Raw genomic sequence first — 72,089 nt, forward strand, 5'->3', positions numbered from 1 at the left:
CAGATGGATAGAGGCAGTCAGGTAGCGTTCAGAGTCCTCAGTCTGGGGTCTTGACGATCCCCACTTGTGCCTTGTGGTTAATGATGTCACACAGGGCTCTGCCTTTGAATGGCCATGTGTTTCTTACCACTAATATCAAACAGATGATGAGAAACCTCCAAATGATGGTCTTTCGCTAAGACAAGCAGTCAAAACAAAGTTAAAGGAACACAGAAAAACACCAAGCAATCACATAAAAAAACAAAAAAAGAGAGAGAGAGAGACTATACGTTCTTGATTGTTGCAGGCTGTGTTGCGGGGCTGCGTTAAACTGTATTGTGTGCTCTTCTGCTTTGTTGAGAATTTGAACATTTTAAATGAGCATTATCATTAGTGCAACAGCGGCTTGCATTACTGTCCGCGGGGGCTGCTAAGAGATTCAGGAGTGCTTCCATGTTTTTCCATGTTGTAGCACCTTAACCAAAGCCTTCACATCCTGAAATAACAAACACGACTTAAAGGATTGCCCCAGAATAATCCATCATTCATTGGACTGTTAAACATCCCCTTCCTCAACTGAGGTGAAGTCTGTAATTGAAGTGCGGCGTCTGGATGACAACAATCCTTTTCTTCTCACTTGGTATCTGGCTAATCTCAAGCCTCAGCTCAGAAGACCTCTGACTCCTCCATTTTTTATTTAATCCCTTCATTTGGGCAATTTATTTTTATTTGCCACCCTTGCTTCTCTTCCCCCACGCTTGCAGATGTGTCTTATCTCTGAGAGGCCAAGCTTCAGATCTCAACGTTCCCGTCTCACTTTGCCAAAGTTACAAATTACAAGAGAAGGCAGAATGTTGGAGCTAATTCAAAGGATTTGGGAGGGCTTCTGTCACTTCACAAAACAGGGAAGGAAATCAGGGAAAAAAAAGCATGAAAAAAAAGCATGAAGCAATGTTGCTCTTAACATTAAAACAATCAGAACAAAAAGTTATTTTATACGCCTTTGGCTTAGACCCAGTCAATAACCTCGACAAGCATAATAAATTCTCTTTACAGCAGATAGTAAAATGTGTTGTCAGCCAAATGAAGAAATCACTCTGGAGGATCGACCTGTTTTGAGCTACTTTACTGGCTCAAATCATTTTAGTTCAGTTGAGTTTTTCCTGTTCTCTTGAAACAGTGTAAAAGAAAACCTCTTCGGGGTCAATCGAAGTTACCCTGGTTTCCGAAAGCGCTACAGACCCTGATGTTTCTTGCCAGTGAACTCTGAATAGTAGGATCATAGTATCAATTTGCATATATAAATGCATGTCCTTGGCAGACGTAAGCTACATCCTTTTGCAGCAATGACAGTTGTTATGTTACCTCGCGACTGTCTTTCCTCCAAATTGGGCCCTGACTCGGAAAGTGCGTCGCTCCCAGTGTGAATAAGACCAGAAGCATTATATATATATATATATATATATATATATATATATATATCCCAATGAACTAATGATCCTGACACCCTAACAACAGCCTTCTGTAGAAGAAGGACCGCACTGCAGACTCTGTTTTTCTATCTCATATTTTTAATGACAAAATGTTTGTCAGAAACAAATGGATTTATTTTTTTCCCAATCCAGGGCATAACATGGGGAGCTTACGCGGTTCCGGTGCCCAGGGCTTCAGACAACTAACAAAACACATCTTACTTCTGCTCGGCTGGCCGCCTACAATGCTTTTCACATACAGGAGGACGAGTGGGAGCGTCCAGCAAATGAATGAAATAGCATGGCTCTCTTTCACCGAGCCACTTCATAGAAAGAGCTGCATGGAACCACTGACAGCGATCATGTCCAAAATGGTAATTTATGAATGATGTAAATTATCCCCCACTGCCTCCAAAAATACAGGGTACATCATTTGAGGGCCACAAAGAGTGACTATGATGAATGAACTATCTTCCTAGGCTGAAAACGGTTTCACCATATCTCTTACCATGCTGTGCACATAGTCCCTCACTTGGTGCGACAGCTGCTCCTACTTATATAGTGCACCCACTCTTTCTCCAAACCACTCTCAATTAGCTCCTCTCCTAAATAACCACTCCTTTCACTTGCAGTTTCCGGCTACACATGCACCTCGTTGTTTCATTGAGCCATCCCATCCATCTCAAAAAACACCCTCACAAAAGAAGTACACTCTTGTTTGTGTGTCTAAAAACAAGAGGCACACTGAGCCACTTCCTATTCACATCAGGTCATTTGCATGAAGGTCCTCGTCCCATTTAGTGACTCCGAACGGCTCTGCCAACACAGAGAGCACAAGGAGAGGCTCGAGTGTCGAGCCAGCTGTCCCCGGTCGTCCAGAGTCCTAAATCCTCATTCAGTTTTAAGAGCATCGTGAATCAACCGCATCATGCTTTGAGAATACACTGCTAATATAAACTGCCGTTCCAACCACAACAGAAAATAAACACGTAAAGCGGAGGTAAAGAGTTACTGCGAGTGTCACAGGTGGGTGTGACCACCCAAGCAAGCCCCAATTACCCGTGAAGAAAACAGCATGGGTGCTTTTCTTTCACGAAAAAACAATTCCAACTTGATGAATAATCACATTTTGCCGGGTTACTCTGTATATATTTTGTGTGTGGGGGGGGGGGCATTGTTTTTAATGGAACGTTACAGTTTTCCATAATCTGTCTTGTTTTTTTTCCCCCTTTCTCTTTCTGTGTTTCTGATCACATATTCTGCTTGACACTGACATGGAGAGGACGCTCCTTTCCATGCGGGGAGAGATAATTGACTTCTGCTCCGTGCGTGCCACAATCAAGACAGAAGACCACAGCGCATTATGAAAATGCACTGTGTACAAAATAACGTCAGCAAGTCAACACACGGCTTGATTTATTTATTTTGATGTTTTAATGATTTATGCTCTTCTAATGCATTTGCCAGTTACTATATTAAGCGTGGTTGGAATGTTTGAATAACAGACTTCTGCTTAAAGTTTGGCTGCAGACCTGGACACACACAATGACCAGATTTAATGCGTGTGTTTTTCTTCACAGGGGGAGGATTTATGAAAATAATGGCTTTGGATATTTGTTGGAACAGTCGATACGGGCAACTGAACACTGAGCGGGAACATTCTTGTACCAACATGCGTAGAACAATAAAATGAAGAATGTGGATTCCTTACTCTACATACACTTTCTTGTGTGTTTCATAATACAACTCATTTAACTCATTATTAAATTAAAGACAGATCAGCTTTTTTATGGGAGGAAATACATTTGCATCCTTGTCAAAGGAAACAGGATTATTTGAAATGTCTCCATTTATTATGATTATTTGAATATATATGTCATAAGAAAATATAAATGTCAGAACAAGGCTATAAGCTACATATCTTATATCAATAACTTACTTTAATTGAGTAAATAAGCAAATCTTTGTACATGACAACTGTGTTTGATCCATCTGAGTAGCCCCTCTAGTGAAATAAAATAAGTTAAAGACTGACGCACACACAGAATACTAATCATGCAAAGGGCAATGCTAGGCAACATCAGTCTCTAAATCTCTTACATGTGTGATTGTTATCAATGTGCAAAAGTTATAATACATTCTAAAAATATCAATTACTATGTAAACCAAAAGATAAACTGGCCTCTATAGTTCGTAATTTGAAAAATATGCCATTATAAGTTAAAGCTGAATAGACGGCAGCAACATGAATATGTCAACAAAACAAATAACCTAAAGTGCCGCAAAGCACAAGTTTTAGCCTACTAAGCCTCTTTCACACTGCACTGTCATTTTCAAAAATTCCCTTATTCACTTTGTTGCGAACACTTAGGTGAGAATATCGATTCCCCTCTCATGTCTGTGTGTCAAGTTTGGAGCTGCAGTGCCTGAAGGCCATTAGGTTAGCTTGGCTTAATGAAAGATTCAAATAATTATAACGTATGCTTTTATGGGAAGTTGAATTCTGTAACCTTTCCCGGAGAAAAACATCGGGGCGTTTTGTGACTGTCTACAGTCTTGTTATCACCAGCAACCAGCAGAGACGCTGCACTGAAGTACTGTCGTTCATTAGGAAATAGTTACAGCACCCAACTCAGTTCTACAGTTTTGGTCCTCGTTCCTATATCAGATGTGATAACATCGTACTTACCAAGTTAATAGCAGTGATCTGGGGATTTTGAGATCGCTAAAAAAGGAGAATGGCTAAAGTTATTTGGAAGAGAAAACAAAAAGGGGAACAGTTGACCGACTGGTTCAACTTTGACCAACTGTACTAGCTGTAGCTGTGCACTCGTTATAACCTGCATTTTGGGTGTGCTCATTGTCTTTACCAGCAAAGTGGTTTAGATAATCTGGGTCGGTCCGACGTCACTGTTTTACCAGATCTCAGCAATTAGTTTGGTGAGTACAATTTACTTCTAACCAACTGAAATAATGTCCAAAACTCCTAAAACAATATCCCAGTTATTATAAAGTGGAATTGCCCTTTAAGGTTGAGTAGATGAAAACAACATTAGCCTTGATGAGAACAAGTGAGTGTAAATTCTCAGACCCAAGTTAACCTATAGAGTTAACTGAAAAACAATTATACTTGAACTTTAAACACCTGTCTGGCAGCTTAAATGATAATCATGATAATAATAATAATAATATATTGTTTTTTCTGCTGTTATGCATGGTTGAGCAGTTGTAACTAAGCATCACTCCACTGACACAGCTTTACAGATATTTTGAAAAAGAACTGATCCGAGTCTCTCTTTAAATTAAAGGCAGACTGCAGGTTCAACTCCAACTATATTTTAGCAATGAACTGCCAAACTGAGTCAAATGGGAGTTTATTTAGTTCTCATGAGTCGCATCTGAAAAGAAAATATCAGTGCAGCACTCGACAACACATCCAGCAACATATCAGCTTCATGTTTAATGAATTAAGGAAGGATCTCTGCAGTTCAATGAGTTTTCTTGCTACTGTCAATCTTTTGAAATTGCAAAAAGCATCCAAATAAATGTTACTGCTTGTGGGGAAAAGGACTACAAACAAAGTATTCTACAGAAAAATAGAACCACGGTGTTTGAACGTGAATGTGTCAACACACCGGTAGCAATGAAACCCTTTTTTTTTTTTTTTTTCTTTCTTCGCTCAAAGAAAAGATGAGGTGTTTTAGGGATTGGGGTCACTTTCTAATAGACACACATTTTCAGTCAGAGTTTCTAAAAAGTATTTTTCTTTACACTTAGTACAAAAAAGACATCTCTACCCGTTAGTGCTTTGTTTTAAGATACTATAACATAAATAAACAATTTATTTTCAGTGTTCAGAACAGACAGTTCCAGTGTGACTGGAAAACTAACATACTCCACCATATTCCAGTTGGCAGCAGAGGGTTTAACAGAGTTCTCCACTCAGATTTTGGCGCACCCCAACGCACCGTACTTACAAAATGTTCTTCATTTCTACAAACATAAGCCCCAGCCAATTTGGGGGGTCATTCATGTCAAGATTCACTTTTGCTCCCCCTTTAGTGAAAATACGATAAAAGTTTTCAATCAAAGACTTGACAAACCTCTCCCAGTCACCCCTCATCAGCTGCTGTCATTTTGATCAAACTCCCAGGTTACTGTGTTTCCTCTCCATGCACGAGTCTCTTTTGAATTTTAACAATTACAAATCCCAGAGTGCAAAGCACAGTTCCCAACGAGGGCGTCATTCATTACCCGCAGTCCCACCGTCGCTGCGGGTTCATCAGTACATGAGCACAATCTCTATGTGACAGTAAAGTTCTGGGGTATTACCTACTGATATTTAGCATTTACTTTCAGAAAAAGGAAATTAGATAAGATTCTGCTGTGCAAAACGATGCCGTGAAGAGCTGATAGCGTAAAGTTCCATTCCTTTTATTTCAAAATCTGTCACTGGTCCACGTCACACTTTTATCTTGGGTTGCTCGAGTCTTCTTCATTCAAATAGTCCTTGGAGCCTCACTTTTCTGGCACTGAGTTCCTTATTTGCAGGTAAACACCTCCGTCCTCTCGCTGCACGTGTTGCACTTGACGAAGCAGCACCATTGGAACTTACAATTGCACTGCCACACTTTGGTGTACTGGTGTGTATTGTAGCCCCGCCCGCAGCACATAAGGTCGCAGCCGTCTGTATGTGGCGAGGTGCGGTTGCACAGGCGTCCCTGGGTGCCCACGCTCCCCGTGGCTGCGTCCTCCTCGCAGTAGTTGGGCGACCTCTCGATGTAGACAAGGTCCGTCTCCATGGGCTTGCGGTAGCCCTGAGTCTGCTTCACCTTGAGGTGGGTGGGCTGGCGCAGTCGGCTCGCCCGGACTACCTCCACATGCACGGCTTCGTTGTACTTGTCCTTGAGTACGTAGCCAATCTCTCGGAACTTGGGAAGCGTCGTCCAACAGGTCTTGGTGGTGCAGGAGCCCGAGACGCCGTGGCACTTGCACTCCAGCTTCATCCTTTCTTCTAGTACCTGGAGAGTAAAAGAGAAAACAAAACCGTTGTAGAACTGCAGCAAATACAGTCGTGAAATTAGACTCCTAACATCAGATTAACAAAAGGATGTGCCTCTCTTTAATGGTCAGTTCCCCTAAATTATGACAAACAAAAAAAAACATACTTTTGCAATAATCACCAGTTGTATCAGCATAAAGAGAAAGTTTGTTGTATTTTTTCAGGTCTTGAAACATCACAATTCATTTAAGGCTTCATATCTAGATAGGGAGCGGGTCCTATTCACGGAGTCAACCATGTTGCACAACCATGTTTCTACAGAAGCCCAGAATGAACAAACCAAGCACTGGCTCTTTAGCGAGAGCTTTTTTATGTTACCTGAAGGACACTAGTCCTCTCGTGAAACTGCAGTAGCGTGAGCCGCAGAGTGCAACACCGTGGTACCGCTAGCTGCTGTCTGACTTTCCGTTGCTCCTAAATCAGTGTTCTTATGTTAAGGATGGTTTTTGAGCGAGGCAAACGGCGTCACCACTGTTTAGGACTCAGTAGCCGAGCAGAGATCTATTCAGTTGCTTGCAATCTGCTACCACACCACTAGATGCCACTAAATCCTACACACTCTCCCTTTAATGAATACAGTTTTACCAAGAGGCAGGCTAAATGCTAGCTTTGTGTTGTGCAACCATGTAAATGGAAACAAATGTCAGATCAACTAGATGTTGGGATAATAGATTTTTTTTTTGTCTGTGTAAAAACTGTGCTGACAAAGCAACATTTCTTACTTGTATTCATGCTTCTAATAAGCGGTGATTGTGCTGGTGGCTTATACTGCATTTATGCCCCAAGTACTTAAATGAAATTGGCAAAATAGCTTGAGTGCCGAGTGACAGATCTCTGTGAAGAAGCCAAATCCGAGCCTATCAGAATTTTCAGTCATGATGACATGCAGTTGCATGTCCTGAGGGAGGGTAAATTGCCCTTACTGGTAATATTCCATCCTGTAATTTCGTCTACCTTCCTCAAACCACATCAATGACAAAGAAAACTACACATGAAAACTAAATGAAACAAACTGAATTCATTGTTTACGGCTGGACAAGAGACTTGAGGTTTATTTGACTGCTTAAATAATGTGATAAATAGAAGAAAGCAAAATGTTGCCACATGCATTAAAGTGGATCACAGTTATAGATTCAGATGCTTTTAGTCAAAGAGTCATTTTAAATGCAATAATGTCTATTTTTTTTAGGTTATTCCCTTACTCAGTCTTGAACTTAATTTCTCTTTGAGGTTATGTCCAACATATGGTAGACAGGGCAGAATGTCTTCTCCTTGAGGCCTAAGCCTGGGGCATATGGGAAATATTGTGCGCTGTCGTCATAATTTAAGTGTCAATCCTTTGCTCCGTGGGACTGAGGAACTAAGAAACCTCAAAATAAAAACTGTGCCCTCTTCGTTTTCTGCTGAACCGTTTTAAAAGGGAAACGCACAGAGGAAAAGAGGGGGTTGAGTTCGAATTGGTCACATTAACACATCTGTAATAATCCTGACATGACTTCTTTAACCAAATTAGGATTCCCCGATTTGCTCGAACGAAGCGCGTCTTTGTTGTATAAGATTTAAGTTTGGTTGGCAGGGCATTTTTCCAGTGCAGCTTTTTTTCCTGGCACCTCGCCTTGCCAGAAGCACAAGTCATCATTTCTATCAGACACTTACGAAATGTACACAAGAGTTGTTCAATATCTCTGTCTGTCTTGTCCGTGGACTCGTGTGGTCACAGTTTCCCAGATTTGAGGACATTTGATTGAAAAAACATGAGCTCCGCCGACTTCATAAAAGCCGGGGTCAGCTGTCAATCTCGCCTCGCATGTTGATTCAGAATGAGGATTTCCAAAAATGTAAGGCACAAAAACCACAAGGAATGCCTGGTAGAAGGAGTCTGACAGATGCATGGAAACATTTACTTAAACTGTGTCCATCACAGCCTCTGATCTGTTATTAATTAGTCCAATATGACCAGATTCCCATCTAAAGATCACTTGTCAAACACATAGCCCAGATGGGAGATGAAAGAGATCTGGTGATTCACTGGGTGTTCTCTTTCAGTCACGGAATCTATTGTAACTATAGTTTTCTGTTTCAACAACGCTTCTTATTAGTGATTAGAAAACACACAATCTCAGCTGGATCCCATTGGAGGAACCACTTCCTCCATCATCGGAACCAGGATCATTTTAATCAGCTCATTTGATTTCGATAGATTGGTGTCGAAGGTCATTTCAAGCGTCTCGTATCCAAGCAAAATCCACATGGGATTTGATTGCATTGTTTTTTACACTGAGCTACAAGATATGTGTCTCTGTTGGTCAAATCTGTGCGTGTAGCTCGGTTTTCCAGAGCTACATGCAAATAACAGTCTGAACTCCGCTCCAAAGCCTGGTGGTAATCCACCAGAAGCTGTTTGGTAACTGCCAACAGCGTGAAAGAAACACTAACCTGTGATCAGCAGCAGTTCCGTGAAAGTGAGAAAAAAATGGAGAGCTACCTAAGAACTATCCATGAAATAAAACAAATACACAGATGAATCACATGTATGGATTATGAGCAACACTAACGTTTCAGAGGCTCAGGCCTTAATAACTACCAATCTAAGAGAGATTTTGGCTTCTTACTGTCTCAGCAAAGAGGAAATCTGACTTTTGCACACCCTCCTAGAATGCGAGTTTCCGAGCCCCAGAGTCAGAACAGCAACAGTGCCAACTCCAACCCTGGCAGTCCAACACGCCAGCACCCTATCAGTCTGCTGTGTTAACACCGCCATTGTCGGCCTGCTTTCACACCCTGAATAGACGCAGTCAAATGGCAGTGACATGTTTTGGTATTGTGCGGAGAACTGCAATAATATCCTGTTCCCGAATTTAAACTGCATAATTCCAATGAAAGGAGCTGGAAAGAGATGATGGCAGTCCTCTATCTGGCAACCCCTGGACAGGCCCCATTGTCCCAGTGGACACGATAAAGCCCAAGTTATTAATTAGATCCATTTGTCAACATAACATCATCTTTTCTCTTTTATTTACCTCTCACAGTCTTTTTCTCTCTGTGTTTCTTTCCTCCAAGACTGTTCTGAGATGACTAATAGCAAACAAACATGTCCATGGTGGAGTTTGCCAACGGACTCTCTCAGAAATAAAAGACGCCCTCTTGGAATGGAAAGATATGTCAATAATTGGCTCAAGCAACACAAGCTGCTGAAAGGCTGACTAGGTGATCAATCAATCAGCAACTGAACAGTCAATCACAGTCCTTTGTGTGACTTGTGGCTCTTTATCTGGGACTGTTTGCTTTTCTGCAAAGGAACACATTAACAAACGGATGTACGCATCCAGTTTGTCAAGTATCGAGTCATGCAATGTTTCGTTTAAAGGAAGATAATGTCATGTCACTTAAAGGATAATTCCGCTTCATTACACCCAAAATGTTGGTAATAATCTTTCATTGTCCAGGAAATTCTACGATACGTCAAAATGATGTCTATGATGGATGGTTTTAATGGACACTTTGGGTTTCATGTGTTTCTTGCCCCATCTGACTTCATTTTATTTCAGGAATGTCACCACATTCCTCGATCTCAGTAACTTAGTGAGTACAATGTCATTATTACTGGTAGGTATGATGGCCAATACTTAACCATTAAACCATTAAATCAAATAATTCTAAATAATTTAAAAGGGCTTTGCTGTTGTTCTCTCTTGATCACCGTGGAAAAAAAACACTTGTGGCAAAGCATTATGAAAATCCTCTTTACCTTTCTCCCTGCCTCATTGTTATGCAAGTTCATCAAGCGGCGTGGGGTCTTTTTAATCTCCCGGGCATCCACGAAGCGGCGAGAGAACTCGATCCCGTACTTGATGTCAGCCGAGCAGCCTCCCCACTTCCAGCCTTCCTCCTGATTGTAATACCCCTGCTTCTCCCGGTCGCAGCCACACTGGCTCAGGTTGCCCTGGCTGCACGCTGCTGTGATGGCGTGGGCCACCCCTGCTGCTGTGATGGCGTAGGTGAAGGCTGCTTCCCGACTGCCTGAAAGAGGGAAAATAGGTCTTTTTTTTTTAGGAAATTGTGGGACGTGATGACATATGAGCCATTTTGTAGGTTGTTTCAGATAACTGCCACAATGAAGCTGCTGTTCTTCATTCATCTTTACTGTAGCACAATACAAAACCAAGTGAATACATGTTTAGCACCCACAACCATTGAAGACTCATATAAATGTGTCATATCAGACAGCCAGTTACCCATCCTACCTTTGTTTTGTTAACCCAATTATCTTTCATGTATCAGCTCAAAACGGCTTGCAAAATTGTTTTAGTGAAAATGTGAGCATGCTAATAATACCGTGTAAATGTATGTGCTTATGCTAATGCTAGCCATGCTAATGTTGACCGCGGTCACCTTTGGCCCAGCAAACGTTCAACACTCCACTCCTGACACATAATGAGTTGCAGCAGAGATTTTAACCTCGATAAACAGCAGAGAAAGTTCAAGTGTGCTCCATCGCCTTTGATAGGCTACAGATATTTCCTTCCCCCTCCTGAACAGCTTCCCTTCTGCACCTTGAAAGAAATGCGGTCACATATTTCCGACCGCAAAGTCCTTGGGGAACGGCCTGCGAGAGTGCAGTGTTGGGATTCCAGTGTGGGGAGAGCTGGTCTAGGTGCTGTCCAAAGTGCTGAATTCCTCTACAGGAGCACCTTGTTCTGCTGCCCACACTGCAAACGGCTGGGGTCTGCAGGTCTGGCTGTCTCACTCACACTGCTCACTGAGCCTGACGGTGCAGAGACTGCACAAGATAAGATGAGCAGCTAAATGTTCACAGCATGTGTGTTATACTAAAATACTGCTGTGTGAACATCATATAAATGTAAAATGATATTTTCTGTGCTTTCATCTAATAATTTGATGACGATCAAAGTGCAAAATGTGATGTTATCAAGCAAAAAAAAAACACACCGTTTTTATTATTACTATTAAATGTTAGACTACAAAGGTGCGCTTAGTAGAGGGTAGATCTCTGCCAGGTGTGTCTGCAACAACCGCTGCTCCATTGTGTGATTGATGAATACAACCCACAATTGGCAAACCAACCATCTAGACACTAATGGGCTGGAAGGCATCGTAAATCGCACTTCACTGAAACTCAAAAACAAGTGGCGATGTATGCAGGCAATTGGCTCAAAGTCCTTGCTTAAGGCACGTCATACAATCTGTGCCGAAAACAAAAGCAAACTTATCAAGCTGTCGGTCAGCTTCGCAGTGGCTGTGATGCACTCAGCAGTGTGTGTACTGGTTAGCGTTCCTCTCACAGCACTATAGTTTAAATTTTTATAGAAAATGAAGACAAACCTGAATGGACATGTTTTTTTTCTTTCCCATTAGCTGTTCGTAATGAACACCGTCCAAAACACTTAAAAGCAAAGCAACTGTTTCAACTGTTTTCACATCCTGGTTTGTTGCAACAACCAATTCAATTTAGAATAATATAAACCTGCAAAATCCTCAAATATGAGAGGGTGAAAATGTTTGACATTTATTCTTGATAAATTACCTAAAAGATGATTAGTTATCAAAATTGTTGTTGATACATTTTCTGTTGTTCTGCTACTTGTTTGAGCGCTGCTATATTTATCATGCAATCACGTTATTAAATAATAGCTCTATTATGGTGAAAAGGAAAGACTACGGTACACATTAAAAAAAAAAGAAACTGTGCCCTACCATTCCTTTTTCTTTCTAAATATCTCAGAGTCCTCCACTACTCATCTAATGGCTACAGAGGGCTGGCTTAAAAGGCCTCCCATGGTCTGAAACAGACTGTGGGCTATTAAAACCCTGGTCTCCCTTCAACTGGCAGTAATCTGGAAGCGGCTGAGCAGCAGAAACAAGGCTAACCGCAGAGCAGAGAGGAATGTTTTATAAGACTTTTGATGTATGTTGTGTAATGTACTCAGTTGCAATTATTTGAATCTCTCTAGGTTAAATGTTGTATTTTCTGCACTTCAGAGAGCCAGAAAGCTACTTGATGATTTATCATTTCCTCAAAGGCTTTCAGAGAAATAGCAAAGGAGCTTGTCGGAACGTCACTGTATCATGTTCTACAGATCTCTAGGGTTCTGGACATTGCGACTTAATGTACTTCAGAATATCTGGGTAGGAAGAGCAAAGGATATATGAAACCTTCTGAATCAGAGATTCATTAGAAACTGATAGATTTTTAAGTAACGTCTAGTAAAAAGAGCTGTATTCATTCTTGACAAATCACTTTTTGGTGAATATGAACCTGTTAAATTGAAGTGCACTGTATTGAACAGTTTGGCTGTAACATGCTCAAACATGTCAAATGTGACAGATGTGCAATGTGTGTTTAAAGAAATATGCAAAAGAGTGCAAAAGAGAGCTGCAACAGTTTTAAAAGTGTTGAAACATTAAATGAAGAAATAAACCTTGTAAACATTCAGTGCCTACAATAAATAAACTGCAGACGGACCCACAGTCCACCAAAATCAGAAATAATACCCTAAAATGAGCAAATGTTGGAAATGTTTACATCTGCAGCAGCAAAGTACAACAATAAAGTGAAAACTATAAGGAAATGAAAGACAAAAATGCCTCAGTATGGCCTGTGTAATTTTCCCCGACCAAACAATCTTTTAACAATTTTAAAAGTTACTAGATGTAAAATCTTTGCTTGTTTTACTCAATTTAACGGGCCCAGGCAGTGTGGTCAGATAGAACCAAAGCTGCTAGCATTAGCTGGAGTCCAGCCTTGGCATGACAGCTTTACATAAAGCAGCATAGTAAAACATACTTGTTTGCCTATTGCCTGATTTTATGGAGCTTCTTTGTGTTACGCACTTTTAAATAAACTGCTTCTTTGCAGTCATTTGCAGCTGTTTTTCATTTCATTTCCTCTTTTTTTCTTCAGAGGGATTTTTTTTTTGCACCTCTTATTCTAGTCTCAGGGGCATTTACTGAACTCTCACAGACGTTTTACCCCCAAAAGCCACCGTTAATTTCCTATCTTGGCACTGGTGCTGCAGCGCTAGTACCACGGCCACAGGTTTGCCCGATGGGGACTGACTCACAACCACTTGCTCCTTTGGTTAGCAGCAGAGCTGTGCCCCACCAGCTTGTGGTAACTGCTGCCCCCACCTCACATACATGCACGGATGGTGGCGCGCAACCATAATGTACGCTGTATCCACACGCATGCACATGCACGCAGATACTGAGTGACCGGCCATATAATAAAAATACACAACACACTCACACTACCCTCCACCCTCACACACATACACTGTTAAAAACGCACTAACAGAGCGTCACTGTAATGTTTAAAACAGGATAAAGGCAGTTTCCAGAGAAAGGGTGGTTCCCTGAGCCATAGATGCATGCCCATTTCTGGGCCCATTGAGTTGTGCTGCTCATGGGGAAAATGATGATGATGGGGCTTGTGCTAGTTGACACCCCCTGGTGGGTCTGGCACTGCCAAGCCTCTGCCTGGCCATACTGAAAGCCAATTACACAAGCCAAGGGACTGTGGCTATCAAGACCCTCTTTTTTCTTTGTGCAATGAACCAAAGAAGACATCGGAAATCAGATTTTTTTGTCCGTTGGGTAAAAATAACCATTAGTATGGATCCTTCAATCTCCCTTTTACCTCTTCAATCATATTATGTGTGACGATTCTATAAATCAATAACATTACAAATTACAATCAAAGTTATTTGTTCCATATAAAATGCTTGAACTGTTGTCAAACTTATTTTCAGGTTAGAATATAAGTAGAAACACATAATGAATAGAGAATGCATTTTGGTGCCCCAAGGGGATAGAAATCAAAAAACCCAAAGATTCTGAATACACCGAACAAAACAAATATATCAAGATAAACCACTACCAGGAAACTCTGTATTTCAACAAACAATGCTCTTGTGTTGGATGCTGTGTGTGCAACACAATTTGACTCCTGTGCCCTCAGGAAAGGAAGGCCCTGGTTTGCTGAACAGCCATGTGGTTGATGAAAAGCGGCGGAGAAAAAGCACCCATAACAGCAGCTAAAAGCCCTACAGAGGCTGGCCCCAGAGTCCTGACAGGCCTCCAGGAGGAACCACCCTGGGATAGCCTCGCTAGCTGCCAGTGGAAAATTGGAGTGACCAGAAAAACCTCAATGAACTTGGAAACATCCAGGAGAGAAGAATGGGGGAATATTAAACCAGATGTCTAATGGAGTTTAGTGGCAAGTGTCTGCTACACTATCCAAGAAAGTATGGAGGAAGAAGATGTGTCTTGCTTCACTCAGAACAGGTATAAGCATTCATAAATAAGCACAAAGTAGCCTGCTATTTCTCTGTGCCTGAGACTAAAACCAGAGCTGTAGTGAAAGTTACTGACTCAGTGCCTTGGCCTTCACGTTAACTGACCACACCACTTTGGACAGCGGCCCCTGCTGCAGTGCCCGTCGTGTCTTTTGACCATCTGCCGAAAAACTGGGACACAAAAAGAAATCTCTGGATGTAGTGGCTCGCCGCTAAAACGGCAATCTGTGTTTAGAGCCGGAGGCAGGCACACCGCTAGACAAATTTCACATGACACAGCACAGGAGATTTACAACCGACGACACTATACAGGCAGCGCTGCTGGTGTAGTATAGGCTAGCTGATGTAGTAACACTGCAGCTGACCGCAACGGGCCTCGCTTTCTTCACCGCTCACAGGCCATGGTTAGGCTATGTTGCTGACAAGAGAGGAAAGGGAAAAGATATACTGAATGGACTTGGACACCGGGCTGTGTCCCAGAAAACAACCCAAAGACAGTTTTGTTTTGTGCGCATCAGTCTTGGGGTGGCACACCAAAACCAAGGGCCATGACTACATTTCAGGAATTCTATTATGCTGTTGTAGAATATTTGAAAACGATGTCAATATGAGAGTTAGGGAATCGCACAATATACTTCAATGTTTTACTTCCTATCTAAAGTGCATAGACTAATACCAGTACAGTCAACACTGTAAGTTCCACAACATTATGTTTTAATGTGTTGTGTTATGTATCTGTATACACGTGTGTGAGGCGATCCGTTGTTCTTCAAAGAGGCTAGTTGTCCTTTTCCTAAAAAACGGCAAATATAAAGCTTTATTTACTTTACTGGGAACAAGCCTACTCAACTTTAAAATCATCGAGATGGTGAGTTCACTGAACAAAACCACTGAGCAGAACCAAAGTGAGATGCAAATCAGGACGTTGAACCTGCAATGAATTTCTACCTGCGTTCACTAGAGGAGCAAGTGAAATGTCAACTATTGGACAGCAAGGCGATGTTCATCGAAACTCAATTTGAGGACAGGGTCCTCCTGGAAATCGATGTAGACTCTCTCCAGCATCTCCTCGATGCTATCCAGGAATGCAAAGAAGGAGATAAGCAGAAGCGGATATGTGGCCTGAAAGCCCAGCTGCGTGAAGCTCAGGCAAAACAAGTCCAAACTCTATCCATGGAGACTGAGCTTCTAAAATCCCAGCTGGAAGAGACCAGGACGAAGCTGCAAAAAGCTCAGAGCGAGCTTAAGCAGCAGGCATCCACTAACAAGGAACAGCACATCCATTTGGAGCAGATGAAGGAAGCTCTGAGAAATCAGGAGCACAAAGCAAAGGAGACTCTGAAGAGAGCCAAGGAGTTTCATCAAGCCCAGATGACCAAACAGAGAGCAGAGACGAAGGCTGAAATTGTTGATCAATCAGATGTCCACAGTAAGCTTAAGGCTGCACTTGCTAAGGCTGAAAAATGGACAGATACAATGTCAAGAGGAGAAGTCTTCCCTTACAGAGCAGATTGAAAAGAACAGAAAATGCCTGGAACCTCTTGTCCCGCAGAGGATCGTAGAGTCTCTTCAAACACATTATCAGCCGGCTAAGCAGGCCATTGAGAGAGCCCGGGCGAGATTCAAGACTAACAGGATCAAAAAAGCCCTGAAAAAGGCAGAAGATCTGTTAAATGCAGAGCGTCTCCGTTTTCAGTAACATTTGTCTATCACGGCACAGCTGCAAGAGCATGCCCAGCAGAACAACGCAGCTACTCTTCAATCACTGGAGAAGGACGCTAGAACGATGTTCCGCAGAAACCAGTGGTCCCAAGCCCAGCTGGTGGAGCAGAGAGCGACGACTGACTGGGTCAAAACAGCCCTCAAAAAAGGCAGAAGATCTGCTAAATACTGAGCGTCTCCTTTAGAAGCTGGAGAAGTCTTCCCTCCTTCAGGCCGTTAAAGAAATCCTTCAGACTCTGCAGGAAAAGGAAGAGGAGCTGCAGACGACCGAGTCCTCCTTGAAGTCCCAGCTCAAAGATCTTGAGAGCCAGATCACCAAAAAGCAGAAGAAGAAGAAGAAGAAGAAGAAGAAGAAGAAATGGTACAAATTCTTCTGATGCCTGGCTCCCCATTTCAATGTTTAAGACTTGTGAAGGGATTTCACAAGAATCAAGCGGTTCTGTCATGCGCTTAATGTGTTTTGCACTTCTGTCCATTGAGGGATCCCTCCTCTGTTGCTCTCTCTAAGGTTTCTTCCTCTTTTCTCCCCGTTTTTTGGGGGAGTTTTTCCTGTTTCGATGTGAAAATAAATTCCTAAAAATGATATATATATTCCTGATGATGCATCATCAATGTGTTAAGGCCACCCTTACCAAATTTGAGAATCATCAGGTCAATTGGCTCGAAGGACTAAATAAAAGTATAAAATATGACATTTTCTTTTGCCAGTAGGTGGCGCTATGAGTTATTGAAATTTTGCATGTGAAATGTGCTAAGGGTTGAAGTAGCATCATGAATAAGAAATGTTGTGCAGATTGGATAATGTACCTTGGAGTTATAACAACTTCCTTTTTCATGGTGAATGAGGCAAAATGGCCGCCCCGCCACGTCAAGGTTCTTCGATGAAAACTCTAGCTTTTGATAAATTTTCATCACAAAGGTCTTAAGAGCATCCTGACCAAATTTGAAGTCGATCACACAAATTCTGTAGGAGTTCGTTAAAATACAAAGGCTGAAAACGTGAAAAATCACACAAAAAAATGAAATTGAGTGAATTACTGTTGCGCCCCCTAGCGGTTGAATGGAATGAAAATTGAAGGGTATGTTCCACCATGCGATGTGCACATATACAGCAAATTTGGTGATTTTAGGACAAACGGTTTAGAAGTTATGTGTATTGAATTACAAGCCACACCCCAAGAAGTTCATTGGTCCGTATCTTCTAAACGCTATAAGATATCAACAAGCTTTTGATACATTTCTGTGATCTACATCCAATAATGATCCACAGGAAATTTGGTAGGAATCAGACCAAGCTTGTAGGAGGAGTTTCCAAAAACAAGTTTTTCACAAAATTCAAGATGGTGGAAAATGTTGGAAGGCGGAGCTTAGGGGTCTGAGAGGCTTTTTTGTAGATCTAGCGGATGTGGACATGTGTGTTGAATTTCAAGTAAATCGGGCATACTGGCCGAGGGGGGTCGCCGAGCCAAATTGTAGGGGGCGCTAGAGAGACATGTTTTTACACAGAAATATGCAGCCTATGTCAGATGGCTATTTTCACCAGACCTGACAAGTCTGCAAAATTTGGTGAGTTTTAATGCTTGGCAAGGACCCCAAAAATGCTCCCAATGTACAAAAATAAAATTCATGAAAAATAATAATAATCCTTACAATTTCAATAGGGCCTTCCTTGTTTGTCCACAAAACGTGTTTCTTAAGGTTGCACAATCGCATAAGAAGGTCTGTGGCCTATGTGAGCTGCAGTGAAGCATGCTGTAAGAGCGCCGCAGCACGGATAGGCTACAACATTTTTAATGCAAAGGTGAGGAGGACTGGATGTATTACAATAAGAGGACAGAATAAGAGATTTAGCAGTTGAAAAAGGGCTGGAGAGAAGTAGTTTAGGCTGGAATACTGGTGGGGGTCTTGTCAAGCAACAGGAAACCACACACACACACACACACACACACACACACAACACTCACAGACCGGCAGAGCCCAGCAGTGCAGTTGAATGGCCTCTCCACACAAGCCAAGCCTGTTGGTGGAGCAGTGAAGGGAAAAGCTTTTTAAAGGCTCCCTCATCCCGGACATGCACTCACACCCCGGGGACAGAGGAGGACTGGATTGCATAAGAAATGACATCTCAACAACACAATGATACACAAGATTTTTGGAACTTCATATCCATTAAGCACAAGGACATCCTGTCACGGACAAATGGCACTAAAGTGAACAAAGGGGAAAGTGTCACCTGCTGGTGGCCAGGGGTCTCTACACTTGTGGTGATGTTGACTGACAGTATATTACAAACAGGACTGGACTCTTTCATCCAGAGGAGCCGGCAGTTCTCCTCAATTGCCGACCAACTATATTACAAAAGCAAATTCTGGAGCTGCAATGTAGGTTCACAGACTTTACACTAAATCCAGTTAAAGGTTTTTCTACTTATTCCCCGTTGCTTTCTTTGCCTTGCTGCACTTCCACTCTCCAAGTAAAGTGATAATCCTAAAGCCAAGAAAGCCCCTACTCTTCTTTAAAAACAAAAAGCTAATTCAAAACTTCAGCAAAAGAGTGAATCGAATAGAAATCTGAGATACTTCTTGGCATTGTGTTAGCACTAATTGTACGTAATAGTTCATGCACACACTATTAAAAAAAGGAAATTTTTCCACATTTTTCGTGCATGATATAATAATGTTATGACACCCAAAACACTGAAAACAAGCTCTAACCAATGCCTTGCCGGCGCTGAAGCTGTGTCTCCAGGGCCCCATGGAAGGGGAAGAAAGTTGGAGGAAAACCCCTTGCTTTGTATACCAATCACTGAACTGACTAATGCGCTCTCTACTACTGTTTTCCGTTCCGCTTTATGTACCGTTGCTATGAACATATGCTCCCAGCAAATTATAGACAAAGTTGTGGTCCGTGAGGTTTGCAGCTTGAGGAATTAGCACAGCCGTGTTCCTGTACAATAAAATAATATTGTTTTACCAGAACTAGGCTCCACAGTCTCAGTGTACTCACATCATGGAGCTGGGGAAGTGACACGCTTTGGCACAGCCGATTACTGTAGGGTCCCGAGTTTGATTCATATAATAAGGAGGGCTTTGAGCGGTAAAGCTAAAACAATTATGAGGGTATTTAACGTTGCCGGTATTAAACGCTGAGAATCTAAGTAAGCTGCCTCCCAGGCATAGAAAATTGGGCTGGCAGAAAACCTCTGAAAAGCATCCTTTTTTCTTCCCTGATCTCCCTGAGGTGGAGATAAAGCTTTTTTTCACTGAATACCGAGACTTGCTAAAACAGGCACAAATCCTTCTTCCTACCCTTTCATCCTAATAATGAGACCGAAATCAGGACCTCACCTGCTCGGATCTGGAAATGTAGGCCTGTATGTGCTGCACACGGTAATCATCAAGTTCATTTGAGGACAGAGTTGAGGATTTTCCTCAATTTCAAACCCCCTTTTGGACTTTGTTTCATCTTCAATGGAAACATATTTACTGAGATATACATCAATCCCACATCATATTATCGAGGATATCATTATCATCATCACTATAATCAGCGAGTCAAATATGCCACTGATGACATGTTTTGTTTCTCATTACAAAAGAAACTTTCAGATCTAACGTTTCCATATTCGTTGATAGTCATCAAACCCTCAAATGAAGCTTCAGGGTCTCTTCACATCCTCTCACCCTCCCACCAGTGTCTCTCTGCCTCAAACCCACCAACTCTCTCTCGCTCTCTCTCTCTCTCTCTGTGAGCTCTCACCTAAGTGGGCCAGTAGCGGTGTGATTGTTGGCACATGTAAATGTCCAGTGGCGGCCCTGCGTGTAGAGAATACAGTGATCGGCCTGGGATTGTGTGGAACAAAGCGCACTGTGAGATTACAGTTGATCCTCTCGCATCCTGTTTCCTCCTGCGTCTAGCGGCACTGGCAGACACAGACAGACGCAGATCCCAACCGATAACGCAGCGATGCAGGGAGGGGCGACACACACACACACACACACACACACACACACACACACAAACAGGGGCCCGAGGGCCAGGGCCCGGGACAACCCCGGGCCACGTCAGCAGACGGACGGTGGGTGGGCAGGAGAGAGAGAGAGAGAGAGAGTGAGAGAGTGAGAGAGAGGGGTGAGGGAAAGGAGAGGGACCCCAGCTCCCGACACACCCACACAGTCTGAGACAGAGGCAGAGCTGATGAATGAACAAGGGGCCTGGCGATGATAGCGCTGTTTGGTCGCGTAGGACGAGAGGCCCCACCCTAGATACAGACACATGTTGTGGGCAGGGGATGTGAGGCGAAAAATTGGGAAAAAAAAGAGTAAGAGATGACCTTTACCAAGCCCTGAGGACCACAGCCCACACACTGCAGAACAGCAACACATCAGACTACCCCTATCTGATAAAAGTTAGGGGAATACATCCTACACATCGGGACACACACACACACACACACACACACACACACACACACATTTATACGACTGCTCTGTTTTCTCTGGACTCACACAGAGGAGGGCAGAGAGGATTACAGCTACCCACATGATGACGGGCTGAAAAATAGGCCTTTTATCCACCACCGTTCCACCATAACACAAGGCACGCATCATTTCCACGCTGTTATCCGCATAACATCAAGTACTTGGCTGCCTACGAGTGAATCCGCAGTTTTGCTGTTAACTTGGCACTACAAATGCATCAGAGATATTTGCAATATACCATCCTTTTTTACGATAGTGACAACATCTTTACTTGGAATAAGGTGAAAGATTACATAATCTGAGTCGATAACCACAACGCGCCTGAAGGGTGTACAACCAACAAGGGACTAATCCCACAAAGGGAAAAACCTCGGCGGCAGTGAGATGATTGATGGTACTTTAGGAGAGTTCACCAGTGTCAAAGTACCCAATTGTGTGCTCTTGAAAAACCCCTAGTTTTGAAGAATGAGTTTTCGACTGTCTTTATTACTATAGTCTTGGGTATAACACTTATAGCCAAATCACTAAGCTCATATGTCAAACAGGGTAACGTTGTCGTTTTGTCAAGGAAGAATTTAACTGTGAAGCCTCTCTCTCTCTTTCTCTCTCTCTCTCTAAAAGAGAGAGAGAGAGAGAAATAGAGGCTTCCTTGAAAAAGCGAAGCAAAGAATATATAATTCTCTCTCCTCTAAATGTTGAATCAGCATGGGGTTGACTGTGTAGGTGGCTACAGTTACACCGTACGACTGCTTTCAAAGAAACAATGTTTATCACGTAGTTGACATTTAACTCGAATGTCCGTTTATAAGACGGCATCGCATGATTCAAAAGGAGCTTGTTGAAAAAAGTTCAGCTGGTCGAAATTAATATTTCAACTTGCATTTCCTTTTACTTTGTCAAAATGAGGAAACAAAGCACGCGGGGAACCACACGGCCATTTGAATAGATTTCCTCGTTCGTTCATTATTAGCCTTAGGTTGGACTGTGATGTTGTACTTGCATACTGCTGGGATATGATTTCACCACAAATGACCATCAACTGATTCCGAGAAGGGGAAGGAGCTCCGCCAACGCGTTTATAATCTGCAAGTATTTTGTTGTCCTCAAACCAGGAGCTGGTAGTTCAGCATATGAGAGGAGAAATGTTGGGGGGGAAAGCAAACAAATGGCTAATTTAAGTCTTCAACGACAAACACAATGTGAGGATCGTGATACGACTGCCACTGTACTTTCCACCTGACTATATGTTTTAAATGATATGCACTCATTTTTTCCTATGAAAGCTGCTGTGAGACCATTGTCTCCTGTTATTACATTGGTCGAAGAGGTCTGAAATGCCAAAGAGCTGTCTTCACAACTGTGAAAATTGGGTTGACACAACGATTCTCACCGATCGTTTTTTGAATTCAAGAGTGTCGGGTGAAGTTCAGAATAGCTTAAGACACAAAACACCAAATCCAGTGCATCTGTTGTCTCACCGCGTCCGAGCGTGAAAACACAAAAAAACGTTTAATCAACTTCAGCTTTTTCAAAAAACGCTACGCAATACAAAACTCTTAACCCAAATCCCAAAACTTCTATCAACCACATCCTCTTTGCACTTATCCTCCTCTGCTGTTTAAATTGGGGATACAAAACAAATTTGACCTCAGCCGTGAGTTATGTCTGTCTGCAGTGACCTTTCCCCTCCTCTGAGAGGGAGCTCTGCTCCAAGGGAGTCCTACAACTCCAGCTCCCGATCAAGTACGTGCCTGTCCGGGAGTTCTTTCCACACAAGTGGTTTTCAATGAACCTGCTGACTTAAACTTCCTTTATCTGACTAGACGCTGGTTTGGCCCCTGCAGCCCTGAAGTCCTGGCAGGTGGATCGCCCACTGCCTTCACCACACTCCGGGCGTCCAAGGGGAGATCGATGGAGGGAGGGAGGGAGGGAGTGAGTGACTGGCTGGGAGATGATACCATGAAGGAGGATGGGGGGAATGCAGACATGAACACACCCTCTATTCTCCTCCCTTAAAACCTAAGCTTCCACATTTTATCATACTTGAATTTGTTTTGGTAACTACTCAGATCGACATTTCGTATCCAGTTTCCCTGTTCTCGTTCTGAGAGTTTCTAGTAATGATACATAGCTTGGGGCAACAAGTCAGTGAGGTAAATGATAGAGAGAGAGAGAGAGAGAGAGAGAGAGAGAGAGAGAGAGAGAGAGAGAGAGTAAACTGGAGGGAAAGAGAAAGGGAAGAGAGGCATGATGTAGGTCACAGAGCAAAACACACTTTTGCTTGCATCTTTTCTGAAAAGCCTTTTTGTTTCAAAGTAGCATTTATACAACAATGCCTTGCCTTCAAATCTACCTCAACACGTTGATTTGGTGTTCTTCAAATAACAGTTAAATTCATTTTTTTTTGGTGCTGCTGAAAAATAAAAATAAAAACACTTCAGTATTTCCCCTGCAACAAAAAAAGGCTCACCTGCTCAAGTGCTGCGTCTATTCTTGTGCAATGGGCCTGAGGTAGGATGATTGAACTTTTGTTATATTTCACTGCCGGGACAACAAGAAACCTCTTTCAGCATGGAAAGCGTGAATCAGGACGGTGACAAACTGGCTGGAAAGTCAAACAGAGAGTAACCAGAGCAGGCCCTTTCATGACAAGAGGGCCAGAGCTGGCCTTTGATGCTGAGTGTAGCCGTTGAAAGGTGTCCATTTTCAAGCACTAATCGCCAACATCAAGTGCATTGCAATTGGAACAGAGCTGTAAGATGTTCATAAGCAGGTTTTTTTTTTAAGTGAAGGGCATGTCTGTTACTGGTGGTTTACCGAAGGAATGTCTGATGGTAGATGCTTTTTTTTTATTTATTTTTTTAAGTCAAGTCAAAACATAACATTAAAGAAGGATAAAGTAAGAATATACAGTAATAGTGGATTTGATCACCACAACCTGAGTTGTGCAATAGAATAAATGTAACCAACAGCGTACTACTGTTCATGTGTAAAAGTTGAGGTATGGGGCAAAGATCACTGGCTGGTTCTAAGAGACGTCAACTTATTATGTGAGATGTGTAACAGAAACCACATGGGGCTTTCGATGCACTTCACGCGTGGGTGAACACACTTAAATACGCATAATAAAACGGCATCAACAAATCACAGCCCTGGGATCAGTCTCTGACAGAAATATTTAAAATAGAATGATTCATCCAGAAACCAGGCCAAGGATTATGATTGGAGGATTGACCACGTTTGCCATTCTTGTCCCGGAGCCCCCCTCCGCTCCTCCTGACTCGCTGACGGATTTGTCTCTAATTTCATTATTACTTCTTGATAGACTGCAACAAGCCACTCAATAACACCCATTTCTGTTAGCGCAGCATAATTCATTCCACATTTTTTACAGACTGAAAGTACCAGCTCATGCCAACACCATAGCAGGGCGCACGGAGAGGACCGCTAAATCCGCCTCTGCAGACGAGACAGAGACGCACTTAAATTGCCAGTTTCGAGTCTCGCTGCGAGTTTATGGTGTTGTTCTCCAATTTGTCAATTAGAGAATAATGAGGGAGCCAGCGTTCTCTGCAAAACAGAGGAACCGCCGAGGGATAGATCTGCAACAAGAATGGGGATGCTTTCATTTTTCCATCAATCCATCTACCCTCGAGTCTTGTGTTCAGGCAACGGAGAAGGTGCCAGCAGAAGCCATCTACTGAGCTGAATGCACTTTTTCTGTTTACAGTAGAAGAGAGAAACACATATCAAATGACCACTCTTTGAAACTGAATCACCTCTGCTGAATGAAGATATCCCAGGCTCTGTAATGCTCAATAACCCAACTATTAATGTGTGCTGTCTTGGAAAGCGAATGTAATACCATGGAGAAGCTCCAGAACAGAAAGACCGCCTCCAAGAGCCGGCAGCACAGAGAGAATGCATTAGACTTGCGGTCGGCTGATCTTCAGTTCTTGAAGAAATGCCGACATCTCCTCCCTCCAGTCCAAAACTAAGACTGGATCACAGAGCGGGGGGAAAGGTTTAGTGTTCATAATTTGGGGGATTTGAATGAAAAACTTAAATGGGAGCGGAACGGGAATATCTTTTCCCCTGCACTTGATTATGATGATGTGGGAATTTGCAGATTCGGAGAAGGGATTGGAACATTTTGCTGAAGGGGTGTATTCCATGATTTCATATGCCATGCTAGAGAATTCCATAATACAGACAGACGTGATCAGAAAACATGGTTACATCTTCAGCCGTGAGCAACAAAACACTGGAAACTATCACAATTGGGAATGTCGTGCGCCAGCTGATGTGGCAGTTTGACAGTGAGGTGTTGAGAGAAAACCCTAAATCGCCCACTTTTGGCAGTGGGAGTTCTGCAGTAGCTGTGGCTTGTGTGGTCTCCCTCGATGACCTAGTGGGACACTGCTAAACTGAACGAGCACTGTCAGATCCCGACCGACAGCCTTCCCACCTACATCAGTGGAGAGCTTTGTCCCAAGATGCAACAGCCAACCATGCGCCAGGATCCAGCCGTCTATCTCATCACTCGGTTAAAGTTTAGGGAGAACAGCCACGGAGTTCAACTTTTACAAATACGAATCTCCACGCTAACAAAATAACTCAGTTTGAATACGTTTGCTGAGAGGAAAAGGCTGAAACATCAACTAATGGTCATAATACTGTAAATGAATCATTTAAAGAACTTCAGACAAAAAGTCTTTAAATCACTGCAGTGTGATATATGTATATCAAAACTAGGGTCACAATATTTAACCATATTTCTACTTCTATCTAACACAGGATTTAGGCTCCAAGGGGCAAAACTCAATAACTTCACCCCTGCTGCGACACTAACACAAAAGACATGCAGTTAATATGAGCGCATTCAAGGACACTGCCATTCTCCAGATAACCAGACAATACTCTGTGCTATTTAGAACAAGCCTGATTTACTGTAGATCGTTGCAGAAAGTCAAGCAGAACAGCCGGCACACTTCACCTATCATGTATGTGTATGTGACATAGGAAAGGGACCCAAATTCAACAAGACGTTCAGATTTGTGTCCCCAAATATGAATTTGTTGAATTACATGTTTTCTGATCTCGGCAGCCCAGTCGAATTGACGAGGTTGTTTTTGTTTTAAAAGGGAGATTTTCATGACACGTCCCCCTTAGTGTTGAGCATTTCAGGTTTTTTTGTTCCCCTTCCAATGAAGTTGATTAGATTATAGATATGGTTACACTAATTTGTTTAATGACTTCTCATATTATAAATTATGAGCCCCCTCCCACATCAATCAAATATAAATCCATAGTAATAATGACCTTTGTGCCAATACAAAAAAATACTCACAGTAGCTTCGGTGATGAAGAATTGTGTGTGTGTGGTATCTGTGGTAGCCCAGATATGCTGGCTTGTCCTAAAGCGTATGGCAGTTGTAATCAATCATCAGATAATTTATTGTAGATCATCAACTAATTAAAATGCTCGATATCAAACGACAAACTAACTCAGGTAACATGAAAATACCTGAGCCGGCTGAAAATAAGCTCAGACGTGATTTGCCATATTTCATGTCTCCAGAATGACGCAACGGCCAGTGGTGAGAGGATTTCTCAATTCACTTCAAGTCGATTCAACGCAGCTTAGTTTTCTGTGTTCCAGTCAGTAAGTGAATTTATTGTTCATCTCTGAATTTTTGTCTCGCTTTTCACCACAGTTTATCAAAACCACATTTATTAAACAATACTTTTTGTGTGTGAATGGGCGTGCATTCATTGACAAGAAATATCATTCAAATGCAAAACATGCACTTGAACTCAATTTGGGTTTTTTTTTTACAGTTATTGATGCTTTTAGCACTTGAAGCTCTATTGTGTTACCTTCAAAAACCATGAACCCACATCACGATCACAGAACTATAGAGCACAAGCCTCTGTTTAGACGAGTTTACCGACCCGGCGGACAAAGAGCTGCTCTGTGCGCCTCAGTACAGCTATGGGTTTCACATAATAAGCCAACACTGTCAAAAGGCACCAACGATGCAACTTTTTCTCTCTTTTGCCCCGTTGCATAGAGGAGTAAATCTATTCACTTGAAGGAGAGAGGAAGAACCAGGCACATCTGAATCTATCAAAGACAAAGTTACAGTACTCTAAATATGAGACCACAGGGTGCCAATGACACACAGATGGAGCCATGATCTCTCTCGCTAGAATCTCGGCAGATTCGTCATGATTATCATACAGAAGGAAAGTTAGTCTTTTGGTTATTCAACGTAAAACCCTAATCAATAATGTCTCTGTAAATTTGTCATGGGAACCCATGAGCAAAATCAAAGTTCCACACTGGTCTAGAAGAAGACGTCATCGTTGGAATAGTTTATTTGAGAAGGCCACAAAGTCCCATCATTATTGGACAATCATGGAAGGCCCAGTAGTCATCACTCTCTGACCAGAACTGGACACCAACAGTCATGTGCTCTGCGCGGGCGCATGAGGCATTTATTTGTGTCGATCGACTATGGAAACCAAACAAGAAGAGCGAAGGCGGGCACGAAATTCAGATGACGCCATTATGGGATGTTGATGTCGCATCGCCGATGAAAACTTGGGTTGAATGGCCTCAAAATACACAAAGATGAGTGACAATGCTTACAATCCCCATCCGGCAACGAGAACTATGTGAATTAGAAGCCCTGACTGTAGATTTTTATCCTACGAAGTACTTTGCTTAACAGCATAATACGTAAAAACACGGACATCAATCCTACAAAAATACAGAAGAGGAGACACACAGATGCTTCTGATGAACCACTGCCTAATATCATTCCGAAGTCTCTACGCCCTTCAAAAGGGCATAAAAAAACAGACCAAAAGGAGGAGGAAAGGGGATGTTGAGTGTTGAAGAAAACAACATGAGCCCTATTACAAAAAGAAAGCGCCACATTCACAACAAAGAAAAAAATGCTTTTGGAGAGAAAGCTGGAGCTAATTCAGCTACTCCTTAAGAGGAGTGATTGTTAACAGAGCCACTGGATTAAATGCACAGCCCGACCGCAACGTAATGGCAACAAAGCATCTCCTAAATGAAAGGAAATATATAAAAGTCCCTGTAAAACAAAAGCGACGCAAAAGAGGTTTGCGGAGAGCCAAGTCTCTCAAACAAAAGCATCGTAAATGTAAATGTTTGTCTGCATGTATGTGCACAGCCAGGCATGGACACAACCAATTTAGCCCAATTAACAACAGATGTGTCCATCTATTTTTGGTTCAACAAGCGCTCTCTGCAATAACACCATTAGTTGTCTCCTTATTTGCAATATCATTTTTCAACCATACGTTTTCCCCATTAGGCCTCCAGTGCCTTTTTTCGGTAGCTTTTCCATAACTTTGGCATGGCCAGCGATGGTCGGCATGCTGCTAACCAACGGTCTCGCTGCAGAACCTACATCAACAGAAACCAGAGCGCACTGGAGAAATACAACATTGTCAATTGAAAGGAGGACAAGTAAGATGGGCTGGAATATATGAAGTTCTCTTGAGCAATGCCAACATGAATGGTTATACAATAGAGAGTCAAAGAGACTGTGTTTTACTGGTTTGAGTTCTGACTGTGTGATGTGTGCAGCTCGGTTTTGGCTTGCGAAGAGCCATATTTCATGGGGCTCAGAGGGTCGGGGGCTGGCACCACATTTTTTGATACTCCTCTTGTACTGTTTCATAAAACTGACAAAATAGGATGGCTTGAAACATGTAAAATGTAATTTCTGTTCCCTCCTCAGCAGGAAGGCCACTGGCATTATCATTGTCGGCTTCAGTATCGATTATTAGCAGCTCTAAGACGTCTCTGATCTATGCTTTGAATCCCGCAGACACACACACACACACACACACACACACACAACATCCAAGTTGCAATCCATGTCTGTCATGTGTTATGATCGGCTGTGAACACCGCACACTTGAGAATATGTGTCACTAATAATATCCCTTATTCTCAAGCGATGATGTTATCGCTTACACAACATTCCAAGCATTAACCTCATGAACCTTGATATTCCCCCAAAATTACCACTTATGCAGCTTCAAAAAACGTGATTCCATTCAACAATTTCTCATCACGTGTTTATATGCTGGTGTCAGTTTGTCCCAGTGTGTCCTTGGAGCTGTAGCCAATTTCACTCAAACTGAAGATGTATTCAAATCCAAGTCATGCAACACCAAAAGTACATTTTAGATGCATTTACCTTTATTATAGAATGTCAGTTTTCAAAAATATTTGGGATCCATTAACTCTGAGTTTTGTTGCGTGATGATTGTTTTATTTTTTTTGGTGTTTTGGTTGATTGCAAATTTGTCTGAAAATGTGCAACACTACAGTACAGTGTCCTGTATTAATGCCTATTTTTGTTTTTTATGATATTATTTATTTTAGCGTATTTTGTGCTATTCCTCTCTAATTCAATGAATTAACTAACCTTTGAATACACGTAAACCTAAATTAAATTCTAGTTCTAACTAACTGCTAAGTAAATAGGTGATTATTGGCAGAATCATCCTCAGTCTAACAGCTAAAACTTAAAAAGCTTCTCATAAGGGCAGCCATGCAGGAGCACATGTTCACAAAAGCGTACACTGTGCCTTTTCCCATTTGTGATAGAACCCAGACTGACCTACTCGCAGCTCCTGACCGAAGACTGTCCTTTCTCCCAGCGCCGAACAGTTCCAGCGTCCATATCGGAACTGGTACTGGCACTCATTGATGCCCATCTGGGCGCCTTCGCCCACAACGATGATGGCGTCCGGGCGGCTCTGGCAGATGGCCCGCTGGCGAGGTGCCAGCCCGGGAATCTTGTTGCAGATGATGTTGGCACCCAGAGCCACCACCGAGGACAGGGCCCTGCCGAAGTGAAAGAAACACACCACGCGCGCACGCATTCGTACACACACACACACACACACACACACACAAACATCCACGGACACACAGACTCAGTTAGGACTTCCAGAGGATGGTCAGGCTGACTCATTTGTGTGCGACGCTCCAGAACGGGATTCAACTCAACCGGTGATTGATGCACGTTCCGTAGTGAAGTGAATGCTGTACGACATGAAAGTATGGCTGTTTAGTGGATTAGAGGTCAAATCAAAATCCATAAAACAAAGGAAACTTGCTAAAAGAGCCCAGAGAGAGAAAGCAATATGCACAATTGACTACTGACAACGCCACTCCACATTGGTTTGGATGGTGGAAGTTTAAACAATAAATAAGGGGTTTTATGTTAATTGTTAGGTAACATAGCAGCGTGAACGGTTGCCAGACTTACACAAATATAGAATATACAGCATATACACTTTCTCTGTGTCTCGTTATGTAGATGCAGGTTTCAAATTGTAACCAAATGTCATGATTTGTGTGATCATGTGTTTGAAAGTTATTCAGGGTGTAAAAAGTGTTGCCCATAAATTTCTCGAGAGACTGCTTTTACTTTCGTCACATCCTATGATTGGTTTGCATGGAAAAATATGTAAGCTTTTCAACACTAGTCGTCCTAATTCGCAGGGTATCAATGCGCTGCATAGTGAACGACACCCGTCCCACTCATTTCTCTTCAGGGAGACGTCGTTATATCCGATCACGCTCCGTGATAATATCACAACATGTGTCAAAAGATGGCTTCGCAGCCACGGAGAAAGCCAAAACAGATTACAGCTAAACAAAGCGCTGACTATCTCCATGACTCTTTGTTTATAGCCCTCGAAAACCATGTAGATACATACTTTTCAAACATGTCAGGGACGGGGAGCCATAAACGAGCGTGGAGGCAAACGGCAGCTTTGAAGTATGACGTCGACCTCCAGAGGCTTTCACCACAAACGGGGCAAACCAACGCAGGCAAGTTGTGTGTCAGCGAAAAGCGACGGCAGCGTAAGAGGAGTGAGAACGGGAGAATGGGTGGAGAGAGACACTGAGAACAGACACAACGGTTTCTGTGGAGCGTAGTTCACAGTGATCTTGGTGGGAGACCCCTGACTAAGAGCAAAGATATGATCATTGATTAGATCGCCCTCTGGACAATCGTGTTCCCTTTCCGCTGGTTACTTGAGTTTCTCCACAAAGACAGAAAAACATGAATCTAAATTTCAAACACATGACGTTAAAATGAATCCTAACTGCAGCGAGGCGAGTATCTGGTACCAGACTGAGGACTGCACACATTCTCTCCGTCTTCTCGGTGCAGTCAGGGGAACGCACAACAGCATATAAAGGGGAAAGCACCATTGTGTTGATTTTGCAATCTCTGCTCTGAAAGTCACCACAAAACCTAACTGAACTAAAATTACTTCAGTTAAAAATAAACACACTAAGATGTATATTTCTAAAAAAATTGTTCATCATAAGCATGTTGCTTTGTAAAACTGGAGGCTGTCACTTCAAAAATACATAACAACTCATCCAAAAATCCATCAGCTGCGTTCAGTGTCTGCAGCAAACACTGCTTTCGCTCCCGCTGCTGTTAAACAAGCTTGAACCCCTCTGACCCTCTGTGACCCTCTGCTGTATATGTGGTTGTTCATGGCAACAATGACATGAAGTCTGTGCAAACCAAAAAGGTCATGCTCATTAAGACAAGTAATGTGCAACTGGAGAAATTCGCTGTCTCGCATAATAAATGCTACGGGTGAATGGAACTGGTTTGTTTATGTAAATCCAACGGCAATAAAGAACATTTGAGTCTTTTATATCTCTGATGTTCCAGCGCACCACTTTAAAAGCTCGTACAACTGCACATTGTTCTGGCAAACAGAACTCGTAGTGACTCCCCCTCTTGGCTTTTTCTCACGTCATTCACCTGCTAACACGCAGGATCGCAGTCTACCACGGTAGGGCCATCAGACAACACCAGACAGAGAATTCCAGAGCTAAGCTTTTAAATCCTTGAAATCATCAAAGTGCACAGATGCGATTCTGTTTGCTTAGCGTATACACTGTGTGTACGCCAGCGGCCTGGGGACAGCTCACCCACGGTCACAGATCTGACATCAGATAGACCGCCAACATAAGCTCCGAAGTATGATTATTATATATATTGGGTATTACAGCGAGGAACTAATATATAGATTGATGCAAACTGCAGTGTTTGAGTGATCGCTTGTGGCTTTACTGCAGCTGTGATAGAGAGATGAAGCAGTTTTGTTTTTTTGTTAATTACAAAGCAAAAGGTGGCAGAATTTTTTTTGCCTTGCACCGATACACAAGTACATAAAATGTGATCTGCTGAACATCCAATACACTGGTTGTGCACAAGGCCTTTGACACCTACGGATGACACAAATCTCTATGCTTAATTTTATTTCTCTTTATTTTTGACAAAACATGGGTCAGTGTCTTTTATGTTAAACACAAAACCTGTGACGCGATAGAAAACACATCACGTTAGACAGCCAACATTAAACGTCACAGAAACAGAGGCCTCTGCCAGTTTGACCTCACAATAAATGTCTTAATTTCTTTTGAAAAAACGTGATTTAAAAGAATAAAAAACAAAACAAATCAAAGCAGTCTCAGTGTGAGCGCTGAGGAGCTTACAGATCCCATCACAGGGTAGTTTGGCTTAAAGAGAAACTGTAGTCTACGTCATGGCATACAGCGTGCTCACAGCCACCTACTCCATCACATGGAGCACTTTGAACACAACTGACACACTATTAAGCTCCCGGGCATGCATCTTCCACTGAGGAATGCACTCTCAAAACTGACACAACTTAACTAAACCAAGTGAATAAATGCTCTTCTTTTTTTCCAAGGGCAGAAAATTAACTGTTATGTTCGTGCCGAATATGATTTTCCTCTTTTGCTGCTCATTAACAAATACGATGCTCAGTGCACTGAAGGGGTTTCATTCATAACAAAATCACATTTGCGTCTGTCTAAAACTATATCTGGCTAGGCCGGCATAATATTAAGAAAACGGTCAAATCATTGCCATGGGAACATTAAGTGTAAAATCCTTGGATATTGGAGCGTGGGTGTGCAATAGCCCAAATGCTCTACATGGTCAGATCCTTTTTGCTGACAGCTCATTTGTCACCCACAGCTCAACAAATTTTGCAACCAAAACATAAGCTTCGAGGAAGGGGCATTGCATTATTTTGAACCCGTAGAAATAGAAGTGTTCTCCTCAAAACATGTATTTTGTGGTTAATGCTCAACAGAAAACACACTTGAATAATCCAAACAAACAATGGTATGTAGTTTTAATGCCATTGCTATACTTAGAAGTGTAGCCCACTTTTAACAGAAAAACCAAAAACCACATCTATTTCAGCATCAGGTTTGGGGTCTCCAGGCAGCAGAGAAAGGAGCAAAGGGAGCATGGGTGAGTAATTATTCTGGACGCTTAAAGAAAGCCAGTGTTCTCCTGCGAGAGTAATCCCCGTTTAATTCAAAGCCGCAGCGCATTATGGTGTTAATCAAGTGCGTGTTGCAGGCAAATATTCTAAAGATGTAGGCGCAAATGTTAACATTAAAAAAAAAAAAAATGCTGGAGAATTAACCCGAGATGAGGTCATGCACAGAGATAATCTTTCACGCGCTCAGACAGGTTGACGGTGCTCGCATCATGCGTTAAATGTGTTAAATTCTCCTCGCGGGAGAGAAAAGACAGACTCTCAGCATCCAATTGTCTTGAACATCTCTGCCACTCTGTGGCCAAAACGAATCCGTGTAGCAGTCACCCAAACGTTTTTTGATCATGTAAAATATGTGCAATATTTACAGCTAGCCACAGACCACCACTGCTACTACTCACAAGAGACGCTCACGCGCCTGCGGACGGCACATTAGCGCGTTCAGGTTTTCACTTAATTAGTTTATTCCCACGTGGGTCATTTTCCACTGATGGGTATTCTCTACTGAGTTTGCGCTGGCATACCATTAGGAAGTGTCTGAAAATTATCCTAGAATTAAATCACATTTACTGGTAAGTTGCACTTTTGCTACGCCAGCTCCCTGCGCCGTAACAGTGCGATGACACAAACTTAAAATGAATCTCCAACAACTAAATATATTCCTCTCACAACCGGCTCTTAATGATTAGGGGGAAAAGGAAATAAATAGCTCGTTGTCCGGTAGGAAAGCTGCACGGGAGCAAAACCAAAAACCGTGCGTCTTTGTATTGCTGAAGATGAGCGCGCGCACTCCCTGAAGTTAATTAAGGACCCTAGTTAATTGGCTGAAACTTACAGGTAGCTGCCACTCGTCAGGATCAGGAAGATCTGTGGATAATAGACAGACAGCAGTACACTGCGCGACGAGAAGATGATCATGATGACATTGAGCAAATGGCCACGATCGGATAGAGTCAGACGACGCGGACGGGATGAAAAAAAAAAGCCTCCCTTATTAATTCCCGGTTTTAAGTCCCCTTCGCACAAAATAAAAAAGAGGTGCTGTGCGTCTCCTTGTCTTTGGTGCGGTGGCTCTACGCAGCTCCGAGCTCCCAGGGCCGTGTGTGCGCTGAGATTGGCTCTGTCATCTCTCAGCGGCGGAGGCTGTTACACAGTACTGTGGGTTCCCGAGCCGGAATGATGATGGTTTTAGGGATTTTGCATGGCAGAAAAAGTGCCTCTCTCCACTCTCATGAGAGTCGTGCCTGCCATTGGGCAGGGAGAGACACTGCTATCCGCCCACTTTGCCACAGCGGGACAATAGGGTGACACTGATCCGATCCCCGGTGGACGTGCGGGAGGTTTCATTCATCATCATATCCCCCCCCCCCCCCCCATACACACACACACACACACACACACACACACACACACACACACCGCCAACCCACCATCCAGCCAAAAATAAACAAACAGAGACGCTGGCTGCTCGCGCATAACACCATCATCACAGCTCCGCGTGCAAAAAAAAAAAAAAAAAAAATCTGCACATTTCTCTGGCAGGATGCGTCGTTGTGAATCAACAAGTTGGTGTCACGTTGACGTAATAAAGTCCATGTAATATGACAGATATTATTCTCATAATATGTCTGTATGTGTGTCTATGTAAAAGTGAGCATGAAGCGTCATTACCCTGCTGAAAAGAAATGTCCTTACCTTAGATATTCCTATAATATTGTTAAAAACGTACAATATTATGTCCTCTTGTAACATGCTTTCCAATAACATTTCATTAGAAACATAAAATAAAGCATATTTGTGGTACTCAGATATGAGTATCAGGGACCTTATTATTTCCTGTGGTAAAACGATATTATTGCTATAGGCGTCTATAATATATCTGCTCTGTCTGCTGCGCTCTGATGGTATTTGATGGTCGTCACCCTATAATATTCAAATATGAATTGTGTGCCCCTGCTGTGATATTGAATAATATTCTCCTCATATTGTAAAATTGCTGAAGGTGGCAAAGGCATAAAAATAGCAGTCTCGGATTGGATCTGAGCAAAGAGATAAAATACTTGGGGAGATTTTGTCGCAGAGCTTAGTGAATGGAGGGCTTTTATCGCCTCAGCATCGTGACTCTCACTCAACACCTGCAGGCTCAAGTCATTGTAAATGAAGAGGCTACCATGAAAGATTTAGTGAAAGGATGGAAGGAATGAGCTAACTGCTCGGGCTCAGTGAACACGGAGATGGGTGCCCCCCCCCCCCCCCCCCATATTGGAGCTGCTGTCATGTGATATGAGCATCTGTGGAACTTGAAGTCATTTACACGCTTCAGTCCACACGAGGTTCTCACAGGCGGGGCTGACACTTGTTTTGTTTCGTTCTCTGATGCTGCAGGAATCTCCAAATGCACTGCAGGATCAGGATAAAAGCATTTCAGTTGTATATATGGACTTAATCAGAAATCAATTTTCCATACGTCACGGTTCCATGTTTCAATAATATCTCAGTATTTTTCTGTGCGTAACTGGTTGCAGTTATTCAAGAAAATAGATGTAGTGTCGCACAACAAAAGCAACTTTGTAACTTTGATGAATAATCTGTAATAGGTTAAAGAAATAGAAAAATAGCATATTGATTTGGATTACTCTCCACTGCATCATCTATGTTACACACGTACCTGTTTGCCTTTAGGCCCCTATAACTAATTTTAAGTTAACTATAATAAAAGGTTATAGTTCAGGGAGGTCAGAATCAAACTAAGAAGTCTTTTAATTTCACTATTCCGAGAGTAACTAAAAAAAATGGTCTACCCATGGGTGCAAAGCGTGGACAAAAATACAAAAACAAACTTCCCATATATATTTTCACGAGACATACAGTACGTCGCCATGATTCTAATGCGTGTCTATACCGGAGGCTCCTAATACGGTATGATTATTCTTGAGAGGCGCTGCGTTTAGCGCAGCAGAGCGGAGTGGGAACGGATAGAAACTCTTCTGTGTTTATGCATCAAGGTGAGCTATTACAAAACAGGTGAAAAAAAAAAAAAAAGCTCCGTCTGGCCGATGGAATGTGGAAATACAACTCAGTCTGCCGCTATTAATGAAGGTATGCAGGGGGGGGGGGGGCTGGATCTGCAGCAATGACAGCGGCTCAAATTATCTTGTGTGACAAAGGAGCTGGAGTCTCGTGAGGTGAACTAAATGGCTCCTTGAAAGCGAAAACGAATCGATCGCATTGAACCGTCGCCTTATCTGAAACCTTTACGCACAACACATTCCCCGTGTGCAGACGTTAATGTAATGACTGCATTTGGTCTTTTTAAGAACACCTGCTGAAAACGGATTACTCACATCATGCTAAAGTCTGAGGTCAGAGGGCAGCTGACGCTTCCCTGTAAAAGAGGTGAATAACCAGAGTATTGCATAATTTGGATATTCACTTTTGCGCATGTGAAGAAAACAGTCGTGTGCATGTAATCACAGGTTATGAACACTCACCCGAGTCTGAGGTATATGATGCCAAAACACAGGAACACGTACAGACTCCGCTTTCGGAGGGGTTTGTGCATGATCGTTCCCACTTTGTCCAGAGGCCATGCGCTGTAACATAAAGTGCTCGAGCTTTTTCCGTTCACATTGGCGGTGTTTCTCAACCCTTCCAGATGAACGTATAGCGCCTGTTTTCCGCGACACGAAGCTGGGGCGCCTTTGAAATCTTCGACCGCGTGAAATCCATGGTGCGGCAGCACAGGTGAGATGCTGATGGCGACCTGAAAGGTGGCTGTAAGAACTCCAAAATGAAACTCGAGAGAGGGTCGGACTTGAGAGGTGAATGAGTTCTTGGAGGAAGTGCCTCCTATTCGTCCTTACTTTCACGGGAGAGCCTAATTAACGATTCCCATTTGCTGCGTCACGCAGGTAGAAAGAGAGAAAAAAAAAAACAACAACTAGTCGTGCCCTGCCAACCCTGTGGATTTCGTTTAGTTTAAAAGCTGTAGTTCATCGCTCGGCGTTTCAATTCTCTGAAGACATCTTAGACGCAGTCCATGTTACTAACTTGCAACAGCCAGGTAATACAGGTAACAAAAGGGCTGCACGCCTCCTCCTCCTCCTCCTCCTCCTCCTCCTCCAGCGTGGATATGTAGGGAATGGGACGGGCTTCCAGTCTGAGCTCAACACGTGTAGTTGTTGTACAGCAAACTAAAAGGGACGAAGTGAAATGGCCTTTTTATAGGCCTGTGGCCCAGGCTAGGCTGGTGCTTTTGTCGCTTGCAACACTGGGCATTGCCCCACCAGTGCGGGCTCCCCGGATGGGCTCCACCACAACAGTAAGCCCCATAAAGTCAAACAGACGAGGAAGGGCTTTCCAGCTGCATGAATCAAAATGACAATTGCATGACTAATAATGACTAATAATAATGAACTGGCGTCATGATAAATACGTGTCAGTGAGGTTTTGTCAGTCACTTTGATTAACAGCGCAACGCATGAACAAAACAACATAAACAAAACATTAATATTCCAATTTCTTAGGCTTGATTCAAGATGATGTGAATTTTGAGCAGATGTTCAGAATGCAGAGTTTACTCCTTTGGGAGCTATTAGTTGACTAAGAAGACTCCCTCTGGTGGCAGCAAGACACTGCTGAAGTGATGTGGTTAAATGTGCAGTAAAAAAAAAGCTCCTCTGCAGTGGGACAGAAGATTTAATCTGAAAAGGCTTTAATGTCTGTGAAAAAAAAATAAACTAAAAGGGAGCTTCAGAACTAGATGGATAAAAAAAAAATGGAGTTAACTTTTTTGATTAAAGTCATCCACTTCATGCAAGGGCCTCACATGTAGGTGTGGTTGTGGGAAGTGCCATTTAACTAAATGCCACCAACATATCAAATGGAATCAAAATGTCAACACAGTTGTAGTTAGTGAGGAGTAAATCTAAAATGAAGACACATGAACAAATATAATAATGTTATTTTGACAAGGCCAATCTGGTCTTAGATTTTTTTTTCACCTCAGCCCATTTTGTTATCGACACAACTTCAATCAGAAAACTACATTATTCTGCAGGGAACAACGCTCATCTGAATACTTTTCTCTTCTGCCTGGCTAGTCCAAACAAAATCTAAGGAACCCCATTCTCTTCTCCCTACATTTTTTTTTTAACTGTCTTCAATTTCTTAAAAGAACACAAAAACCATCAATTCAGTATATTTCCAAGAAACTACATGAAAAATGGCTAACGTGTTGTAATAATGATGGCATAAACTAAAATTACAGACATGAGCTATCTGAGCACAGAGACTGCCGGGCTGTTGTTGACCACGAGAAACAGACACAACCGCAGAGACCTTTGTTTCAAGACATCCCTGCATTGTGGTTTCAAGGCCTTTTCCTTCAAAACATGCCCATCAAAATTCCAGATGGATTTTTAGAAATAATGAAAGTCAACATGCAGGCCCAGGGTGACATAAAAAAAAAAATAAAAAAAAAAGACAAGTATTTGATGTCTACCCCGTAACAGATGGTCTTGTTTGTCTTCAAATGTAGCTATATAGCTCATCGTCGAGGCCTGGGTGGGGATGGTCCTGTTTGGTTTAATTAAAATGTTCAAAGAGCCAACACTTTTTTATTAAAGCAGGATCGAGACCGGGGACAGTGTGCGTCAGCGTTATTTGTCACCCGCCATTGTCGTTACAGACATGTCACACACATCCCCGTTCGCTCGCTGGTGGTGCACGCATTCCTGTGCACGCTAACACACATTATCTGTCTCCTTGTGTCCACACATACAGTAAGTACGCGTGCAAATCACACTGTAGACACATGCGCTGCGGACACACAGGGAGACTCACACACACACACACACACACACACACACACTGTAGCACTTGGGTGGTATGTGGAAGATCTTGTGACACACTGTTTATTTAACTTCAAAAAGTTGAGGCAGGGATGAGAGCATTTGGGTCAGCAAGGACATATCACTCTGAGTAAGTCATACGCCACATCACTGCTTGTGCTTTACGCTGCATTACGGGCCATTGTATTTGAAATATGTCCTCTCGCAGTCTCCTGAATGGCGGTCGTTGTCCTCCTTGCGCCGTACTTACCCTCTTCTCATTCTGCTCTATTACTTTAATAACTGTCAGCCAAACTTTTTCAAGATTGCCCCCATTGTGTATCTGTTCCTTTTCATCTGCAGGGAAAATCTTGGGAAGAAAGGATGGGGGGGGGTGGAAGAAGAAGGGGATCATATTTTGGCAAGCATGGGATGATATGTCGCAGTGTCTTTTTGAATATTATTAAGTACTCTTGACCGACAACTAAATAAGAAAACCCACCGGTTGCCCATGTGTTTGCATGGGAGCCGGTTCAGCTGGAAACAGTGAGCGGGCTGAAATGCAGAATGTGCCAAACCATGGAGTGGCGTCTGGGGCTGGGTCCACCACATCTACACACTGGGCCCCAGGCAAGAGGGGGGGAAACAGCTATTATGCACTCGCAACGTCTCCCCTCTCCATCTCCCTCCAACTCCCCTATTCGTCTTGATCGTAACACTTCCGTCAATTAGCTCAGATTCCGTTGGAGAACATGACACGGTGAAAGGGAGCAGCACCAGAGGACGGCGAAACACAGAGGTACGCTGAGAGAAAGTGACCTCCTCGACCCGGATGTCAGATGTCTCCTCGTACATCTAAGTGTGAGGTCAGAGGTTAAACCAACTCTACCAGTCCTCCCATCCCGACCAATGGGTTTGACCTTTTTGTCTCTCTCCTGCCCGGTCACAGCTGTGGGTAGGGAAGCAGGGTGTGGTCTGATTAATTCCTCACCATGCTCGCCGATATATCAGTGCACACACATGCGCGCAGATCTACCAGGCCGGGTCCGCATGTATCCCAGCCTGCTTCTTACTGGCTGATTAGGCCCGGCTGAAATGCTGCGCCATGCCCTCTCCATGGAAAGCAGGTTTTCTGAGGGTTGGCCCTCACAAGAGTGCGATACCACTTGGGTAGCTTGTGTAAAGGTTGAACGGAAACTCAAAGGGAGAGCAGTGCTTTTTTTTCTTCTTATGTTAAAACCTTTAAATACTAATTTGCAATGTTGCTATTTTAAATAAAACTCACTTCTTAGCAAGGCCACTAGCCAAAGTGTCATGAGTATTTTCCTGATCAGGCCAGGGCTCCGGGACAGAACAGGGAGGCAGGATCAATTTACTCAAATCTGACAGTCTGGAACGCCGCGCCAAAACTGTAGCCCCTATTCAAGAGCACACTCAGTAAAATGAATAAAACGTCTCAGAGGAAAGAACAGAGTCCAGTTTCAAGTTGGAGGCCTGAGAATGACGGAGATTAGGATGTGTTGCTACTGTGCCATGTCTCCAGACCTGCCTGGCTCCTGAGTATGTGACTGTAGTTGGGTTTGTATGTTTCATTGAAGTAATATAATATACATGTAATAATTACTGAATTTGATAGTTCAGCGGGAATCAATTATGCTAGAACAGACCTATAGTGCCACAATCAGCAATATTTGCCACACAACACATAACTGGTGGTTTGTTTTTCTGACTTTACGTCTTCCACTCGAACACTTTTGATTCACACGCTCATATTTGCTAATGAGCCGGAAGCACGACAAAGTAAAATTGTAAAAAAAACACGTCTGTACACTTCAAGTCATGCCAATTCATCAATTATATGTAATCCATTGTTGCATTTATGATTTCCCAAAAGTATGTTTTGATTCCTGAAGTTATATTATTTCCAGAGATCACAACACCGTCAGTGGCTGCTCCCCACATCCAGACTAAGACTTTGATATGAAAACCGCAAGATGACTTCTAGTTGATACAGCAGGTGCTCGAATAGCAAACCGAACGATAGGAGGCCATTGTGCTACAGTTTGCCGACGGGCTTTGACAGTTGGAATGAGAACGGGACGTCCACAAAGAGACATGTGTGTTGTGTTTTAGGAACAGTACGGGTACATCACTGCTGTCTGTCTTTTTAATTCTTAGGTATACCGCCCCGTTTGACTTAAGAGAAGATGAGAAGCAAAGCTGAGGACAGAGATCACTTAATGCAGAAACAACGTCACCAAAAAACCAACAACAACAAAAAGGACTGACGTTACATTAAAAACTACGTAGACCACATTCAGTCTCCTCGGTCAGAGAATGGAACCCAGGCATTTACATTCACAATAAAATCTGACAGACATACGGCTTGTGTGTGTCTGTAGCAAAGGCCCCAGACTGTGTGTGCAGTGGAGCGAACAAGCAATACTCTCTGTTGGCCTCTAACAAGCCCGAGGAGATGAGAAAGGGTCTGAGAACAGACAGAGTCCTCGTCAGTTTGGCACTTTGGATGGGATTTCATCTGAAATATTGATACCATGACATGCTCCCCATTTCCAGAAGCAACAATTGAACTGGATAATTGCTGTTTTGTTTTCAAAATGGCAGCTTGACTATGAAGAATAGGCATTAATAAAGCCTAAATGACATGAAACAGTAAGTTTGAGGTTTGTTTCATGACATTTAGAGGGCTCTTAGCACTCCAACATGGTCTATATGGTTCTTTAAATAACTACTTTGCATCATTGATTCCAGGGCACATTGGTCTCATTGGTCGAGAGCTATTAGTGAATGTTCTGAGCATGTTTTGCCTCAATAGGCAGGAATATGGATGAGATAACATTGCAAAACTGAATTAGGTATTAACTTTCCTCCCCTTTTGGGTAAACTTTGCGGATACATCAAATGCATGCTTTGGCGTTGGAGTTTACATACCTGGGAAAGTTAAACAGAGCGCATTGACATAAGGCGTGGCTCCATATTTGTATCTGACCGCAGCTATGGACGGGCACAAGTGCATGGACACGTGCACACGCACACACACACACACACACACACACACACACACACACACACACACACGCAAAGCTCACTCTGGACAGCTGGGAGTGTTTGCAGTGCGAGCGGGTCCTTCGTTCTCCTCTCGGTCTCACACAATGACCCATGCACTGTCTGTGTTTGCACTGCACCTAGCTCAAACAGCGCTCGTTTCCGTCCCCTTGCCATTCGAGCGCACTCTGAGGCTCGCTATTGTGAAGGCTTGGCCTCAGGTCGCACTCGGAAAACATGGTCCAAGTTCATTGAAGAAATCAACTAGAATCTCAGAAGCGCACCTGATACTTTTCACCCTGTGTTTTCTCCTCCAGCAATTGATAGTGTTTTGGCATTCCAGTCAGGGTCACAGAGATATTAATCGTGCACTATTTCATTTCCTCAACAATGGCAGTCACAAAGACAAACCTGCTGTTGGGAAGAAGCTGGTACACCAAGTTCACAAAGCCAGATTGTTGTCCTCGATTTCACTCTCTGCTCAGTAGTAGAGCGGTTAAGAAAAAAAAACGAGGACAAACAATGAACTCCAGAATGTCTTCACAAAATGAACAAAAGACATTTTGTTCATTTACATTTTTTACTCTCTTACAGTAAATCACATCATACATTACAATTACTTTTTTTTGAAGTCATCAAATTGCTTTAATTTTCTCAGAATTGCATTATTCCAACGTAAATCACTCCGGTTGAGTGCATCAGCTCAATGTCGAAAAAACATTTTTTTCAAAAAGTGTTTGGCTATTCTCTATCCGCTAGGTCTCTGCCATTCCCTTCAATCCATCCATGCTGTTTATCTTCAGCATTGCGTTTGGCAGATTGAGGTTTCTATACCAATGGCCTGATATGTTTGGATATGAGAATGCGGTTTTCCTGTTTTGGCACTGTCAGTGTGTCTTTTCGTATACCATCCCGACATCAAACACTGGGTATGTAATATGTAAAGGCCATCTGTGGCGTTCACTCCTGCTCACTGATGGCTTGGCAGCTGGATAGTGAGGCCTAATAATACCGGCCTGATAGACTGCGGTTGAGAGAAATGGCACAAAAATGTTTCCTTACAGTGCTGCCTTTTTTCAGGAGAGCTGATGTGAAATGATATTCAAGCTAGATTTGCTGTTGATCCAAGGGAGCAATAAGCTCGACCAATCATCCTTCAAATCGCATCGTGGCGCATGCCAAGATTTTGTTTTACGCAATGGTTCCATTTTTCCCTAAAAGACCGTAAAATATCTGGTACATTCTTAAAAGCCGCGACAGTGTGTGGTTGGTATTGTTTTCATCTTATGAGTCTGTGTGTGTGTGTGTGTGTGTGTGTGTGTGTGTGTGTGTGTGTGTCATCATGACAAAATGTGGTCGTGGAGACACCTACTGTAGCGGGAACTACCACAGAAGCAGTTCTGAGTACTTTGCCAGGTGTTTTTTTCGTCTATGTGCTAATGTCACAAACGTGCATGAAGCAGTCGAGAAACTTTACAGGTTTGTAGTTGAGATGAAAATGAAGGGTGAGTTTGAAAATCGGTGGTCCAATCAAGGGCGCTGGAAGAAGGGTAGGTGTAGGAAGTCATTCATTGATTCCTCACTTTTATGCCCCACTTTATGCCCCTAGTGTTCTTTTGTTGTAACTCTACCAACTGCACGACACAGCTGAAGATTTTTTTGAAATGACTTTTCTTTACATTTTATTTCATTGCAGCAATTGTGCATTGTCCGGTCACACAATAAAACCAAAAGAATCAACACCAATTACAGTTCAGACTCAATGTCCATTTAGCTTTTTCCGGAGCTTTCAAGTACACCTCACAGTCTTCCTTAGCAGATGGAGTTTGAGCCAGCTGTCCTCACCCAGGCATGCAGTCGTACAGCTTTGATTTACAGTTGATATATGAGAGAGATCCTAACCCCTAAAGTCATGTGGACAACTATCCATCCACTGAGGAAGACCATGAGATGCACTCAAAAGCTCTGGACTAGTAAGTGTTGTGTAAGAGCCACGTCAGTCGAGGCTGTAGTTGCTGTCATAAGCGCAGCGTCTTGCTGTCTGCCATATATCAGGTCGCTGTTGTGATAGAAGTGCAGCAGACGATAAAGTAACGTTTGTGAAACGGAGTTACTGTCTGCAAGTTATTCAATGTAGCAGTATGTGTTTTACTTGAAACAATATTTTGAATGTCTTCGTATGAATTCCTGCATCGTGTCCATGAGCTGGACATCCAGACTCAGGTGGGTTTAGAGTGTCCCAGGCTTCTCTGGCAGCCCCGGGTTGGGCCTGGCTCCGGGCTGCTTGACAAACACAGGTTCCCTTTGTTGTGTCAGCTACACACTGAACCTTGCAGGGGCCTCACGTACACAAAGGAATGTTTGGATGGATCCGTTACACAGCCACACACACTGCTTGTTTGCCTGTTTGACTCCACAACAGTAATCTGACATCTAAATTGGGTCAGGGAGGTTCTTGTAGTGCGTAGAGGCCTTGCAGTGGATAAGGAAGGCAGCCAGAGGAGAGAGAGAACCGGAGAGTCACTGACAGAATCACTTAAATTGTCAAGAACAATAAATGTGCGAGACGTTGTCCTGGTGACATTGGTGTAAAGACCCTGACAGCTTACCGGCTATCAGTTTGCATACCAATAATGTGTTGAAAGGAGCCACCAGACCGCACAGAGACTTTTTATGAACCTTTTGTTTTTTCTGAGATAGAAATGAACTCCTCATGAACACAATATCTGAGGCTATTTGTCATTTTGCCATTTGTTTACTTCAACCTCATCCCTTTCCAAGCTGCTTTCAAAGACACAAATCCCACACTATTTGCATGTACAGTCAACACACACTCTATTTCAACTCTCATCCTGCTCCTGTCCTCCGGTTAACCCCACACTTTTCTTCCTGTGTGTTTTGGTCTGTAAAAGCCCACTTTGTTGTGTCTGAGCAGTGAAGCATCCCAGTGAGCAACGACTTCCTGTGAAAAGTGACTGCTATTTCAACTCCAGAGCGCTGGGCTGACTGCGGTTTGTCTGTCTGTCGGTCTGAGTGTCTGGCCTCAAGCTTACCCTCGGCGAGGAGAGGAAGAAGACATTTCCGTGGAGACAGAAGAGTGACAGCCAGTGTTGCCAAACCCAGAGCTCCCTGCCGGCAGACTGGACTCCAAATCTGGCTGCAAACAGAAAGAATTCTGGAGCAGAGGTCAAAGGGCACTTCAGCATTCCCTTGGACTCGGACTGTGGCCGCTCTGAAGGCATCCTCCTTTCCTCTTCTCCCTCTGCATGTCTTCCTCACATCGTCCTCAGTTCCTCCTTCTGTCTGGTGTCGGGGTTTTTGGGCGAAGATGACAACAACGGCTGGCGGACACAGAAGGGGAGCCATCCTCCGCACTGAGGCCGGAGCCATTACCTCAGCCGCCACCGGCATGACAATGACATTTGAAGTCATAGCGTAAACCCCGTTGTAAACTGAAGCTGCAGAGACATGAAAGGCTTCCCATTTGGTTTTATTTTGCTGCGGTGCGTCCAACACTTTTTTTACAACATGCACTCCGTCAGAGAATAAAAAGAAACGGCTCCTTTGTTCGGACTGCCGTGTAACAATTAGTCCAAGTGCAAGAGTAAAAGTCATTATCAGCTTCTGATGAGAGGCTGTTGTAAGAATGGAATGGCAGTGTAATGTAAAAAACATTTGTGTGGAATATGCTACTATTTAGATAGTAATTTGCAATTAGTTCATGAATTTCAATACTTTGGTTTTTGCAGTTTTAAGTTAATCGGATGGGACAACGTGGACCCACATCTTCATAGCAGCATGTTCTAGTCTTCGAATACAGTCATAACCAAAAGTGACTGTAAGAAAACAGAGACCGAAATGTTCTTCCGTTCCCAAAAGGCTGTTCTGTTCTGAGTATTTATTTTATTCTTCACAGAATTTATTTGTTTTTGGTCGAATCGGCCACCTCCATATCTCCCCGAGCCAATATTACACCCAGGAGTGGTTGGCCTGTGAGTGGATTAGGACTTTTCCATTGACCAGCGGTTTGCAGAGGTTATAATCTTGCACCCCAAAGACAGATTTCCCGTTAAGCCCAGGGAAGCTGTCTGACACGACTTACTGGAATCTAGTGGAATTTTAGCAAACGCTTGCTGGCAGGGACGCAGACGCACCGAAAGCTCACAGAAAGTGGCAGATCGCAAATGTGGACAATGCAATTCCTCTTTTTTGACCAATGGTGCACGAGAGCGATAAATTTGTCTTTCCTTTATCTTCGTTTAACTTGAACAGAATAATGACTCCCAAACGTGCACAGTGCTGGCGCCGCATCTTGTCGGACAGATAAATCATTCATAACCAAGCGATTAAATATATTGAGGGATATATTGGTGGTTAATGGGTGGTTGGATCCTGGCACTTCTGTATGAAATTCAGACTTGACCGCTGTCATCAGGAATCCATCCGAATGATGATGTGTTTGGGAATCACTGCCCATCTGTGTGTGGTGCAATAAATTAGAGCAATATGTCAAAAAATAAGCTCAGGACATTATAATCTACATGTGATGTGTCTGAAATATTCTGTTTGAAAAAATGTGTTCTTTGTGATGTGATCTGCTCCTGACTCTACCTCGCTGTTGGAGTCATGAACAAATCACTTTTCTGTTCTGACATAAAATACGCTGCCAAGTGCAATATCCCTAAATACTGCCAACATTATCAGCAATACCTGAAATGACCCAAAAAACATTTTTTCTTGAGTGTGTGTCTTGCTATTGTAAAATATCCACATATTCACCAGAGTGAACTTGGAAAACAAAGTGAAAGCTGAGTCTTCCCAGTAGATGGAGACAAAGTATGCAGCACAAAATGCAACACAACGAGTTTGTTCCATTTTGTGTGAGTCTGTATTCTGTCTCCTTCAGCTGACTATTAAATATACATTTGCACAGGACATGCATGAAGTTAGACGTTTAGTTCATTTCTTAAAGATTGGTAAGTGATTTTACTACGAGACATAGGCTTTAAAACAGGAAAAGACTGTAAATTGAAAAGCATGCTGGAATAAGGGACTGATCATGGACTTACACTCTTTGTATGCATAACAACTCTTAGGAGTTAGATTAAGCTGAGCGGCTCCTCGACTCTTGAGCAATTTGGTCCCCCAGCAGAGGGAGTTGTTGGACAAGCATTGAGGCAGCAGTGGGAAGGAGGTCCCCTAGTAGTGGAGCCAGTGGATCCGGCCCGCCTGGAGCCGGGGTCTGACTGTCCCCCAAGTCCCTCCGCCATCTTAATTGCTGCCATCTTTGTAGGAGCGACTCACAGCTGAAAATTATCGCTTGCGATAACGGAACGTTCCGATGTGGACAAGACCGGTCTGTGGCCCGTCGAACAGTGGTGATACGTTACATCTGTGCATCTGTTAGTCATCCTGTATTAGAAAGTGTGTCTGCATTGATTTAATTTTTTGCATTGGTTTTTGTTCAAACTTTAACACGGTTCATGCCTTTCGCTAGTTTAAGCAAAAGGAAACAATTGAAAGTGTTAACTGTCTGAACAGCCATCTAGTGCAATCAAAGTGTGTTTCAGGAGATTAACCCCTAATCACCTAATCATATGCAGCATTTCCCTCGTTGTGGAATTGGCCATTTTACCATGTGTTTGTCGGCAGTGTCTCTGTGCTCAGTTTTACAGGACAAAGCACAAAGATTGAAAGTTTCTTTCTCTCTTTTCTTCCTCGCTTTATTAGTCACAATCAACTGAAGTTGAGACAGATCGACCAGCTGGCCAATGCAGGCCCAGTCCCTGCTTGCACGCCACCGCACACACATGAATATCATTAATAACTTCATTAGCACTTCCTGACTACAGCCAACACTACAGTGGATTGGTTTGCCAACTGGCTTGTGTGTGTGTGTGTGTGTGTGTGTGTGTGTGTGTGTGTGTGTGTGTGTGTGTGTGTGTGTGTGTGTGTGTGTGTGTGTGTGTAAGTGAGTGTGTAAGGGGAGGAGGGGGGAGGGGGGCTCTTGACTCTTGATTGCACACCACTTTTTTAAATTCAGAGGAACACATCTCCTCCAATTCCAGCCTTGCCGTGTGATTGAAACAGTGTCTGCCTCGGAAACATTGCGCCCCCCCCCCCCCCCCCCCCCCTCCAGTCCCCCAGTCCCACCAGGCGTATCGCTGTACAGTAACAGTACCCCCATTAAGATTCAAAAAGAGCTTGATCAAAGATAGACACTGTGCCCACCGCTCCGAAAGTCAAAGTGCATTACAGCGCCGTGTTGCGTTTTAGCATGTTACACCAAGCACTTTAAACCTCAAGCGTATGCAAATTCTTTAATTGTACAATCTCAGTCCGATCTCGACCGGAATGAATTGTCAAAACTGTCTCCTCTCGTTGTACGCGGACCGACGTAAAAAATCTGGAATAAATCTGGAATATGAAGTGGTGTGCGCTACTTAGACAAACTGAATAATGATCACAAATGCACTGAGCAATCTGATTATTCCCCTGTGAGGAAATGTCATTCATGTCCATGATTGCGTAGAGGAAACTTTTAAACCTTGCAGAGCAGCATAGCTTTTTATCAACACCTTGCATTAGTTTAAGGACCTCCCCAGTAGTCCACAACCCCAGTCTTTTGTTCACCACACTCCTCTTCAGGGGCATTAGTTACTACATTACTACTTTGCTTAGAGCAAATCGTCCTTGAGAGACAAAGAGTGGTTTTCTTTTCCTGGTCAGATTTTTTATTCGGCCACTGCTAAGTCTGGTGACTCTTCATTTAATTCATTTTTTTCCTTCTTATTGTCGACTAGAGCTGTGCACTGTGCACTGCAGCTGTGCACTGTGCACTCAGTTGAGTGCAGATCTCCACCAGGTGTGTCTGCAACAACCACTGCTGTACTGTGTGACTGAATGAACAGATGTCTGCACTGACAGGCTCCGTCAGCTCCGTCTCACGGGTGAAAGCGCAACTTGAAGCGTGTATTTAGGCTTCAAGTCTGTTTTCTGTCAGTTGCACTAACACATTGTTGGTTTTGGTCTTTTCGTCGGATTTGTTGACAATTAAAAAAGTACATAGTAAATGGTTACTCCAGTCCATGTCAAAATGTCCTTGGGCAAGAACCCCAAATAGTCCTGATGTTGTGCCATCGGTGTATGAATGGGTGTGAATGTGTTTAGTGCTGATGGGTAGGTGGCACCTTGCGTGATACCACCCAATCAGTGTATGAATGTTTGTGAATGGGTGAATGATGGCATGTAGCGTAAAGCACTGGAGCTTGAAAGACTAGAAAGGCTAATGCAAGTCCAAGTCCAGTCCATCACGATTTCAACCTAGTAATCTTCTTGCCGTTACATTTTATTTTTTTCTCATGCAGTGAGTAATTATTACATTTTGGCTGCGCTCAATTTCAGTTTTACCTGCCAAGAAACTCTTTTATTCACTAGCAGGGACCACTCCATCAACAAGATGCATTTTAACGATTTATTAAAGAAGAACATGATTGATGTGTTGCTCATCCGCTTTGCTGAATGCATTTTGGGGTTGCTTCCACACCACGACAACCCCCCCCTCCCCCAAAACTCCCAGTTACTTCAGCAGAGCTGAGATCTTGAAGCTCAGAGCAGATGTAGACACACTTGGTAGGACCCATGATTTGTATTGAGTGTTCTGGGATGCCGTTATAGGAGGCTGAGGTAGCAGCACCAATCCTGAAGTACTGACCGGAGTAAAGGGCGGAGGAAACGCCAGTCGAGGAGAGGACGTGGTGGAAGTGCTGATGGAACCACGATCGAGAAGCCGTTTGTCCAGACCCCGGGAAGAAAAGAGGATGGCCTCGGTTGAAGTGATGGGATGAGGCGGTGAACACGGAACATCTAAGGGAAACCAAAAAGGCGAGCGAGAACATGGCTTCTAAAGTTCAAGTAAACTGGAACTATCCTTTAAATATGCTATGAAATTATAAGATATTTGCTTTCACTGGATTTTATTTACTACTCTCTCGTTGTAAAAGTTTACTAACGATTTCTCCATCTGGTAGTTCTGCATGTGTCAGCAGGCATCCTTATACAATATCAGAAAGTATACTGCTACTAATGAGATTTTTTTTCCCCCCAAATGCTTCAAAGATTATGAGAAAGATCCAAGATCAAGATCCAGTGACCCAGTAAATTATACTGGCTGAGCGTGCACCAGATTTCTTACCCGTATACAATCAATCTTCGCTTTGTCCAGACCAATTGGCACATTTACTAGAGCAGACCATAAACTGCTTGCCTCTGCCTCTCGCTGCACGTGTAAACTCTGCTCAAGCTCCCTTCTAATCATACGGGTCAGATGGAAGTTTAGCGAGTAATATTTACGTATGCCAACTTAAACTGATCTCCTCCCTTTGCTTGATGTTTAGTTATCAGGCGGGATTAGAATTTAGCCATGAATTTCAACATGACAAATACTCTGTGGTCTTCACACAGCACAAGTGAATACAGATGTCTTTTAAATGTTAAAATGCGAACAAGAGCCAAAACAACATTACAGAGAAGCTCCATGAGCTCTTTTTGATTTATTATGCCTGTTTCCCCTTAAATCTCAGTTGAGCAAAAGGGTTTTGGGGTTTTTTTTCAGTCGGTGATTCTTTCACTTGAGCCATCTATCCCGTTTTAAATTCATACCCCGCCCACCAGGTCCCTTCTGGCTCTGTCATTGGAGGAGACAGCTCTCTGTCTGTGAGGCATGGGCTGGCTCACCAGAGCAAATTTGTGGTGATGCCATTGCGAAGCGACACTGGGGGGGGGGGGGGGGCCCAGTGTGCTGATTCAGCCTGTGTGGAGAAGGAGGGGTGAAAGGAAAGAAGGAGTGACGCAGGAAGGGGACAAAACTGTGTCCTTGCAGCGGCCCAAATATCTTCAGCACGGCTCTGTGAAAGAGGGAAGGCTTTGTCTGAATTTTAGATGCAAAGACAAAATAGAGGAACACAAGTCGGAGGCTTGATTTCAACTGGTGGTAATGGGTTCACGGTAAAAATACATTGCAAAAGCATCCTTCTTGTGAGTGAGTCCTATTTTCCTTTCCATACATACAGTATGTGCATTTTTTTGCAGTCCTCTAGTTCTTAAAGATCCTTGAACTTGCCTGACCCCTAAGCGTTCCCCCACAAAGGAAGTGATTGTTCTGGCCTTGGACAAGGACAATGCATGTTTGTCATCTCTGGGAGCAGTGTGGGGGGGGGGGGGGGGGGGTGTAAGAGATATACAGTAATCGTATTGTGCAGTGACTAGCGTAGATTGCTTCACGTCGTCAGTTCGTTGAGGTCACTTACTGTAAGGGAAAAGAGTATGTTGGTCCACAAATCCGACCATTAATTATACTAATGGCTTTCCTGTTGTTTTCTCAGCTTTTTTCCACCCCACTGACATGTGGTTAAGAGTGTTCTATTCTGTTGAATTTGCAAACGAAACGTCCCCCTGCCTTTGAATTGTGGCACGGCGTGCCCACAAAACAGATTTTGCAAGTGCACGGCACTCAACTGTGGACGATAATGGGGGTTTGAAGCGAGAGGCCAACATGATCGTTTCATAAACAGAAAGGCAGCATTTTGTCACAGCTGCTTTTGACAGCTTTTGACAACATGCGATGAATAACACATGCCATGTTGAGTAAGAGAACCGCAGCGAGGCTGTGGGGATGGTCCGATGACGGCAAACGAAACGGCACAGATCCTCTGGGTCAGCTGGAGGGATAAAACCCTCAAATGGAGATGATCCAAGAGCACTGACAGGGATCAGATGCGGTAATGCCCAGACAAACGACAGGGCCGGGCCGCATGAGGTAAACATTAGACGCCACATGCAAAGATCACTTGTGCGCCGCCACATGCAAACACACAGCACAGATGAATACATGCACATTTTGAATGCAATAGTGAATGCAAAACACAAATGTGCATGCGCACGAGCCACAATTGTACTCGTGCTGCATGTATGTGTATGAATAGTGTAACAAAACGAAATCCCTGCGTTCCTTTCAAATTTTGAATCTGTTTTCCATTTGCGCTGGCTGGGGGTGAGCGAGTTCATGGAGTCCAATGACCGAAGATAGACAACTCATCCGAGTATGTTATCAAGGCCTGCCCCACATCTTGTTAAGGCATGTCCGCCAGCCTACCTAATCCTATCACTGCGCTCGGAGGGAAAACAAATAAAACCCTACATATCTACAAAATCACTTGGCACGCGCCCTCATCCTTTCAGACTTGTCCTTAAAAAGCAGGTCACAGGTAAATCGAGGGCTGTCGTATGCGTTGTTTGTGCACGGCGTTCCTGGACCCGCTTCAGTGTCGGGCTGACTCCCTTGCAGAACACACCAGCTTTTCTCAACAATAATAGGATGAAGTGCCAGACCTGAAGTGCCAGGGGAGCCCACGTGATTACTTTACCTGATATGACCCTACTCCACACGAATGTGACTAACCCTACGGTGTTGCTGCGGTTTTCATGCACGCTATAATAGAGTAACATGACCTGCCGTGCACTTTAGACTAAACCACCAGTTGAATGGTTTGCACAGGAGCTTGCAAAGATTATTAGTTGTGCTTCTTTTTTTTTTTTAAGTTTGCATGACAAAATAGGACCCGGTGTTAGGAATCTTTGCCTGAGATATTGGAGTCATTTTTGTATTTTTGTCAAAAGAGAAAAGTTTGTATTAAAAACTAACTCTTCATGCATTTGTACGGTGGCAACATCTCAACTAGGTTATGTAATGCCTTGAGCTTTTTCGTGTATGATTTCTAATTTGATTTGCCTCTGCAAGTGAAGATTCACAAGATGGAGTGTCAATTTACATAAGCACCCAATATCCACTGTAACGATCATGGGGTCGGTATTAACCAAATTGCATCAAAGATAAGAGATATGTAAGATTCTGAGTAATCATCCACAATCAGCAGACACATGAAGTAGGACCAAATGTGGATCTCCCAGTTGTCTGGAAAGAGAGAGAGAGAGAGAGAGAGAGAGAGAGAGAGAGAGAGAGAGAGAGAGAGAGAGAGAGAGAGTTTTTATCTGTAGATTCATGTGCAGAGTGCCTCTTTCTGCCTCCTTCTGTTGGGAATTATTAGTTGAAGGCCTAACTCCGTGACTTTGCTTCTGACAGCGTTGGCATGGAAGTTGGTTTCCACAGGAGGCAGACAGAGAACAGCTCTTGGGGAGACAGGCCTGATATAAGAGAGTGTGACATAATGATGAGTGAATTAACTTTTAAGTTGCCAAAACATCAACTGTCACGGCTGCTGTAGAACAATAGAGAGTGCCGCTCTGACTACCCTATATTAAAGTAAACCTTTGGTTCGACTGAAATCAAATATAAATATGCTTCCTGCAGTCTTGCAAGAGAGTTGTTTTGTTAGCATAGTTACAGAGTAATATTAAAACCATTGAAAACTCCCTGATTCACGCCAGAAATTTTGACATACATACTACTGTAGCATGGAGAAGTTATCAAACCCAAATGTGTCAAAATTGTATAAAAATATAATACATAGGAGTTTTGGTTTTGTGTAAAGCCTTGCAAGTACGACACAGTATGTGCTGTGCTTTTGAAAAGCTGTGGTAGTGTTGGTAATTCCTCATGTTGGAATAATACCATGAGAAGAATAATAAAGTTTATACAAGGCTGAAGTCAGCGCAGTGGTGCAGCGGTAAGCAACATATCATTCTTTTATGTTCCAAGTGCTCTGACTTGATTATGAGATGACGCCGGTTTACGCTGAGCCTCCGTTTTTTCCAAAGGACTTGGGATTTGCCTTTTTTCGTGTCCGAGATGATTTCCAGGTTTCTCATGGAAAACAAGCTGACCATCAATAGAGCGAGACGTGGCTTATGGGTTCATTTCACAACCTCCTCCAACCTATCTGGCTGTCACTTTCCAGTTTGATGAGTGGATCAAATAACTTTTGCACTGACAACATGGAGTTATTGATCACTACAATATTATTTTTATGCACCAAAAGGCCCTGTATATTTTCCTCACAGTTTAACAGCCTCCTGACATCAGACCATTATGAGTGACGTTGAATATTAGAGCCAACACTTCACAACATAATCTCAAGCGATGTAAAAGCAGTGAGAGCTGGTTGAACGAAATATTGTGTTCCTCTCCAAACACTCATTTAAAACAGACTCAAAGTCCATTTAACATGCATGTCTCCAGAACTTGAGATGCCTGCTGAAAGATAAACTATTAAACTAGAAGTGTTTTTAGAGCTCTGCTCATTGCAGACTTTAACAAATATCAGCCTGGGCTGGTAACATGAATGGATAATAATTGTACTTGCTAATATAGGGAAATAGCACTATCATTATATATTTGCACACATCAAATATAATGCATGCAATGTATTTAAACAGCCAAAGGTGCTGTACTTGAACTACTTAAGTGCCTAAGTATTGCACTCATCAAGTCATTGAATTGTGTTTTATTATTCCATCCTGAGCTTTTGGAAAAATTCTTTCAGTCAAAGTAATTAATGTTTTTTTTTTTGTTTTTTTTGTAATTTCAGACACACTGAATTCTCAGTTGTTCAAACTGTAAATGGACCAAGACTTACAGGAACAGACTGTGAAACATGCCTGTTATAGGGTTTTACCTCAGAGAGTCTTGGGTATCTGCTGCAAAGTAATTCAAGCCATAATAGCTGAGATTGGTTGTCCAGTAATGTCCTTTCCATGAGCTATTTCTTTCTCTTCTTGATTGGATATATCAGGGTTCTTTATCTGGTTTCATGTTGTTTGTGTTTTGGTCTCTGTCAAAGGTAATTGGTATAAAACACCTTTACATGACCGTGCAGCTCACAAAGATTCCCATTCCATTTCTTCCCATGTAACAGATGTCTTCAGGTAGTTTCTTACTTTGCTTGTGATGAATGGCAGCATAAGAAAACAAACTTGATCTCCAAGTCTTTATGATGCAGTAAGCCCATGCTTCAGACATCAGAATAATTGACCAACTGCAGAGAAAAGGACGAAACTCACTTTTCTAGTTTTGGTGTCTTTTTTTTGTAAGGAACCAAAATTTAAAAAAAAAGAAAATGTTTTGTTTGGTGGTTGAGAGAACCTGAATTATGATCTTGTACAACACATGTCATGCTATACAATTTATTTTAAACCTACACGTTGTAGGTGTGTCTCTTATCACTTGTATCTTTGCCAAAATAAAATGACGCTGTTTCATGCTAATTTCTATGCTAATCTGACACCCTTTGTAGGAAAAACCAAAGCGATATAGTTGCAATACATTGGTGTGGTGTTTATGAGGAAGCCGTGGGAAAGGTATAATGGCAGGTCCAGCCAATACATCACCGTGAACTGAACTAATTGAAGACTATGGTGGGGAGTATGCCATGCCTCGGCCAGCAGATAATCCCTCATCAGCTGCCGTCTGTACTCAGAATGAGGAGTGCATTTCATGGAAGGACTCCCCCCATGGAGCTGCAGAAACTGAGAGGTAGCCCTGTTTAATTACCGGCCCCACTAACAGCACTCAGAGCTGGCGGAATACAGAGACCGGGGTGGGACAGCGGACTGAGGTTCTGGTAGTGTTATGGGGTGGGGGGTGGGCGAGAGTATGCCTAACCCCCTAGCTGTGGAAAAAAGGAACAATGAGATTTTGTTTAGACTGAAGGCTCTGCAGCTTCGCCTCAGTTGCCTTTGTCTCACAGGCTTTTTTTTTTTTTCTTAAGCCCTCGCAGGTTACAAATCCAGACGCATATTGAGTCATTCATGCATCTGTCAATGACAAGGGTGAAGCCCACGTAGGGACTCCTGCTGGGAATTTAATGAACATGTTTTCCTGAGGAGGTACCTCTGAAAGTTAACGGACTAGCACAGGGGAGAATGTGAGAAAGTTAGCTGCAGCCAAGAGTTTGAGGTCCGGCGCCAGTTTTGGTTTACGATCTCGTTTGATTTCATGCAGTATTTTAAGGGGTGTATTGTCATTGAGGTTGGTGGTCTGGGCACCATGAAAGATCACGGACATCAAGCATTACCTTCAAGTCATTCACTCACAATGCTCTGCTCAATTCACTGATTAAGCCATGCTTTAAATGTGATCCTATCTTCTCAATCCAAAGCAAATGAAGGCCTCTACTACAAATATAAAGTATTAAAAGCGGATCTGGGGACCAAACAGCAGTGAGAATGGCCTCTTTGTGCAAAGTGGCCTCATTCAGAGGCTCTCGGCTGAGCGTGGAGAACTTTAGCAAAGCATTCTGTTTACAAATAACCATGGCTTAGCGTGTAAAGAGCCTCCAGACAGTCTGAGGTCAAGGAGCATTCAAGCAAAAACATCTCGGCACAGCTACAGGCGAGCTCATCGCTTCGCCCCAAAGCTGGAATTCACATGCTTATGGATGATGGCGAACTCTCCATTGAGTTCTAGAAGAAGCAATGGGACAAGTAAGTCGTAATCCTCAATCTAAATATCAAGTGGTTTTGCATTTGCAAGCATGTTGTGTCTGGACTCTTGATCAAGCGGCATAAGAGATTCATTGTCTGACACAGAGTATAGAAACAGGGTATGGATTTGTGCATTCAGGGTCCGTCGCACAAATGTTGGAGTGACTCTGAATTAAAAATCTGAATTTAGCTTTCTAACTTGTGTGTTGCTGGAAAGGGCGGAGACCAAGAGCAGCTGCCCTGGGAGAAAAACAAATGATTTCAAGGGCAGAATAAATTTGTGCAAGTTGGCATGGCCATTTTTTTAGGTAAATACAATGACAATACAACTTGTCCAATAACTTTGAAAAGAAGTTTAAAAAAGTGCAAATTCACCTCAGAGCCATAAACTGTGGCCTTTTTTTTTAATCTTCACACTTCATCAGGAAATGCCCTTATGATGCAGTATTAAAAGGCCTGACAACTGTCTGCCCACTGATGATACACGAAGCTAGTGCGACTGCTCTGATCGAGCAGTCGACGTAAAATGAATCCTAGTATTGACGCTGAGCAGAAGTCTCTGAACGGTTTAACGTCAAGTCGACGGAGGCGATTCGATTTGACGAGCAGAATCATAGTTGTGTCTTTGTCCGAGCGTCCGTGTCTGGAGCAGACTTACTGTGTTGAGTCGGTCCGCGTACACGAAGGCTCAAGCCAACGACTGCTCTGAACAGTGACAATATGAGATCAAGACGCAGATTGTCTTCAGGAATCAATATAGTTTATAGCCGTCTTTAAACACCCTTAAATACTTTGTGAGGTATTTGGCATTGGATATGCATATTTTACGATCATCCTTGAGAGCAACAGGTTTCCATCCTTTATCTGAAATCCCAGTGCGTGCAGGAAATCCCAACAAAAGAAGCAATAGATCAGGCAAAACACAGTTTTCTTTGAAATGCGTATATACCATAAAAAAAAAACCTGAACTATCACTGGGGCTTACAGCATGGCCCAACAGCTGAACCATTTGTCCAAGTGCATTAGAATAGTCCATACCAAATATCATAAAGAAGCAGAAAGTTCTTTGTGGAAACAGTCAGAAATCCCTAACGGTTCATGTCATTTCCTTAGGCACAACTTTGCGCTGCCTTACTCTCGCCCTGAGCTCGCCGCTCCGTGAACCCGATCACCCCTCCCAGTAATCCCCGCCCTCCTAACTGCGGTTATTTTGTCACTTGAACTGAAGAGCCTGAAAGCTGTGCACGCACAATCTGGAGAGGACACATCACAAACGGCTGTCACACTCATGCACGGCTAATTTCATTACCCTTGTCTCTATGCAGTACGGGGTCAACGGGGTTGTGTTGCTCGGGCCACCGCAGTGCACCGAGATCAAAATGACCATAAATTTCAGCGAGGCCTCACAGAAACATGAGTCACTTCAATGCGAGAGGTGGCGGCCGTATTAATAGATGCTATCAAGCGTCCTAAGTGGGCCTGGATTTAGAGCAAAACACGTGGCTGGGTCAAAGTTGTTAGTGCGCTCAGGGTGAAAAGTCAGCGCGGCCTGTGTTTACTGTCTGTCAAGTCTGGTATTTTAGAGCAGTTCACGCAACAGGTGCAAGTCAAGATACAGTGAGAGTTATTCTGAGTGATGGCTCAAGTCACCATTAAAACCTCCCTAAGGCCTCAGTCTGTTTGAAGGACTGCGGAGTGATCAACTCTCTGCTTAAGTGCACAAAGAATACCGGAGGAATGCTTGGCACCCCGCTGCTGAGATTTCAAAAATGGGAATGTGTTTATTCTAAAAATCATTTGAGAAACACTTGGGACACAGCTCACTAAATCTGATGAAAAAAAAGTTGCAGAATTTCTGACATAATTTGGCTTCTATACTGAGAATTCAACTGGTGAAATACAGTGAGATTTGGAAAGTAAAATTATTTAAAGCAAACATTTGGTGTTCACTTTAATCATTTGTCAACACTTTGCATTGATCACAGAGCCACTGTTTAGAGAATCTCTTGTAATAACATCAAGCTTTTATCACTTTATCACAAGTGCAATAGTTAATGAGGTGATTTTTATTTGACAACTTTAACGTTATGACTTTCTAACTATGTTCTATGTGCATTAAGATATATTTCACCAGGCAAGATGGACATTTTTCAATGCAGGGTCAAGCATGATAATGACATTTATATCTGCACAAAACGTCAAAGCAAATGAACTTCATGCCCAACTCAAAGGAGGATTAACGGCTCCTGTATGAACTCCTTCACTACAGCAGATGTGTCATATTGATCAGTCCTCTGGCATCAAATATTAACTTTCATTCGTCCCGCAGCCAGAATGTAGGCCAAATCATATGACACGCACCATGTGGGCAACATGACTCCACAATAAGAACCTCAAACTCTGCACTCATTGTTCTCCAGCAAAACAAAACAAAAAAAAACAACACAAAAGGCCACTACGAAGCGACGACAAAAGACGAAACAAGCGAGGGCAATGGCATATTTTGGTTTCAGTCTAAACGCCTGTTGGCTGCGATAAAAATAACTCGCAGTCCAGCTTTAACGCGCAGAGGAGTTAGTCAGAGTCGCCATGTAGCCGTGCGCAGAGATCGGGGACAGCCTGCGCAGCGGATGAACCAGATGGGAAGCTCTCGCCGGGATGTGTATGTATAATCCTGTCCTCACGTCAGTCGTCAGAGCACCTCATAGATTATAACTCGGCTACAGGATCACTTTCTAAGCTATTCGAATCGGCGGCGGCGACACGCACAGTTCTCTAAACCGCCTTCTTCTTCCTGACAATGTCTGAAGCCCCCCCACCAAAAAAAAAAAAAAAAAAAAAAATACTAGACGCAGCAGCTGCAGCTCCGCAGCCGGAGAGAATGCCTTAATATGCCACTTTTCCCTCGGTTTCCACTCAACCTGTTGCACTCCGTGACCCCGTGGACGAGGCGCTAGGAGGAGACTTGCAGCTGACAAGCAACAAGCACATGGCGCGTTATTATGGTGAGTCCACTGCAGCGCGTTTTGTGTCCGAAGACAGCTACTTGACATGTTGTGGCTTATTCTGAATACCTTGTTTTTATTAATGTAGGCCGAAAGGTTTTATTCTCTATAAGAGATGTTCGTGGGGGAAAAAAACGTGTACAAATTAGTGTGGGTACAGACTTAACGTTGACTGTGTCTTTATGGTTTTTCCTCTTGTGCCAAATTTACTTTCTGATAAAAAAAAAAGCCCTCTGTGTAGCACTGGAAATAATAATATAATACCATTTTTATTATAATACTATTATTTTAGAATTGTTTTACTAGTATTTAAAACTATTTTGCACTGGTCCTGTGGTGTAAAGTTCATTCCAGTTGTGGTTCTTCTCTTTTTAGTTTATTTTCTGTATTTGTACACTGTGCCTCTTGTTGGTAGGTGTCATGTGGTTTCAGGGCCACTGTCATGGGAAGGGGGGAAAAAAAAGCAGAAAGCTACTCTGTAACACTGAACAGTGTCAATGTTTGGTGTAATGTATGCAGCTGGTGAGTGCAAACACGACTAAAGCTAAAGCACAGAGGGATGAAGTCCATGCAGCAGCACAACGGTTATTAGTTTGTTGTATATTTTTAAAATCTTGAAATAGAGATGCAGTTTTGCCGTTATGCTGGAAAACACTGTGATGAGGGAACACAACATTATCAGTTCAGTTAAGTCATTTCACACAGCACAAAGAGGTGAGGCAGAGAGGTCTGGTCCAAAGAAAGACCACACAAATATGATTTACTGAATTTAAATGAGAATAGCGGGTCGGAACGACCTATAGAGGAAGAGCCTCGTTAAGAAGTTATTGAAAACATAAAGCATCAAGGTAATAATTGTCAAAATACAGCACACAGTACACATTTAAGTTAATATAACATTTTAGTAGATGCAATGTCTAGTGTGGATTAGGTGGTACAATAAAATTTGAAGTACAGTATGTATATTTACAAGGCATGAGTTGTGGAGCTGTAAAATATAATTACAACGTTTCTGCAGCTTGAGTTGTTCTACATCAGATGTCATTTGTGTAGTTTGTGGCTGTAGCCTGCATGAGGAAAACAAACACAAATGATTACACTGTGATGACCCGTCGCTGTCGACTGTTCATAACTGGACATTTCTCATTTCATCATGACAACCTCCTTTTATATCAGACATTTTGAAGTCACTTGAGGATAAATTAGGAATTTTTGTCCCAGACACCAAGCTTAAACTCTGAAACCCTGTACCGCATCAACCTGCCCGTTAGAACTGACTCTGGTAACGCTGACGCTCTTGTTGCTCCTCACAGGGACCTCCAGGGCGGTCAAAGGTCACAGATTGAGTTCCTCGCTCAAAGACCTTTCAGCAGCTCTGCAGTTCAGCTCCAATCTCGCTTGCCGTTCCTAAAGAGGAAATGCTGCTTTTCTTTATTTACAGTTTACAGAACCGGAACGTCTGGAGCAAACATTTAGGAAACCCTTTTTTAAAAAGTTGAGATATACTCCTGCTTTGTGTCGTATATAGAACCCTCGTTGCCACAAGCATTTTTGGCAGCCATCACGATGCTCACTATTCTTGTTACCATTTGAAATTATTCTGTTCAGATTATGTATTTACCTACATTTTGTTGAAATCAAGGATTTTTGTTGTCTGCAGCAACATTAGAGGTTATATAATATGATGCGGCCTGCTTATTGTCACTTCCAACCCGTCGTCCAAACACATCCATGCCTCCGTCCAGATGTGTGTGTGTGTGTGTGTGTGTGTGTGTGTGTGTGTGTGTGTGTGTGTGTGTATCTCTGCTGCACATTCAGCTCTTTATTGCTTGGAGAGCTCATCGGTTTATAGCTGTGCGTCGGATGAACATTGGGGTGAATCATTAATTATATTACAGCTGCCATTAAAGATTGTTGAGCATAATCTGTTGGGTAAGCAAAGTCTCAAAGCTGACAGCGAAAAGATAATGATTTAGCCCGACAGTAAAATAGCTAATAATGTGCTGACTTCCATGCAATAGATTGTGGCGACTGCATATTTTCGGTCCTCGGCGTTCTCCTCCTTCTTCACTGATCATTCTTTTGATCTAATATTATATCTGTTGCACGTCACCGATGCACCGAACAGCAGCTGCACAAATATTTATCGTTGGTGGCGGCACAGTTCTGAGTGCATAAAAGCTCCCGGCAAAAACCATACAGAAGGCAATTATCTTTTCTATCTAACCAATGCTTAATGTTTGCTCAGTGCAAGATCGAATTGTGAGATTTAATGATTGGATATCTGCAAGTGAGCTGCGCTCCATTATCACAAGCTTTAGATAGCATGTTATGCCGACACACAGAATATATTTTTTTTTAAACCCGGGTTGTATTTTTGCTAATAAAAGCATTTTATAATTTTTTTGTGGTATTTATTGATACGAGGCCACAGCTGTATGTCTTCATTTCTGTGTATTCCTTTATAACATCTGCTTTCCGAAGCCTGTCTTTGTGGATGATGGAAAATAATGGCGAATGAGTTTGAGCTTCCTGTTCTTGCTGTGCAGCAGACCGCTGACTGTCGTCCTGCAGTGGGAAGAAGGAACAGGTGAACGCTGTCAGGCCGCACAGCGAGACAAGCCAATAAACCAGCCTCGGGACACTGCTGACTGATGCAAAACTTGCATTCAGTCCTCCCTCATTCCTCAACTGTGCTGCTGCTGTTTCTGCACTCAAAAAACTGTTTGTCCCGTAGTACAAGCTGTTAGTGTACTGTACAGTGTACAGCACATGCAAAATGGCACTCAACCGGCTCAGCTGTTCTTGTTTGGGTTTTTCTTGCAAAGATTCCAAGTTTGTGGTTTTTACCCCGTGACTTTGACAATGTCATTTTTTTTTTTTTTTTTAAAGTAGTGCATGTTTATATGCTTGTCTGTGTTTTGCTGCATGACCTAATTCCACAGTGAGCAAAGAATCTACAGTGATGGCTGTGTGGTCGTGTACGTGTGCGATTGCGCGTGCACATCCCCCCCCCCCACCCCACCCCCCCGTCATCGCTTCCTTGTAAAAGCCGACACAGAGCAAACTAAGTTCATCTAAGGACAGGGAAATGCTTTTCTTTCCAGTGTGAATCATTTTGGAAAAATGAGCCCCTGGACTGAATTGCCTCGGCAATTTGGCATGTTTCTCCATTCTGCTTTATTGTCTATTTTGGCTGAACTTGCAGTTCTTCATTTCTCTGCCAAGAAAACTTCAGGTCCTATGCGACAGGCAAAGCCAGTTTCTGAGTCAACCGCGGCCCTTATGCAAATAGAGTAAATCTCTGCAGAATACTGCCATAGCTTCCTGTGTAGCTGTGAATTCCATAGAGAAAAAGAGTGAGCCATGTCTGTACTGTAAATCCAGTGTTCACAAACAGCGTGGACAATACCCATCTGCAGGCTTTACTCCTTCAAATAAAAATGTACGGGGAAAATGACACTTACCCACTTTTTATAAAGGCGTTTTACGCGTTTAGATTGAGACCCTTCCCCTTTTTGAACTGCCATTTTCTCAGCACAAGGTATCTGCTCTGTCGCTCATGCAGTTTGGAGAACAAAACTCTGCACTGCAGTGAAAAGAAAGTGTGAGTGGGAGCGGTTTCGGGACGTATAGTCGAGGAGGAAGGGAGGGAGATGGGGGGGGGGGGGGAGTTTTTAAATTTGCAGTCAGCCTGCCCCCCTTATAATTCTGAGGGAGGGGAGAGGGGAGAGCGAATGGCCTGTGTTGAGGTTTGGGTGAGCCAGGGGTGGGCTGTGGCAGCCGGCAGCTGGGCTCTCACTACCTATGTCCTCAAGCTCCAGCCTGAATTATGAGGGCTCGGTAATGGCAGCCCGCCTAATTACAATGACTGATTGCCCGTCCGTTGGCATTTCTCAGACGGTGATTGTCTTGTGTGTTTGTGTGTGTGTGTGTGTGTGTGTGTGTGTGTGTGTGTGTGTGTGTGGGATACGAGGGGAAGGAGGAGGGCCATTTCTCATTGGCCTTCCCCTCTCTTTCTTTGCATAAGAACAGCCTGAAATCGAGATCTGATTGGTTGGAGGGAAAAGAGATGTTTCACGATTTGGCGAGGCAGAGCCGGTGGAAAGCCAGAGACAGGTGATGTTGCACTGATGGTGCAATGTAACCTATTCAGTCTCCGGCACGAGATCCTTAAAACGCTGTTGTGTGGAAATACTTTATTCTCTGAAATATGTTTTTTGCTGCTGATAAAAATCATTGTGAAGGATGTAAGGAAACCTTAACTGATCTCAAAATGTGGCAAATCTTCAACCTGTTGTGTTCTTATTGGGCGTCTTAAGCGTTTTCTTCGTCAACCCCCTGGCATTGTAAAAAAAAAAAAAAAAAAAAACATAAATAAAAAAGAAGAGGTCTTGAATCGGCCATTTGTATGTCAGCAGAGCACTCAGAGGTGTGATGTGTGTGTTAAGTGGGAGCTGGTTTGAGTTATTCTGCCCCGCTTTGTCCAGTGCTTTGGCTTTTGTTCCTCCAGTAATGAATTGTGGAAGCCTTGGCTTCAGCTGGAGTGTCTCATAGCAACTGACAAGAGAGAGGGAGAGCTGGTAAATGGAGAAAAGGCCAGGGGAGATCATGTGTTTCTTTCAAAAGGGCAAGATAGACCAGACCATCGTTTGGGCATTTTGGGAAGAGGATTAATAAAACTGGACCATTCTTCTCGTACCCAGCGCATCATTATTTATTACCTAATTTCAATTGACAGCGTTTCGGGGCCCGCGATAGCAGCATGTGTTTTTATTTTGTGAAAGATGTATTTCACCATAATATTTTAAAAGGTAAATCCTTAGAGACCAGCCTCTATGATGAGTGTCCTCCTTACATGTTCCATCCATCCACCTCTCTCTCTAAACGGACTGCTTTCGAACATATTACCGTTTTAAGATTTGGCCATTCAAACATTTCTGGGCCAGTTTACCATTCACCTGTCGCTGTGACTCGTTGTGTTAGTACGTAGTGATGCTGTTTTTAGCCGTATTGCAAATCCGGTTCCACTATTGATTAACACAAACCCAGGAAACGCTCTGTGGTTGTATCAGTTGTCAGCTCAGCTTTCACCTGAACCTGTGTGTGTGTGTGTGTGTGTGTGTGTGTGTGTGTGTGTGTGTGTGTGTGTGTGTGTGTGTGTGTGTGTGAGTTTTTGTAAGTGTGTGTATGTGTTTGCGTGCACGCGTGTACATTTGCATTTGTGTGAATGCACATGTGCGTTCGCTCGGTGTGTTCACAGCAGGCTAGTTTTTTTTTTTGTTTTTTTAATAACCCGCGGCCGGTGCTGAAGTCTGGCCGTGTTTGCCCTGTGACCCAGACACTACCTGTCTGCTGCCATGGTTACAGGGACAGAGCAGGTTTAGTGGCCTGACTCCAGGGATTACTTTCCCTGGTCTTAACAATCAGGCATGTGCCCCAGTGCCTGTAAAATGGACCAAACTGCACCCTAACAGTTAAGGGAGCTCTGCAGTGTGCGCTGGTGCCCTTTAAAACTGTCCTAAGTGCTGTGTAAGGGATTAGACATGTACAACGTAATTGCTCTGGTGTCAGTGACTATCCCTTTGTGATCTGGTTCACTTGAAGTGATTAGCTCTCATAAATGAAAGGGCTAACGGTGTGCACTGGATACAGGTCTAAAGTGCTTCAGCTAAAACACATGTTGGACCGCTTTCTTTGTCTTTGAGAACGATTTTGTCAGCGAGACACAATTTTACATTTTTTTCCCACACGTACTGACAATGCTGTTTCTTTGCTGTTTACCCGACAGATCCACGAATGAAGAGAAAAGAAAAGTCCCTGAAGCAATCACTGTGAGTACTTTGTACGTATGGAAGGCCGACACGGTGACCTGAACATCTGTGAAATATAACATTGTGCAATTTTTGTAACACACAAAACCACAAACTGAGGCGTTATTACATAAATAATAATAATGATAACAGTAGAGTTTGACTGTTACATTTTACAGATGTGAACTTACTTGTGTCCACTGTTTTAGTTTGCGTACCTGTATATAAATCTGCTGCGTAACATGTCTCTAAGTTTACACATGTGGTAATATAGAAACGTTTTTTTAAGACCTGAGTAACATCCAGAAGCAGTTCTGAATCTCTCTCCCTTTATACTTCAATCCATGATAGTGCAGACCGCACTGTATCTACCTGAAAGGACTACAAATCAAGTGTTCGTGTCACTGTGTCACTGATCTTAGATTAAACCCTAAATGTTGGCAGAACTTGATTTCATGTCCACCACAAGAACCTGGTCTTGTCCGGCTCACCAGATTGGTATTGATATATTTATTGCCATCCGCTGACTGATCATTGTTATTTACGTTGCCTCTGATTTTGTGATGAAACACTCAGATTAAATAGCGCACATGGCCGTCATGCTAAAGGCTGTGGAACTGGCTGGAGCACTGAGGGGTCAGTATACTCTGGCCCAGAGTTTTGGTGACTTAGCAGAATCACAAAGGCCTCTCTTATTCACTCCAGAGACTTGCAGTCTTACAGGTGTCCACCAGATGCTGCAGGCAGCCTTTACTGTCCCTTGCATGTCATCCAGTAGAGATGTTCTATCCACTTTGGTGCAAAGACTTGCAACTGTTTCCATGGTGTTAGGATTAAATACAATTTAGTTGTGCATCTTTGAAAATAGGTCCCGTTTTGGGCTATTAAGTTGCTTTGATGAAGCATTTGTTACAGAAAACAGATTGAAGACATGTCTTTAATTCCAGTGGTTTAAATGAAATATTTGGAGAGATGATGAAAGAAGACATTTAATATAAAACATTATAATATGTCAGTTATGACCACTGTTTGGATCTTAGTGGGGGGGGGGGGTTCAACCGCAGCTTTTAAATTATAAGCTTTAAAGTTTTAATAGATTCTTGAAGGCATATTTAATATTGATGTAATGAAAGGCTGTGGAAAGTTAAGAACTGTAAATACAGTGTGCATGTGAAAACTCTTCTGACAGTAAGTTTCTCATGTAATCCTGCGCGGGTAAGAGTGAAGCAGGGTCTGTACTGTATCTCATGTCGAGCGGAGCAACTTCACAGTTAACTTTGTGAGCAGATCCAGCCCCGCCACAAGGCATGCTGGGAAGTTTGGCTGCTGGGGAAATTGCCTGCCAACGTCCAGAGAGCGGCCCTGAAAATCTTTGCGAGGGCTGAAAATGAAGTTTGAAAGTAGAAATCAGAGGAGCAGCAAAGCAGAGAGCTCTCACAGCTGTAGGCGCAGCCTTCTCTTAAAGAGATATTACCAAAACATTCCTCAGTCATGGGCATGTTTGGGTTGTACAGTAAAGTGCTGTTTAAACGTACTGTAACCAATCGGATCTCTTTTTTTCAGTTGTAATGATTTACATCTTTTTTAAAGTTGGTGATTTATTTAAATGTCTCCCTTTTGCAGTATCAAATTACATTTACAATTTTTAAACATGTAAATATGCTGTAGCATTAATATTCAAAAGAGAAAAAAATAATGAGTAACTTAGTTTTGAAATAACACGAATGCTCGATAATGTGCCAGTAGGAGTGTTGTTGGAGATATAATTATTTTCAAGAATACGTGATTAAACCGTTATTATGTTCTACTGTAGCTAAAAAATACCTACTAAAAAAAAAAAAAGAGACAAAAACTGAAATCTCAGTTGGTGACAGGTGCAATGTATATGGATGAAATGGGGAAAGGAATCAATCCATGTGACTTTGTATTTGCTATCTAAAAGACGCTTTGAGGCATTTGAATTCTCTGTGTTCACTTGTATATATAGCCTATATATCTAGGAATGAGTAAGCAGAAAGGAGCTCCAGTGGCTTGCTCAAGGGCAACAGGTTGCATGGGTGATGATTGACATTCACTTTTGCAGGAATCCAACCTTTTACCTCTTAACTGTCAGTTTTGCTGTGTAACCAGAAGAAGGTGGCAACCGAACCTGTACAAACCTGCTTTACAGTTTAACGATAAACCGGTCTTGATACAGTTCACAGTGAATTATTTAACGTCATAAAGTTCATATTTAATCTCAACTAATCCAGCAGAGAAAGGCGAAGAACACTTGTTCTTTTATGAGTGCTGCCTTGTTTTACAATAGTAGCTCACTATGGCTTTAAACACATTTACAAAATTATGTCCAGCGTAGTTTTTTTCATGTTAAAATGATTAGTAATTGTATTTTCTTATTACGATTGTTTTTTGTTTTGAGCTCAGACCTGTAGTGCCGTGTTAGCCAGGCATTGCTGAGCACAGCACCGTGGGGGGGTGGGCAGCATGGGCTTTGGAGGCAGCCGAGGCTCAGCTCAACAGAGGCAGGCAGCCTGGAGGGTCCTGAGCCTTCACTTCACAGCTCCCTGTTTGGCTCTCACACATTGTGCCATTCAGAGCCCAGACCGTATATTCACCCCGCTCTGGGCTCCCCACCATTGTGAGAGTGAGTTCATTTGAAAAGCCTTCAGGATTTTCTTTTTTTTTTTTTTTTTTTTTTCGGTGCGAGCAAGTCAGCACTATTTGCATTTGTTCCAGTCTCAAAGATTTTACAGATCAACTGAGACAAGCGGATATCCAACATGCCAAAGAGAGTTTTCGTCTTCATCATCCTCTCGTCTTTGTCTGTTTGCGTGACTTTTTTATCAAAATGTCCTCAGTGTGAACATGTACTGCTTCTGTAAGAAATAGTCTGATCAAATGTTTTAAGGAGAAGATGTCATCATATTTGGATTTCACTTAAATTTCACAGTGAAAGGCATTTAAGTAATGAGATGACGAGTAAATGGAGGAGACAGTTTTATACTCAGCACTGACTTGGCTCAAAAGGATGCAGTTTGATATTAGATACTCCTAATACTTTATACTATTGTCACTTTAATCCCTGTTGCCCTTTTTATCCCAGATAAGCATGCCTCCATACTTCTCGCCCTCGCCCTGTCTGTTGATTAGTGGGCAGAAATACCTTTGTTGGCGTCTCGGGTAGCAACAAGGGATCAGATAGAGGAGAGAAGGGTAAGTGCCAGCCTTTCATTCCCGGCCTCCTGGCAGGCAGACTGCAGGCGTGCCGGGTTTGGGTTAGGCCAGAGCCGGCAAACCAAGACAGTACTCAGACAAGAACACCTAATCACTTTAATTAGCCTAAGCCTACCTTGTTGGGCTCGCAACCAGGTTTGCTTGCTAGTGTGTGTCACAATGTTAACCCAATATGTGTTTAATCAAATTCTACATTTCACTCTGTCTGAACGTTAAACGGCCAAGATAAGTAAAGTATGCAGGGACATTTGACTGGGGCAACAAGAAGAGGAAGGGAGGTGAAGAAATAGCAATTGGCTGTAAGTCAATTTTTCTTTTCTTTTCTTTTTTTTTTTAAACCAAGAAGAATAAAATGTAGTTCCTGACAGATGCACGTCATATTAAACACTGAGCATACCCTAAAACATGGGAAAGATAGCTCAATATGGCTGTTGGTAGCTTTAAAAGTTATGATTTTCCCCACAATGCTTAAGTTAACTGCACCGCACAGTGTTGAGCCTGAGCACGGTGTTGTTTTAATTTATTTATTTACGCTATATTGCATAAATATATGAAGTGGCTCATAATCAGGTTTGTGTCAAGACAATTGTTTTGGATACTGAGTCTGTAAAAATGTAGTTGACAATTTGGATTGTGATCTCACAAAGTTAATTTCAAGGCATGAGCACATGCTGACATTTTTAAGAATTGCCGTATGCTTTATATTTTTGCGTTCAGTTGTCCGTCAGTGGTGCTAATCTCATGAGATAACCTTGAACGCCTTGTTGCTAGCAGGCTTACTATAGCGAGATAATGACCTCACTAGGTAGCTAACATTAACTCTTGACTATCAATCTTTCTAAATGTGTCCCTTGGCAGATCGCTATAAGAAATCCTGGCATTTCTAATGTCTTCCACTTTCCTACAGTTGAATATTTACAACTCGTCTCAGCTCAGTGCGAGTTTATCTGCAGCGTCAGGCTTATGTGTCGGGGGTTAATGTGACTGTCAGTGTTGAGGGGGGGGGGGGGGGGGGTGTTGTCCATCTGTCCTCTGGTGAAAAGGGCCCATATGACTCGGTGCTCTAGCGGGACAGGAATCTGTCTGGCTGTAGTGTTAAGATGTCCTGGTCAGTGGGAGGAGGCCGCTTAAAGGATGTGACGTCTTCTCAGCAGACGGGCTGTCAGTGGGAGTCACCTCGTCTCTCAGGGTAGAAGGTGGCAACCAGCGTGGAAGAGACACTTCCAACATTCAGCTGACGGCCTTATCCAGAGAGCGATAGATCACAGGCATAACGGAGACTGCACGAGGGTCAAAGCAACAGCGCCGAGATCATCGTGTAGCAGACAGTGGCAGAGTCATCTATGTATGTCATGTTTTCAACTTGATCATTCACACCAGGAGTACCTGCACTACCTTTTTTTTTTTTACCTGGTCCAAAGCACAATGGTGGTCTGGTGATGCTTATGTTTGTTTGTTTAACCTGTCCGTAGCATACGATAGTTGGCATTAAAAAGTAGGTTAAGCTTCTCTAACCCAATAATCCTTAGTTTAGCATCGGATAAGTTTGACGTGATTTCCTGTAATTGTATAAACTCTCTGGCACTATATATGGCAAGCCGTGCTGCTCAAAACAAACACTACAGATTATTTGCAAATAATATCTGACCCTGGTCCACTTGTTAGACAGTAGACGCAGCTCTCTCTCTGTGATCCCGCTATGGGCTTACCAGTTTCCATATCCTCTTAGCGAGCCTTGTGGCCCCTCCCTAATGTATGAACCTGGCAGGACCAGGATGGCTTGGTTCTCCTTTTCCGTGCCCCCTCCCCCCACCAGACACAGTGATGGCACTCAGTGCCAGAGACACCCCTCCCTTCCCTTCACCAACACCCTTCTCTCCTCTCCTCTCCTCTCCTCTCCTCCCTCCCTTCCCTCTCCGCCGCAGGCAGACCCAGGCATGGGATCTCCATCTGTGCACAAAGGAGCCTCCTCTATCTGCATTTGCTGCACATAAAAGGGCCTTTTGTCATGAGCTCTGCACACATGACCGTCCGCCTTTCACCCCTCTGGAAAAAAAGATCACTCTCTCCAGCAATCCAACCCCACCCCCAACACCAGACTCAACCCCGACCCCCACCCCGCCAGATTTTCGTCTGTGGCGAGAGAGAGAGAGAGAGAGAGAGAGAGAGACTCTCAACTTTGTCGAATAGAGACAACCCTCAGATGGGGCTGCTTCCATCACTGCTGCAAAGTCCCTTTTCTCCCCTTTTTCATGTCCGAGGTCTATTCACCTCTCTCCTGTTGTCCTTGTGTGCACTCAGTGTGAGGCATCAACGCATTATAGCATCTGCCACACTGAAATATGAATGTGCTCTCGTTCTTGCTGTCTGCCTTCCTTTCTGCTGCAGTCTCTGACATTTAAGGGGCATTAGTGGTTGGTTCTGTGCCAGGTTATTCCCCCCACCCCCCCCACCCCTCCACCCCTCGAGAGCTGGTGCTTTTCTCTCCTTCTCATTTCGGTGCCTCCTGCCTTTTAACCTCTCGGCCCTACGCTGCTTAGCAGAGCTGGAGGTACTCGTTATGTGGAGAGGTAATGACGACGAAATGTACGTACGCATGCGAACCATATCAAGGTGGATTTCTCCACCGTCGTGAGACAAGCGGGCCGCATGCCACTTTGGCTACCGAAGATGACAGATATTGGCGTTGAGGGACATTGAGAAAGGGTGGGGACGGAGCGAATACAGAGGCCGGCTAACGCACACACTGTCAAGTGCACGGTGTTGCTGCCACAAAAAAAAAAAAAAAAAGCGCTTTCCTCAGCGTTTCCTTTGAAACACACACGGCCCTGATGCCTTGCTCCCAGCCAAACAAGTGTGGATTTTGGAAAGCCCTGTAGCTCATCTTGCTGTCGCTGCACACGGGCCTGTGGCGGAACGGAAGGATAAGATTGACTTCTCCCGCCACCGCCATGTCCTCTGCATGACCCTCTGCCTCTCTCAGCTGGTGCGAGAGGTCAGTGGCTGTCACATCACGGCCTCTTGTGCGCTGTCCACACCTTTATTGTGACGATGACGGGCAGACCAGAGAATTGGTATGCGCCATCAAGTCGGCACAGTTTAGCGTACGTAGTGCATATTTTTCACACTGGGACACTGAAGAAGAAAGAAAGTGGGAATTTAGCACCAATAAAGTTTATGTTTACCCTGTAGTTGTTTTATGTCTGTAGCCATAATCTTGAGGAACAAGGCAGCTTGCTACCACTAACAAATTATGTGA

General features: G+C 43.1%; 2 protein-coding genes across 4 annotated transcripts in view; one reads left to right on the forward strand and one right to left on the reverse strand.

Annotated features, from left to right (window-relative positions):
* Nucleotides 1-2,880: 2,880 nt before the first annotated feature.
* On the reverse strand, nucleotides 2,881-37,431 carry LOC137870660 (protein Wnt-7b). Of its 2 annotated transcripts, none has more exons than XM_068708062.1 (4): nucleotides 36,934-37,431; nucleotides 29,704-29,930; nucleotides 10,262-10,533; nucleotides 2,881-6,472 (listed from the first exon to the last, which is right to left on the reverse strand). In XM_068708062.1, exons 1-4 carry the CDS (start codon nucleotides 37,002-37,004, stop codon nucleotides 5,993-5,995), a joined length of 1,050 nt encoding a protein of 349 aa, XP_068564163.1. In that variant the 5' UTR covers nucleotides 37,005-37,431; the 3' UTR covers nucleotides 2,881-5,992. The 2 variants fall into 2 exon arrangements, with proteins under 2 accessions (XP_068564163.1, XP_068564162.1); XM_068708061.1 differs by lacking the exon at nucleotides 36,934-37,431 and adding an exon at nucleotides 34,278-34,730.
* Nucleotides 37,432-59,020: 21,589 nt separating this feature from the next.
* The window catches only part of pparab (peroxisome proliferator-activated receptor alpha b), a 75,110-nt gene continuing 62,041 nt past the window's right edge, over nucleotides 59,021-72,089 (forward strand). For both annotated transcript variants that reach the window (XM_068708063.1, XM_068708065.1), the window contains exons 1-2: nucleotides 59,021-59,783; nucleotides 65,575-65,617. The gene's annotated coding sequence lies outside the window, so the exon portion shown is untranslated. The remainder of the gene's footprint in view (nucleotides 59,784-65,574; nucleotides 65,618-72,089) is intronic.

The sequence above is a fragment of the Cebidichthys violaceus genome, unplaced genomic scaffold (assembly GCF_023349555.1).
Source record: "Cebidichthys violaceus isolate CVI_PGR_0920_01 unplaced genomic scaffold, fCebVio1.0.p SCAF_131, whole genome shotgun sequence".
NCBI classification, from domain to species: domain Eukaryota; kingdom Metazoa; phylum Chordata; class Actinopteri; order Perciformes; family Stichaeidae; genus Cebidichthys; species Cebidichthys violaceus.

Excerpts from the sequence above, each read along its gene's own strand:
- LOC137870660 (XM_068708061.1), bottom strand. The coding sequence starts at position 34,360 with ATGATCATCTTCTCGTCGCGCAGTGTACTGCTGTCTGTCTATTATCCA. Across the intron at positions 29,931-34,277 it reads CTGACGAGTGGCAGCTACCT|GGCCCTGTCCTCGGTGGTGG; the intron begins GTAAGTTTCAGC and ends TCACTTCGGCAG. Across the intron at positions 10,534-29,703 it reads CGGTCAGGAGCTGCGAGTAG|GCAGTCGGGAAGCAGCCTTC; the intron begins GTCAGTCTGGGT and ends TCCCTCTTTCAG.